Source organism: Ostrea edulis, chromosome 5, assembly GCF_947568905.1.
Source record: "Ostrea edulis chromosome 5, xbOstEdul1.1, whole genome shotgun sequence".
Lineage (NCBI taxonomy): Eukaryota > Metazoa > Mollusca > Bivalvia > Ostreida > Ostreidae > Ostrea > Ostrea edulis.
Window position 1 is genome coordinate 12936190 of NC_079168.1, and position 72089 is coordinate 13008278.

A 72089-nucleotide genomic window follows, 5' to 3' on the forward strand; every position below is an offset into this window, starting at 1 on the left:
ATGGTATGCATTTGTAGAAGAAAATGGAAGATATAGTCCGAACACAAATCCATGGCATAAATCTATAATTTTGACCTTGAGATCAAAGGTCAAGGTCATAAAGAGGTCATGAATGTACATGACACATAGTCTCATGGTGATACACCCATGTCTTATGGTATGACTATGTCAAAACCCTATAATCAATTTTGACCTTGAGGTCAAAGTTCAAGGTCATATAAAGGTCATGAAGGTACTCGACACATCGTCTCATGGTGATACACTCATGTGTCAAATATGATATGCCTATGTCAAAGAACAAAGAAGTCATGGTCCTGACACGAATCCATTGTAAAAACCTTTAATTTTGACCTTGAGGTCAAGGTCATATGGAGGTCATGAAGGTACATGACACATCGTCTCATGGTGATACACTCATGTGTCAAATATGGTATGCCTATGTCAAAGAACAAAAAAGTTATGACCCGGACACGAATCCATTGTAAAAACCTTTAATTTTGACCTTGAGGTCAAGGGTCAAGGTCATATAGAGGTCATGAAGGTACTTGACACATCGTTTCATGGTGATACACTCATGCGTCAAATATGGTATGCCTATGTAAAAGAACAAAGAAGTTATGGCCCGGACACAAATCCATTGTAAAAACCTTTAATTTTGACCTTGAGGTCAAGGGTCAAGGTCATGAATACACTTGACACATCGTCTCATGGTGATCTACCTGTGTGCCAAATATGGTATGCCTAAGTCAAAGAACAAAGAAGTTATGGCCCGGACACGAATCTGCACAGACAGACAGACGGACGGACGGACAGACAGAGTGATTCCTATATACCCCCCAGAACTTCGTTCGGGGGGTATAAATATGCATGTAGGAAAAGCTTACAATGCAGCATAAGTTGAGGAAGGTTAAGTAAGAATAAATCGATAAAGTATTTGTGACCTTGCTGTTTTTAAAAGTGTTTATTTTATCTCCTGTCTTCAAACATCGAGCCTTATCTGGCACAAAGCCAGATAGTCAAACATTACAAATGAAAGTCTCCATTACATATTCTGATGTCAGTGTCTAGTGTACAATTTTAATCTAGAGATAATATTCTACATTCTTTCAATTTGAATACATGAGATACGTATCAGTGAAAAATGTCAAATCCAAATATTGTGTATTCTAACATTTTCCCTAATTTGATGTCTACTTAAAGTTCATTTCTGCAATCAGTAAATTTAATTGTTTAAGAATTCTTAGTTGTCTTATTCAGAGTCTTGACTAATCTAACCAATTTCTTTGGAATCGGTGCTGTACATACATGTATTAGGAAAGGTTTACTGTATGAACTCTAGATAGAAAGGGATAACATATCAGGCTACATATTGCTGTTTCTTTGAAATAAGTATTACCATGGAATAGCAGTTACATGTATTATGTCTTATCTAATAACGGATTTCTTTTTGTTTTAAAACGATTGTTTTATTTACAATCAACTTTCCAAAAAGAGAGGTAAATTTTCACTCTTTAATCGTATCACATTACCAAAATAAACTAACCTAACATTTCTGGAACATGATAAAGGAATTCTGGAATCCCAGGAACAACATCTCCCATTTTTTGCTTCCTGATCCGATGGTTATTCCAAGCAAATTTCACTTCCTCCAATTCTGTCCTGATAATTTGCATGTAACAATACTGAACTAGAGTCCTGAAAATGTGCAGGAAAATATTAAAATCTCTTAGCTCCACAGTCCACAGATGCTGTATTTTAATTTGAACTCATTAACTTCATACCTCAAAATAGAAAATCAATCACACAGGTTATAATGCTCAAATAAATGAACTATACAGATGATATAATAGGAGTCATGCTTGCATTGTTATAACAGATTCGATATAGCCAATAATTGTGATATATAGCCAATTTTTTTTTTTTAAAAACTTACGTATGTAATATTTCAACCATCGTACTTCTGGGGGTCTTGATTTGAACAAACTGGAATCGGAACAATTTAAGGATGTTCCCAATTTTAATATGGCCAGCCATAGCCTTCTTGAGAAGATCTTACAAGATTTCTTCCTATATATTCCTATGTCAAACTTTGATCCACTTCTGTGGCCCCACCCTACCCCCAGGGGCCATGATTTAAAACGCAGTATTAAGTCTTCCCCGGAAGACATGTGTAGTTCATTCTATATGTAATATATCACGTATAATGTTGAAAAAGTAAATTATTCAAATGGTTTTTGTCAGTTTAATACTCCTTTTAAAGGTTTTGAGAATTACTAAACATTCTTTAACGATAACTTAATTGAAATTGAAAGATGAGACATTATTATGGAATGGAATTTTTGGGAGAATCTGTTTGAAATTAAGATATTTATTAAATGTAGACTGAATGAAAACATATGTTTGAAAATAAGTATCAACCTGTTACTGTGCTCTTGAAGACAATGGTAATAACCATAAGTAATTATCTGTTGGGTTTACTGCTTAGTCTTGTTGTCTTTTTATATATCCAATTTACTGTTTCTCAAGAAAAATCATAATTAGTGCTGTTCTGAAATCACATATACTGTCCTTCAGTATGGGAATTACAAATACTGTCCTTTTGTACATAAAAATACTGTCCTTCAGTTAATCATAAAATAAAATCTTCAGCAAAAAATTTTTTTGCTGTAAAAAATTCTAAGTCCCGGCAAACAGGAAGTTGATAAGCGACAGATTCGAAAATGGCTTACACAATACAGTTGGCCATACTGATGCTCTGTGCCAAATATCAGGGAGTTGCCCCATGTGGTTCTTGAGAAAACTGTGACAGAAATTTTTTTGCTGTAAAAAATTCTAAGTCCCGGCAAACAGGAAGTTGATAAGCAACAGATTCGAAAATGTCTTACACAATACAGTTGGCCACACTGATGCTCTGTGCCAAATATCAGGGAGTTGCCCCATGTGGTTCTTGAGAAAACTGTGACAGAAATTTTTTGTGACGACGACGACGCCAGACGACGACGCAAGACGACGGATAGTGATCCCTATATGTCGCCACTGCGTGTAACGCAGGCGACACAAAAAAAGAATTTACACTACAGTTTCTGTATGTCAGGAGGCTTTCAGATAAGATTCAACTCTTCTTGAGAAGGGATATTTTTAATGACATCACCTTTTCTTGATTATCTCTCCTTGGAAGGGGGCACTACCCTTCATTTGAAGAAGAAAAAAAAGAATCCCCCTCACCTAAGAATACTTTGTGGCAAGTGTAATTGAAATCAGGTTTTAATCAGCGGTTCTTGAGAATGAATTGAAAATGTGAGAAGTTTACAAATGACACACACCTGCACATATGCACAGCGACAGACAAAAACAGATAGCAAGTGACCTTAAAAAAACTTTGGACCTTCAATGTTATGGAAGAATTATTTTGACTATTTCTTGGCTAGATCCAGTCACAGACTAGAAATGAATGTCCAGTATCATTGAATGACCCTGACTGGATGAGTTATTAAATATCATTCTTCATTGTTTTTTAAATTTCTCAGAGCATGTAGAACTTAAATCATGATAATTAAGATCAGTTTACATAGTTTTGAGATTAATTCTGTAAGTGCACTAGTCTATCAAGATATAATTTGAAAGCATTGTAATAATTTATGATTATGAAAGTTTCTCAAATTCAAATTTTTTAAGCAGTTAGATTTATAGTTATTTATTTATATACATTTATTTCAGCTTGAAATGCATCTGAAACCAGACAGAAGCATACCAGACATGTTCTTTAGATTAAGAGTTATATATAGATACATTGTACGTAGGTAATATATGTTTTCATTTTTCACAAATATAATGCATTTTCTAATAAGAAAAAATTATTTGGTACCATTTGGGTAGTGCATTTTTATGCCCCCCCCCCCCCCCCCTAAAAGAAGAGAGGCATATTACTTTGCACCTGTTGGCTGGTCGGTAGACCACATGTTGTCCGGTTAATATCTTGAGAACCATTCACTTGATCATAATATTTAATATATGGGTTGGTTATGAGTATAGAAGAGGACCCCTATTGTTTTTCAGGTCAAAGTTTAAGGGTCAATCTACTCTGGACATAGGAATATACTGTCCGCTCAATGTCTAGAGAACCCTTTGCTTGACAGTCATCAAACTTGGTACACTGGTATATCTTTAGAAGAAGATAACCCCTATTGATTTTGAGGTCACATGGTCAAAGGTCAAGGGTCAAACTGGACATAGGAATATACTGTCCGCTCAATATTACTATGTAAGTACATGTATTAATTTTGATCTTTATCTAGCATATGACTTTAATGGTAGATTTAAGCAATTCAAATCCTGACCTGGGGATATGTTTAAAGGTTAAATAAATCAGTCATGTCAATGGGCAAGAAGTCTTAGTCCTTGTGATATACAGAAGTTTTCTTCAAATTATGACCAGGTAAAGGCTGCTCTGAGATTAAGAGTTAGACAGGGAATATAAGGATTTAACTGAAACAAAAACAAAAAAATTATTTATCAAATATATATACAAGTATCAAAATTAAGATTGAGCATGCAATCTGACTCGTCTGACAAATATTTTGTATCATATTAATATTGTTGCATTCAGGACCTTTATTATTTTCTAGACCAGTATGACAAGTTGAGTCCCTTTGGAATACACATCAGTGGCTGCATTGATGTGTAAATTATATGTCTATACATGTATGAGGTTTTTATTTATTTTTGATGAAAGCTTATAAAGTTAAATGTAATGAATGCTTGTAAATTATCAATTTCTTTACCGCTTAAGGATTATTAGAAATAATTTAATTCTGTATAGTTTTCCCCCCTACGTGCTTTGGTGTGAAGCTGGGATCAGTAACAAAAACCCTAAGAAGATTGCTTCATTATAAATTAATATTGTTCTAATTTTCTCTTTTGGAACATACCATTGCTACAAGGGGATTATCATATGAATTTCATTTTTTTTTTAAAAATCAGATAGGTGCGCATGGTGGTGGTGGTGGTGGTGGTGGGGGTGTGTGTTAAATTATCATTATATTGAAATGCATCTTATGTTCAAAGGCAGTGCTGTTTAAACCCAATTTTACAAACTTGAAAGGTTTGGGCATTTTTATCATACAATTCGTAACTTGAAAAGATTTGAGAATAAAAAAAAAGAAATACGTAGAGGCAGTCGACTGCTGAGAGCATACAGTCCAGAGCAGTGTCGTGCATCAAAGGTTAAGCAAGTCATAGTGAAGGCAGTAGAAATAAAATGTATATATAGCTTAAAAATATTTCAGTCACATTCATGTACATACATGTTTCAATGATTTTTTTTTATATAAAACCCTGAGAGAAAATTCATGTCATGAGTATTTGGCAAATAGATATTGTTTAAATTGAACCTGATCAAAGCATGAACATTACAAAATATGTACATACAAGAAGCTGCGCTCGCTCAAACGGTAGCACTGTCAACATATTATAAAATTATGAGATGAACGAATTTGGTTTTGACTCGAATTTCCTCGATAGGCACACATACATTATTATATTATTCTTTAAGAGAGTAGCGTAATGGTTAATCAAATACACTTAAGGCGAAAGTGATGTAAAAACATAATGACTTGATCTATATAACTGAAAGAAAAACACAAACCACCCACCTTGTTATCACAATAACTTCTGAGTCTTCAGTGCAGCGGCATGCAGCATGTGCAGATAGAAGGATGTAATCTAAATCCTTGAAAATCTTGGCCTAATAAATCTTCATCACCGAAAATCTTGGGTAATAAATCTTGGCGACGCTTGGGAAATCTTGACAGCGTTTTTTTGTTTGAATCATTCGAACATGCAACTTGGCCAGGCCAATCTTGGCGACGCTTGAGAAATCTTGACTGCGTTTGGAAGTCATACATCCTGGCGCAATGCAATCCTGACTTGGCCAGGATTGAAAATCATGACCGACCAGGTTATCAATCCTGACTTGGCCATGTTTGAAATCATGACCGACCAGGATTGAATGGTCAGGTTATCCTGACTTGGCCAGGATTGAAAATCATGACCAGGATTGGATGGCCAGGTTATCAATCCTGGCTTGGTTATGTTTTAAATCATGACCGACCAGGTTTGGGTGGCCATGATCGATTGGATGACCATGTTATTGGCCAGGATTGAAATCATAACCTGACCGGCCAGGATACGATGTGCCAGGATTGAAAATCATGGCTGGTCATGTTTGCAATCCTGACTTGGCCAGGATTGTAATCATGACCGGTCAGGATTGAATTACAATGAAATATATAGAACATGACCTGGGGGTCCCCTATGGCTTTCCATAGATAGGCGTTGAAGCAGACAGGAATTGTTATGTAACAGATATACACATACCTGTGACCGGTTTTCCCCCCAGTCAGTAATGATAAATAGTTTCTCTCTCTCTCTTTCTCTCTCTCTCTCATTTTATAAAGAGTTTGCTAATGCAAATCTTTAATCCTTTTCCTACTTTAATATTTGTGTTATACAAATACATGTATAGAATTAAATTCCTGAAAAAATCTATCAGATAATGTGAATATTACTCGGATGCTAGAAGATAACCATTACTTAGCCCATTGTAGCAATAATGACAATATATTATATATATTATTTTCATTTTCCATAATTTAATAATAATAATAAAGCTGAGTATACATGTATGTGCATTTTTCTTACTGTTCTACAAAATGTGTGAATTTACATGGGCATGATATTCACACTTGACAGCACGATGTCTTAGTCTGTGGAATCGTACACGTCGTCAGGACAAGCTGGTTCGGCTGTCGGGATGGATAAATCCAACAGACTTGTATTTGCACTCTCCTTCCTGCTTCGTTTGTCATTTCTTCGGAGTGACTCATTGATCCTCGTCACAATCCTCTCTCTCCAAACGTCCTCAGATTTGAACTCTGGATAAAAATAGCAAACATAGTTTTTGAGTGCAGTCTTCCTTACTTGGTCCAGTTCTTGCTTGTTATGTTTCCCTCCGCCATACCAGTTGTATGTCCAGCGTAGATTCCCCTCCCCGAATAGTTCAGGCCAGAGTTTTCGTGCAAGGTTTACAGCAAAGTTGCCAGCATTTTTTGAATCCCGTTGTATTTCTCTGAGTCGCGATTCTGTTATCTGGAACTCTTCTGGAACATCAGCAAATACATCGCACACGGTATTGTTATCGCTGCTGGCAACTTGCTGGGTTTTTTTTTCGTTTTGATGTTCCTGGCAATGTCGACAATGACGTTCGTGTTCCCAAGAACAGTCCTCAGCAGCGATTCGTATGGTGTCCGGATAGGGCCATTTGCGAAAGCGTGACTGCGCGTTAGTCACAACACGCCGTCACGCCAACAAGCAATGCGCCTTCGCGCTCTCACGACAACAAGCAACGCGCCTTCGCGCTCTCACGCTAACAAGCAACGCGCCTTCGCACAGACAAGCAACGCGACTTCGCACTCTCACGACAACAAGCAACGCGCCTTCGCGCAGACAAGCAACGCTGCGCGAAGGCGTAATGCTTGTTGACGTGAGAGCGCGAAGGCGCGTTGATTGTTGTCGTGAGAGCGCGAAGGCGTGTTGCTTGTCTGCGCGAAGGCGCGTTGCTTGTTGGCGTGAGAGCGCGAAAGCGCGTTGCTTGTTGGCGTGACGGCGTGTTGTGACTAACGCGCAGTCACGCTTTTGCAAATGGCCCTATCCGGACACCATAGATTCGCAAGCTGACACTCGGCGATTTGCCGCATCCGTCTTCTTCTGTAACAGATATATAGACTGCCGCATTTCCGCCATTTCTTTCATTAAGGCCACTTTGAAGTCATCATTCGCCGTGGACGGTCGGTATGGTTTGAACCTCACTGGTGTTATTGGTGAAGACGTGTCAGATGGTGGTATGGAGGGTGGAAGTTCCAACTCCACATCGGGTTGACTTGTTAGAGGCGATGCACCTACAGCAATAACCGTGGCTTTTGGCTTTCCCGATTTTGTCTGAAATTCCAAAAAATAAGTTTAAAGCCTCGTAGTGAAAATATAATGCGAAATTAAATAATTCAAGATATCGTTAAATGTTTTTGCATTTATATCGGTATAAAAAGGTAAATAAAAAAGCTTGTTCCTAAAAACAAAAATAAAGTAAATCAGCCTACAGTAATATATCATATTTTTTATGTGAAATTATTTAGTTAAATTTCAAACTTTCCTGAGAGAGGACGAGTTGTCCTTAGAGGGGCGAGTTGTTTTGAGGGCGAGTTGTCCAGCATTCAGTGAAATAATATAATAATTGCTATATCAACACCTTAATTTGTGTGTGTACGTGTTTGAACTGAAAGTGCTGAATGTGATATGAACAGTCATCTTTGTGACTTTTTGTCCTGTGCCTTTCAATCCTATCTGGTCAAAAGTACACGCTGATGACCATCGTGATTTTTTGTCTTATAACTTTTCTGGCCGTCTACCGTATTTCCTGTGTACTCTAATCACTGATCCCAGCACGCAATAGATAATCGGGCACATAATAAAACAATTAGAACCCCTCCAGACCCTGTGTATTACAGGTACACCACACCTGTGTTCTCAAGTCACTTGACTCTACATTTCGTCAGCACTCGATAGTCGTTGGATAACACAAACAGTACACAGCATACGAACATGGGACGAGTGACACACGTACAGAAGCTGGAGATTATTCGGATTCACAAAGATGGTATTTCAGTAGCAGGTATTAAACGGCGGATGAGTGATTTAGGATTCGCAGTTTCAAGGGACACAATTTCGTACTGGATCCATAAATACAACATCGGTCTATTTGGCGACATGTGCGATTTTATGAAGCCTACAGTTTCAGCTAGTGTGAGCGAAAGAGATAAACATTATCAAAGAGTGTTTATCAAAAGACTCGACTTTATCTAGCAGAGATATTCACAGAGTTCTTAAAGACGATGGTGCCACTTTCGGACTGTCTACAATGAAGTGGGCAATTGAGGCCTCCGGTTTCACCCATTTGAAACCCGTTATGGACAAATGGTTCGACACGCTAACAAAGTAAAAAGGATGGAATTTTGTGAGCAACTTATTGCATCCAATGACAAGTTTGAAAACGTAATATTTTCCGATGAGTGTTCAGTTCAGCTGAACCAAAACAAGATGTGCAGCTACAGAAAGATAGATTCCCACGCTACAGTATTACCCAAACCGAAGCACCCACTAAAGATCCACGTATGGGCCGCAGTTAGCAAGAAAGGGGCATCAGAAATCCGGCTTTTTGAGGGAATCATGGATTCTGAATTTTACACAGACTGTATCTTAAGGGATACCTTGATGCCATTTATACAGAAGAATTTTGTTGGAACTGAACATCGATTTCAACAAGACAACGACCCTAAACACACCTTTAGATGTCATAAGATGTATGTCTCGAGTTGAGCAATAAAAGAACAAAATTCACCAATGTATTGACAATCATTATCACACCAGTATCCGCCTGGGTTACACCTGAATATCTATAAATATATCTATCAACTGATTCGATACGCAAGAGCTTGTTCTGCGTATGGTCAGTTTTTAAATCGAGGCAACCTATTGACAAACAAGTTGAGGGTACAGGGTTTCAACAGTCTCGATTGAAGTCAGCATTTTGCAAATTCTATGGTCGATATAACGATCTAGTTCGTCAATACAACCTATCATTGGGTCTAATGCTGTCTGACGCGCTTCATACCGATTGTTAGGTCGTTCTTGGCACACTGATTTTGACCACGGATAACTCCGTTTACCTGATCAGGATATAGGGCTCACGGTGGGTGTGACCGGTCGACAGGGGATGCTTACTCTTCCTAGGCACCTGATCCCACCTCTGGTGTGTCCAGGGGTCCGTGTTTGCCCAACTTTCTATTTTGTATTGCTTATAGAAGTTATGAGATTGATCACTGTTCGTTATCTTCACTTTTTATGTACTTAACTACACACTCGTTCTTAAACTGAACACTATTTTGTCAATCCAAATGACGTTAATGGACATGATTGAATTTCACGTTAGATCTTACTACATTTGCAGCCGATAAATGACAGGGGGTGAAGAATGTGGCTGTGACAGGGGTATAAGATATTCGGGGGGGGGGGGGGGGGGCTATATGATATCAATACATGCAAGTATGTGTTTGTGTGTAACTCGTATTTCTCAGTGGACTCGCCTTAATTTTATTTATTTAGAAGCCCCATCTTGTCATTTTGTGGTACATGTATATATGTTTTAAATTATGTAGTTTTCATATGATGTAATATTAGGCCTACATACATGTATAGAATTTTTAGTACATGTACATATCTTTGCATGTAACGGTTCGTGTTTGTATTGTGTATTTCTATTATGACTCAGGGACACTTCCTTGTCATCCGTATTGTATTTTTAATGCAAGTGCATCATGTAAAATGTATGCTTTTTTCTAGTCTAACATTTTTTTTACTGAACCGGTGCTTTTAGGCATACTATTGTCCCTAGTCTATTTATTCCAACCAGTGGCGTAAATACACAGTAGTACTATATGCACGTGCTTACAAATATTATCGTTAAATCTTTATTATATATTACGAAAATTGTCCCCAGATCCCCTGCTTACAAATATTTCAAACCTAGCTACGCTCTGCCAACTGTATATGTTTATTGTCATTTATTGAATTTGTATTTTTGTAAAATGACCATTTTCATTCCTTTAATTAAGATGGTTGTTACTGTTATGATTTCACGGAGCTGACGAACAAATATAAATTCATTTAATGCCTTAAATGATATCATTGAACGTACAACTTATCTTCTTTCGTTTCGGCCCTGGGTGTCCACCTTAAGTTTTCAAATTGTACCATCTTTTTTATTGTTTCCGATTCTTTCACGTAAAATCTTCCAGTGTTTCAACGTGTAATTCATATTTACTTCGTTTGGCCTTGAGTATGTGACCTTGTGTTTCTAAATCGTACGATTATTGAATCTTTTTACGTATTTCTGTCTCATCTAACTTCGTTTCGGCCTTGAATTTTCAAATCATATCAGTTTTGTATTGTTCCGGATTCTTGCACGTAATATTTTTATTCTTAAACAGTGATTAGTTTTAACTTAGTGGTAAATTTAATTCAACGTACGACTTATCTTATCGGGCTCACGGTGGGTATGCTCACTCCTCTTTGGTACCTGATCCCAACTCTGGTGCGTGCAGGGGTCCGTGTTCGCCCGTTCCTTTATTTATATTTTTATTAGTGAAACTTTTTCGTTTTTCCTGAGGAAGGGACAGGTCTCCCTGGGACTTATCGAAACGTTCTTGTCGTTGTTCATATCGGTGCATTTTATAATTTTTTAATGTCAGACTTTGTATCCACTATGTGGATCCGACACTTCTAGGTATCGAGTGTTGCTGGAATTTAGTGCTGTTTTGTATCATTATATCCACTGCATTATCTTGATCCGCCTGTATACCTTTTTTCCTGAATGTTTCATAGTTTGTCTTAACGCCCCCACACACTTCATTTGTTTGTTATTGTTTTCGTGTGTCTGTGTCGTTTGACGCGTATTCATTGGTTGACTCACCTTAATTTATTTAATACCTGATAAAATACAATTGAACGGAGTCGTACACCTCGTCTTTCGTTTAATTCTGGCCTTGGGTCTTGACCATCAGTTTTTGAATTGTACCATTATTGTATTGTTCCGGGTTCTTTTTCGTAGTCTTCCAATACAGTGTTTTAAAGTGTAACTCAGAGTACTTTGTTTAGCTTAGCGGTGGTCTAGTTTACATCATAAGGCCTATTAGATATTTTTTTGTTTGTCCTGATACTTCATAACGTCGTATTATGACGTCATTATCTATCTATCTATATATATGAGAATAAAATAAGTCCTGGGGGGGGGGGGGGATCAGATGATGATTTCACATTTAATCCAAAGCGTTTTCGCTCTACGGTTCTTCAGTGGAATTTAAATTCCACTGAAGAGCCGTAGAGCGAATGTGAAACCACCATCTGAATCTCTCTCTCTCTCTCTCTCTCTCTCTCTCTCTCTCTCTCTCTCTATATATATATATATATATATATATATATATATATATTAATGACCTTGTAATTACTATACAACTTGTAAATCCGGCACTTGTAAATCCGAGAGAGAATGCCGAAAAGATAATTATTTTATACTTGCATGGAAGTGATAATTATCCCGCGTCCCGATCTCCGAGGTCTATGTGTGTAGGTCGTCAGTATGATGCGGTTAAGTATTATTAGCGAGCGAAGCTCGCGTCGCGAAGCGACGCGGCGAGATCGCTCCAATGATTACACATATGAGTCACGTGATTTGCTCTTCATCAGCTGAAAAAAGATGAGTATCACCCATAATGCTTCCGAAAAAATGTCGCCGTCACTGCGGTATACTTCATTGACAAACCCGTAATTAAAATAATTAGATTGCTTAGAAAGTACCATATAAACGTTTTTAAATTCCAGACAAGCTTTCTCACAGCTTCAAACATTTTGGTTTTGCTTGGTTTGAGTGAAGAAGAAAAAACAATTGCAGCTAATATGACGTCACAATTTGTAACTGCATTATGTTTCCCGCGTTAAATGAAGAGGCGGATAAAAGTCGTGTTGCAAGATGTTAATGGGCTTCGTTCGTCTCAACGGTCACACCGTACAACATATTAGAACCATTGAAATGCAGCAAGTAGTTGACTACAGTGAGTCACAGGCTGATCAGCATATATAAATAGCATATGTATTTTCCCATATTATAGTTACAAATGTAAGGTGTTTTTTTTTAAATCCAACCCAACCCTCGTTTGTCTTCATTCCGTTTCAGTGATCAACGATCGTATTTCAAATTATTCTTTTTGACAAGAAATATTATAAACGAGGAGATTCACTGCCTCAAAACTGTTTTTATGCTAGAGTAAAATACTGATATTGTACTATATCGCAATAAAACAGATTATAGACTTTATAAGGCTCATACTGCTACAATGTACACCTAAGAAATGAATGCATAATTAGAGAACTATTTCATTGGGTTAGATAATGAACTTGGTGCCGATTACACTGGGACTGCGAGGGCATTGAATCATTGATGATTTGATAACTATGACAACAACATTTGATTTCCGGTAGTAAAAACCTTTAAAGATTCACTACTTGTAACTTTGGTAAAAACTTTAAAATCAACAAAGGTAAAAACACTGCAAGTTATGTTTATTGTTTCTGGTTTGCTAATTGATATGTTCAGCGACTCAAAAATAGTGGGAGAGTCCGTCATCCAGTGAATGGAAAATAGAAAATAACGAAAAATATATATCATTGTCAGTTGTTGACGAGAGCCTCTCCCTCCCCCGATTCTACGTGTCTGGTGTTTGTTATCGAATGTGTGTTAATACATGTGTGTATAACACGTCTGATTTCCCCTAGAGGAAAAACTCATTTTAAATGACTGGTAATGATATTATATATAACAATATAAAAGCAATTTGTATATCTATCTATGAAGAAAAAAAGTCAAATTATCATAGAAAACAACATAAGAATTGATTAATTTTTATCAAACTTTATTTCGCAATTCCCTAGCTGTATGACCCGATGTTCATATATTATTTTTGTACATAATTACTTTAAAGCAGATTAATTACTTTATAAAGTTATTAACTTTCCCTTAATTACATGCTTGAAAACATCTGCATGTAAAAGAAAACCGTGCGAATATTATTTAGAAAGTAAATAAAGTGTGTACATATATAAATCATAGACGTCTATAAATAGACCCACGTGCGTCAGGGGAATCCCAACATGATGCATTAACTCATACCCAACTGTCTAGTTTTAAGACTGAAAGAGCGTAAAACAACGAATTACTAAGAGCTATTTGATATTTTTATTTCTATTAAACTTATGGTACGGTACTGTTATAACAAAATACACAGATTTACACAGATAAGCCCACTGATGGTCTGAAAGTTTGAAATGGTCACGTGACTGTCACTTGCAATGGCAGAGTGACGCGGTTATTTGTAAACATCGATTTAAAATCAAATAATTTGGGTTAAAACAGGTGAAATAATTTATGATATGTCGTACAGCCTCATAACTACATACGTGCGATGATTTAATAGCGTTTTTACGGGATGGAAAAAAAAATATTGTAATTCGGACCATACAGCTTTAAATAAAATCTGGTTTTAAAAAAATTCTCTCAACCCCCCCCCCCCCCCCCCCCCCCCCCCCCCCCCCCCCCCCGTCTCAGGCTAATAGTTTCAGTCTTCGTTTGGAGGTTGCACAACAAAATTTCTTCATTCCCATCTTCCTGCTTCATAAGCATTGCACACAAGTTCTTTTTGTATGGGCCGAGTGGTTAGAGCATCGCGCTCAAAATCACACGGCCTCTCACTTCTGGTCGGCGCGGGTTCGAATCCCGCTCGCACCGATAAGTGAGAAAGTATCCCAGTTTACTTTCGGAAGATCGGTGGTCTCTTCCCAGGTACATTGTATCTGGGTTCTCTCTTCCACCAATAAAAACTGGGCTCCACAGATAACTTAAGAATTGTTGAGTGTGGCGGAAAACAGCAAAACAAAACAATCTTTGTATGCGTTTCGAAATCTGAAATATTTTGATTTTTATTTATTCATGGATGTCGGTAACTATTGTTCCTTGAACTGAGATATACGAGAGTCCATCCAAATAATACTCACACATAATAGTCAATGTGCTATTGACGTTTTTCCTCAGAGACATCACTGGTGGGATTTTATCTCTACACAGTAAACATAACAAAATATCAACCATGAAATCTATTTAGAGAAAGCCAAACACAATTTCAAGTCCATCAGTGCCAAATTCTCCCTACCTTTCATGTGCGAAAAACCTTCCATTGTGGTCAAAATGAAGCCGGTGATCATCGATTTTGTTTCCTTTTAAAACTGCTGGTACAACAGTACTACCTAGAACTGCTGCTACAGAAAGCCCCATCTCCACAACCATCCATCTGTCAAAGATGTTTTCAAATATTTAGAGACATTATGTTGACATACGATGTAGATGAAGACAATCGACCAGTTAATTAAAAAGAATCAAATCAGTACATGTCTATTATTGTCACAATAACAATGTTTGGGGCATTTTTGTCCCGACCATAACTTTTTTATCTTTTGAACATAGACCTTTCATATTTGGTATGTGGGTATACCATGATAAGACAATGTGTCGCGTGCCATTTGTGATGACCTTTCACCTTCACCTTTTATATAAAGGTCAAACAATAGTTTTTGGGGCTAGGCCTTTGATATGTGGTAGGTTGGAATTTCATGATAAGACAGTGTGTTGCGTGCCATTTTTATGACTATTGACCTTAACCTTTATGCAAAGGTTGAATAATAAATTTTGTGTGTGTTTTGACATAGGCCTTTGATATTTGGTATGTTGGTAAGTTTGATTTACTATCATATGACCGATCGCGGCAGCTCAGTGGCAGAGCGTTCGCTTCTTAGCCGGGAGGTTGTGAGTTCGAGCCCCGCTCGTGCCATGGCCGCGTCAAACCTTTAAGACATTAGTGATTGCTGGTTAATTGTCCCTCAATATGAGGCATGGTTACGGGGCCCTCGAGTGTTTCGAAAGGAGTAGCTGGTTCCCACATTACCCATATGTAATTCCTTTTTCTGATGGTAATGGGGTAGGTTGTTCACAATGCACCGGTGTTATGAACATAAGCCATAGCTCGAAATGGACCCCCCCCCCCCCCCCATGACGATGTAGGCTACCGCTCCTTTTTTAAGCGGAATTGTTCGTCATACTTGGACCAACCCAAATGCCCTTGTCTACTGGCAGCTAATCTAATATTGTGCATGCATTTGATCAATTCTTGAGCTTTCCCAGGGAACTTCTCGAGGTATATAGACATGTAGACAATGAATACAGTTGTCCAAGTGTGTGTGTTGTTTATAGCTTACAAGTGTTGTTTTTCAATAACAAGCTGGCTATTTTTTAATACAAGCTCTCCTGCGCAATGAGGGTCAGTTCTTAGGTCGCGGGCCTGTTTCAATAACAATGCCAATTAATTTGAACCCCTATCCATATTTTTTCTCGGATACCTATGGGCACGTGACTGCCTACGGGGTCACAAATATATACTCAGCGCAGTTGATGGGCGACTAACTTGCACCTGTTTCCCAATCAAGAGAACCCCAATACATTGACTTTCAACATTACAACCTAAACCCGACTGATGAGTGTAGTTACTTCCCATAGCGTGTAAATTACTGCCAAAATCAATGTTCGTACCTGCCTGTCGTAACTGGCCCTGACTGGCCAATCCCTGTCCACCAGCATCTCCACCATCCACTGAAGGTACGCAAACTTGCGGGACCACTTGTTCAGCGCCCGTACCGGAGCTTGATGGTTTGGCGCGTCCGGTCCGTTGTTACTGTCGGGCATGTGTGCTTGCTGTGTCCATTGGCTGACTGTTTCGATGAAACGCCTTGGTAGTCTAGTTTTGCGTTTCGGCCTGTTCCCTTCGTTACTAGAGTTACACCTTTTTCCTGTTTTGGGTGGCAGATATATTTATGTCGTCTGAATTTTTTCTGAAAATCTCTTCAAGATGTCTGCTTCTTGCAACTTTGATCTATAAATCAGTGTTTTTAAGGGGATTGATTGTACTGTGCATTGATTGATTGATTGAATATTGTTTAACGTCCCGCTCGATAATATTTCACTCATATGGAGACGTCACTACTGTCGGTGAAGGGCTGCAAAATTTAGGCTTATGCTCGGCGCTTATGGCCTTTGAGCTTTGAGCCACAGCTGCTGTGACACGGGACCGCGGTTTTTGCGGTCTCATCCGAAGGACCGCCCCATTTAGTCGCCTTCTACGACAAGCAAAGGGTACTGAGGACCTATTCTAACCTGGATCCCCACGGGACATATACTGTGCAATGTATACTGTGCAATATATATGAAATCCGTGGTCTCAAGAATGTTTTGACAGCGAACAAGGATACAAGGGTTATCGCGCTTGCCCTAGAATTAAAATGCCATTAACCCTATCCTTAATGTGACATTAGTTAATGTATTAATTAAATACCGTTGTATAAAACCTTTATTAAACTCACATTAGTTTATCAAAACTTTCATTAAACCAATCTCATAATGCAACGTAATGTTTACTTCCTGTTTATTACAGTGTCTGATGTATTTGTGTACGTGTGTTTTGGTGACTACAACACAGGCTTTGATGAAAGGTCTGATGACCAAATGGAATATAACAAAAAAATCGAGGGGGGTGGTGGGTCGACAGTAGACCGATTCGCGGGGTATAAAGACATCTAAAAGCACGAACGAGCAACTTAGTTTAACTGCGAGGCTAACATTAAAAGGTGAAATCAATTTTATGAGTGATTTATAATGAAGGCCTAAGGTGCAATCTAAAGAAGTTCACATCTTTTAAATCAGAAATTTCAAGAAAATAACTCGAGATTTTCAGATCAAGAAAGCAGATGAGTATCATCATAGATCGTGGTTTTGCTCGCCTGAACTTTTAACAGTTCTCTTATCTCGCAGTCAAGACGGGTAATATAGGAGGACTGATGTGGCGCTAGTGATTGAAGATAAGAAAGAACGAATACTCATCAATGTAGGGGACATAGAGGACTTACATCCCCTTCTGTAATTGTATTACCCGGTAGCATCAGGATATTTGGTCATATGTATGTATATGTCCATAGAAACACAATAATCGAAGTTCGAAACATAGAAAAAGATTATATATCAGACAAATTTCCTTATAGGAGTTAGGAGTTTGATCACTGTTCGTTATCTGCACATTTCATACATACATCCAGTAATTATTGCTGGTACATCCTGGTGAGCTACATGTCATTGTTGGGGCCCCTATTCTCACCAAGTCATGGGAGGGAGGATCCAAGTGACCACTGATCGGGGCAGGGAATCTTAGGTGGGAATTCATCCCATACAGACAGGATGTCTGTGACGGTTCATGATTCAGCTCGCCAGACATTCTTGGTACATGAAAGATGAAGTTAGAGAATTTCCCATTTTGGAGTTGGCATGTATCATTATTATTATGCTTGGATAGTGTTTGGGTGATTGTTAGGGTTGTCACGTGGTTTGGTAGTATAAATGGCAAATGCGTGCAGTTCGAGTCATTCTTCAGCTCGCTAGATCAAGGAAAGACGTTAAAAGTTTACATGGGTGTGTATATTTATGTGTTTAACATATATATGAAGAAGAGTAATGAAAATGTAATAAAATGCTCTATTGGGCTTCATTTCTATGCATGAATCATGTTGTCTTAAAATCTATATTCCGACGAACGAAGTGAAGGAGAACATAAAGAAATGTAAGTCGAGGTAAATGATAAAACTGTTAAAGGAACGGTACTAAATATCTGACAAGTGCGTTGTAAATTTCGGCAGGCATTTTTTGCTGCTAATCCAATCTCTACTTGGAGTTGACGTTCGTGCCCTCTATATACCCTTGTCAAGGTGGTGACAACATGTCATTGAATAATAACAAATTATTGATCTTTAAAACATTTCATTTGAGGATATTTACATTTACTCTTTCATCCTGTGATAAAATACATTTGAAAATTAAAGGATATTTGCCTTTAACTGCAAAGACCGAATCACTATTTTTGTTTGGCGTATGAACACTGTAGAGCATGTCGTCTGCATTCAGCCCCACAGGAACGGTTCAACTGGTGATTTTGTAATAATAATAATAGGGGTCTTATACCAAACAACTTATCGGTTCTGACAAAATTATTATTACCCCTTATTAGGGGTGGTATGGTATAAGACCCCTACTATTATTATTACAGACAAAATTACCATGCAGTTCCTGTGCTCGGCCACATATGTGCCGAATGAAAACAAAGCTTTGTTGTCCATTCCGTTTCATTCTATGTCAGATACATGTAAGTTGATCTTACCTCTAATATGTGGTTTATAATATCACCGAACAAACACAAGAAATTAATCCAAGTGCAGGATTTTTCAACAATTCCCCTTTCAGTAATTGTACTTCAAATTCTCGAAGTGACAATATGGCTGACTAGCACCTATAGTGACTAATCCTACGCTGTTTATAGTTAGATAGATTTGAACTGTTTAAACCCAGTTCAGATTGTAAACTTTGTTAAGTAGTTGATGTTTATAAATATTGAAAATCTATTCAAAAATTTGAATATTAAATTTTTTCAGCATTGCGCTTTTTTTTCTCTCGTTATGACGTCATATTTTGCTTTCTGCGGCTGTTTCGTTAATCACTACTTACCCAAAGAATTTGGCGGGAGATTTGAGATATATGAAAAATGCACATATTAAAATGGGGTTTTAGAAAGTTAATAAAACCAATGAATCATTATTTTTGTTTTCGTAACGCGCGTTATTCAATTTGTATGCACACACCGTTGCAGTTATGAGACTGCATCTTTCAAAAATAAAAATAATTCATTTTTAATTGATTGTACTCTGAAACAACCATTCTCAATATTGCTATTTTAGAACCGCGTCAATATTGCGCGAATTGATATTTTTATAATTAATCATTACACATAAATGTGTCCGCTAAATCAATAATCCGAGATTCCTCTGACTCTTACTCCCGATTTTATCGTGACATGTACGGGGGAGAGCCAGAGTGGATTTCATATTGAAAAGTGGGAATTCAGCGACACCAGCTTATGTCGCTGCTTTACCTACCTCTTACAACTTTATTTTGCGGATCTATTATCCAAGACGCGAGGATTCAGTTATCGGAGGATTATTCTACAAATAGATCATGATTAATATGACTGTCACCATTACCAGTGAAGGGCTGCAAAATTTAGGCCTATACTCGGCGCTAACGGCCTTTGAGCAAGGGGGATCTTTATGGTGCCACACCTGCTGTGACACGGGGCCTCGGTTTTTGCAGTTTCATCCGAAGGACCGCCTCATTTAGTCGCCTCTTACGACACGCATGGCGTATTGATGACCTATTCTAGCCCAGATCCCTTCGAGACTATGTTGAATATACAATCAACTTATGATTCAGGCTTCGTGGGATTTCATCACATGATCCGACCTCTTCATATCCCAGTGAAGATTTGAAAATTGTTATTTATTACTTGTTTCTTCATTTAAAACGAACGGGCCATTTTGGAATATGACTATCACAATAACTATTCGCCTTACACCATCGACTCGGTGACCTGGAGACAATGTAAGGGCGACTTCATTTCGTACTTGTGTTTTTGGATTTAGGCTGCCCAAGTTGAATGAATTCCAACGAAGAGTTTCAACTCCTCTTAACGTATTGTGACATTTGAACTTTCCAAACACTAACCTGTCTCTAAGAAGGTACTGTGGTAGCAGTATGGCCATGTTGTACTGATACTGCGCATGTATCAGTTTTCAATTGATGGATGTGATTGGATGAAGTATTGTACATAAGAGTATGAAAGATTTCTCGATTACTCAATTTGTCGGCTATGATTAAATATATATCTGAGTTACTATATCGTATACGCGGAATCTGCCATCATTTGCAAAAATTACAGAGCTAGCCATCTATTCTGAGACATTCATCTGATTTCACCATGATTGAAATGTCTGCTTCGAACCGGGATCTATGACCTCTGAACCCTAAAAATGTCAATGTAAATTGAAACTGCTGTATTTTATTTTGGTATATTTATGAATTTATAACAAAAGAAAACTACAAATGCATATGTCTAATGTTTAATGCCTTTACCACATATGATTAACTACAGTGAACAAACGACGCAGGTCATCAACTGCGCATTTGTGTACGGCGGACAAGGAAGTGACCCACATACAGCTTGCACCGTGTAAAAAAGGCGTCCGTCGTTATTATGCTGCCGCGCTCCTTCAGTCAAGTACTCTGGGTTTTCATCCATGCATAAAAACTCGCTGCCATAATGATCTGAATAATCCGCATCAGCAGTTAGAAATCCTTCATACTGTTTTGTCCACTTTGGAGGACATGTTGTTTTGGCCGGAATCATGAAAGTTGAGGACGCACGGGTAGAAAAGCACACGGCACATGGAACATCGTCATTGTCCGCAATTCCTTTGTATGTTAACTCGTATTCAGCTCCGTAGACACGAGCGGAGTAGGAGAATGTTGGGAGATCTTTTGACGCTGGATCCGGGTTGTGGGGGAGGCAAAGTGTAGTGAACCCCCCAGATTTGTCGTTGAAAATTCGTCCTCCAACGATCCCTAAAATTTGAGTTTGCCTTTTCAGTATATCTCCTGTATTATTTTGTTTGATGAAATGAATACATGTACATCTACTACGCGTTTTCAGATGATCTATTTGAGATGCACTTAAATACAAGATGCCAATGGGCCTTTTACCAAGATGTTGATAGGTCAAGACACCATCTTTACAAGTGCATTTAAAAATACAGAATACACAATAAAATACACTTCAATAATAAAGAATGTACCACAAAAACACTCCACAAACAAATAAAGACGGCTCTTCCAGTAACATTGACCTTTTTCATAATTTATCGAAGATTTCATACCTGGAAATTTGATTAAATGTACCTAACATGTAAATTTTTCATTCGTGGAATTTCGGGGAAAATTCTCTCATTGACCTTGATCTCCTATATTTGAAAACAAATGAAAACCAAAATATTTATGCAGATTGCCATTGAAGAAAGCCTATCAAAAATTGGATAAGGAATGTATTAGGCCTCAAAGAAATTTCATTGTAGCTTTGAAAACCGATATGAACCAACGATATTATACAAATTACCATTCCTGCAAGACTAATACATATACATTTGGAATGAAGAATGCAAGTTAAATTTATTATATTCTAGACATTTCAATATATTTCTTTGCCAATGACCTTGACCAGTCACATGTAACATATGAAACGAATAGGAACATGCACAGCCACCATTCCTGCATGTTTGTCGATTGATTGATTGATTAAATCTTGTTTAACGCCCCTTTCGAGAATATTTCACTAATATGGAGACGTCACCACTGCCGGTGAAGGGCTGCAAAATTTCGATCTATGCTCGGCGCTTTTATCGTGCCACACCTGCTGTGACACGGGACCTCAGTTTTTGTGGTCTCATCCGAAGGACGGCCCATTTAGTCGCCTTCTACGACAAGCAAGGGATAGTCGACAAACCTTAAACAATGTCCATAGATTAAACAAGATGATTTTTTCCTCTTATGTCGTCGTGTTTAAAGAAGAAGAAATAAAGCCGTGGTTCTATTTTACAACAGAGTAGAGAAGAAGCTGTATTCATTAACTAATTCTCTCAGCTGTCTGGACTGTGCGCAATAATTGATTTGATTCGTGCATCAATGGACCAAGATTATTCCTTTCTATTATACGCCCGTCATTAGACGAGACGTATTATGTTATGGTGCCGTCCGTTTGGCTGTCTGTCCGAGGTCATGTTTTCCGGATTTTTTCCGTAACGGATGCACGATATCAATTCAGAGTGCTTACAGGTTGAATTTCACTGTGTATGTTGTACTGTTTGTGGTACTCTTGCCCCCTCCCCCCTTTTATACTCAGGAGAATGTGTACCATCTAATTCTAAATTTTGTAAATAATTGGACGGGATAATTTCAACCTGTTCCACAAATGTCAGAGGCACTCTTGCTCATGATCGTATTGTGTATCTACTTTGATTCTTACCGCCGCGGTGGTCTAGAGGTTAGAGCGTTCGCCCCGCATGCGGAAGGCCGGGGTTCGAATCCAAGTCGATAAAACAGGTAGTGACAGTTCCATCGCCAAACGCTCGGCATCAGGTATGAATGTCATGGGTCCTCAGATGTGACCTTAAAAACGGATGTCCCGTGTCACAGTAGGTGTGGTACATTAAAGAATCTTCACTGCTAAATGGCCGTAAGCGCCGAGCAAAGGCTAAATTTGAAACCATTCACCGGTCTTGGTGACGTCTCCATAAGAGTGAAATAGAGAGAGCTCTGTTTGTGAACTGCAGAAATATCGCTCATCACCGACTTATATACTTATGTGCACTCGAACTAATCTCGTGCGCTTTCATATTAAATGCTTACTAGCGATAAAGCCTGGTAGTCTGGTCCCACTTCCCACAATTCCGTTCGCGCACTCTCTACATTGAGATGTAGAGAGTGCGCGAACGGATTTGTGGGAAGGGGGACCAGACTATAAAGCCCGGTTTACGTAATAGCGAGATACATTCCGAGCCCGACCGTTAATCATCAGAATAACAATAAGGCTGCAGAGACGTTCTATTTATCCTGAATTTTAAAACTAGCAGTTTTCAAAATGGGCAAAATCAGCTAGGATTATATAGTTACTATAGCAGAAAAGTTTATCTTGATTTTAAATCAAATTTAAGATATCGAATCCAAAGAAATTCAATAAGAGACTTACCGCTGTACACAGTAGAAGTCCCGTTGAGGGCAGGACAAACTTTCCTTCCCCATCGTATGTAATGGGTGCCTGTAAAATATTATATACAATCCTCTCGCAATTTCCAAAATGTCAAATCTCTAGCATGATGTATGTTTATAGTACCTTGATTGGAATGTTGACTTTTCAGATCTTGGAGTTCCGATTTTAACGCCTGCATTTCGTGTTGCATGCTATCTATTCGTGAATTTAGCATATCAGGATCATTCAGTAGAATTCGTTTCTTCTCCTCGGATGAAGTTTCTCTTAGGAAGAGGGAAAATGCAATAAAAATCGTAAACTTTGCGGAGAAATCCATAATTCCGACTCTTCGTTATGAATCCCGGTCCTCTGCGGAAAATGTGTCCGCTGCATATTATTATATGTTCATTCTTCATCATTCTAATCGAGTAAAGCTGATAAAAAAAAAAAACGTTCACCTGCAGGGAGATAGATTACACCTGCAGGACAGATCAGTATTTTATGGAATACAAGAGACTAGAGATACCTATATACCTAATTGAGTTAAACATACCGTATAAGTGGAATTTTTAGCGAGTCACAAATTTAGCGATTTTCCCATAAAAATGGTTATATATATTTAGCGAGAGCTACATGTAGTTTTAGCAATTTTATAATTCCAAGAAAGATAACTATTACTTATGATACGCACAGGCACTTGTTTCTGTAAAAGACTTATGACCTCTGTATAGGTCATAAGTCATTTACAGAAACAAGTGCCTGTGGTGATACGGAATAAATTGTTAACGATATTCAATTTAGTGCCAAAATTAAATCTTAAAAATTCTGCTTATATGGTATATCATAAATAGGTATTCGTCTCTATTTTACGGCAAGACACGATTCCCAGAACCACTTGTGATTTGTCGTAAGAGGCGACTAAATAGGGTGGTCCTTCGGATGAGACCAAAAAAACAAAAACTGAGACCCGTGTCACAGCAGGTGTGGTACTATAAAGATCCCCCCTGCTCAAAAGCCGTAAGCGCCGAGCATAGGCCTTTATTTTGCAGCCCTCCACCAGCAATGGTGCCATCTCCATATAAGTGAAAAATTGTCGAATATAAACAACAATATACAACCAACCATCATTACAGACATACGGATGCATATTTCGTTGGTTTTTTTAATGATGTTTTTTTATATATGCTGCTCCAAATTGTTTTGACAGAATACAATCAAATACAAGATGTTTTATGTTTTTATCTGTATCACAATAAGGGCAATTGTTTTTGACATATTTCCAATTGCTAACATATACACTATTTGTAAGTAAGTTATGAAGTAATTTAGAATTGAACTCTGCCACAGATTTATCATATATATAATCAACAAAATTAGTTAAGGACCAGTTCAATATGCCAAAATATTTTTGCGGTACTACTTCATATTGTATTTTCTTGTCATTTTGCTATTTTCATACATGTTCTGAAGTTGTTATTCAAACATTCCTGTGAATTATATTCATCCCGTGAAAGGTTTGGCCTTTGAGGTGTCAAGGTTTTCGAAGTTCTCTGTCTATGGTTATTTAAAAGATGTCTTTGGCAAACTTGAAAAGGTATTCACTTCAATTCCATGCTATTCAAAAATTTACCATTGTCCTAAATGACTTATTATGCTTCAACGAAGACATATCACAGTAGAGGAAGCCGCAACGGCCATTGGGATGTTTCAGACTGGATGTCGCAACGCCATTTTGGTGCACGGCTAGGTGTCAGCCATTCTGTAACAGAGACCTAGGAGTTGTCGTCCGAAAGTTTCAACTGTCAGACAAGACGGACAAATATCACTACTTACAAAGAGAAATCAAATGTCCTCAGCAGTTTCCCTCAACAGAGAGCTAACAATAGCAACAGAGAAACGGATCTCCACACAGACTTTGCGAAGTACACTTCCTGATGCGGGATTGCATATCAGACGTCCAACTGTGCGCCCACCTTTGACTGTGGACCATCGCAAACGACGCCTCCAGTTTGCAGAAGATCATCTTAACTGGGATCCACAACGTATCCAATGTGTGTTATAGACAGATGAATCCTGATTTGGCCTGGAATTTAATGATGGGCGTAAACGAATTTGGAGAAAGAAAAACGAGATAATTAATGACTTGTATCGCTGAACATGAGCGGTTCGATGGAAGCTCTATCATGGTTTGGGCAGGCATCAGTTACGACATTGCAACAGACCTTTAGGTTATAAGAAATGGATCTCTAACTGGTGTCTGCTACAGAGATGAGATCCTTACACCATTGTTAGGCCATTTGCTGGTGCCATTGGTGATAATATCATTCTGATGGATAATAATGTCAGACCCCATCGTACAAGGTTGGTCAATCAGTAATTGGAAGATAAAACAATCGAAAGGATGGATTGGCCAGTTAGGTCACCTGACCTAAATCCAGTCGAACACACATGGAACATGCTCCAAAGACAAATTTCGAGAAGAAGAAAACCAGTGTAAAAGGCTTCGTGAACTTAAAACCGCCCTGGTAGAAGAATGGTAAAAAATTCCTTAAGATGATTTCCGGAATTTGATAAACAGTTTCACTGGGGCTAGAGGGGGTCATACCAAATACTGAGGACAACATTAATTAACATCTCAATTATCTTAATATTGCACTTATTTATGAAAATCATTGCTGATGGCCTTTATCATTGTTTTAACAAATTATTGTTTTTATTCTGGTTACGTCTCTTTGGTGTTTACAGCATTTAATAATTGAAAAATGTATTTTTCCCATTAACTTCACAAATAATCACAGCAAAACATATACTCTTTACCTGGCCCATAATTTATTTTGTTGAGTATATATTCTTTACTTTTTTAATATATTTTCCCCATACATTACAAGATGAGAGTTCAAATTTTCTTGACCAGTATGTTTTTTGTGATTTGTTTGATATTAAGAAATGGTAAATAAAAATTTTGATTTGTTTTGTCGGAGATATCTTGTAATTTCCCATGAAAGTAAAATTTCGTGTTGGTATCTGCACCTACATTGTATATTTGTTTGAAAGAAATGAACTTCTTGAAAATAAACAGCACATCACATTTCTAAAAAAAAAAAAAAAAAAAAAAAAAAAAAAAAAAAAAAAATATTTTACAGCATTATATACTCACACAGGTAGTTTTTCCCTGACACTAAGTGTCTTTTAATTTTCTCAATAGATTTGAAATCATTTGCATTAAACAGATCTTTTACACTTTTGTATCCACTTGTACACCAGACAAGATGAATAGTGGTTTTGCTTTATAACATATATTTTATTCATATTACTTTTGCATTCATTGAATGCACATGTTACTTCCTTGTGAAAAAGTGGAAAGTGTTTAACATTAAGATCACTAGTCTTTGTTATATTTGATTTTATTAAATATGGATAACCCATGTTATAAGTATTAAGGCAAGCATTCAAAAATGAAGTTAAATTCTCTTTGTCTTCAATATGCTTATGACACATGCTTGCTTTAGTGGCTTTAATCTTAATTTCAAAATCAGTAATACTTATCCCTCCTTCATTTATGGTTCTGAGTAATGTTTTGCGCTTAAGGAAGTTGGCTCCTAAACTTTTGAGCACAACTGCGCAGGATGCCACAACGAAGTATTTACTAGTTCAATACTGATCCCATTGGTGCAAACATATTACACATCTATTACTGAACCCTATCCAGTTGTAATCATCTGTGTCAATGCAAATTTTAAAAGAGTTTTGCAGGGACTATATTTTGTGGCGGAAGTATTGATTGATAAAAAAGTTCCGAATCTGCATGATATTACAGTTTCAGCTTCATCCAATATATCTTATATATTCATACTCATATATGTATATTTCAGTTTTATAATTTGTGATACAAGTAGCTGAGACTTGTACGGAAGCCGATAGGTGCCAGGGTATAGAATTAATATTTATTTAACTGGCGGCCGCCACTTAATTTATGTGGCGGCCGCCACTTAATTTAACTGGCGGCCGCCACTTATTAACTGGCGGCCGCCACTTATTAACTGGCGGCCGCCACTTATTAAGTGGCGGCCGCCAAATAAATTAACTGGCGGCCGCCACTTAATTTGTCTGGCGGCCGCCACTTAATTTATGTGGCGACCGCCACTTAATTTAACTGGCGGCCGCCACTTATTATCTGGCGGCCGCCACTTATTATCTGGCGGCCGCCAGATAAATTAAGTGGCGGCCGCCAGTTAATTTATCTGGCGGCCGCCAGTTAATTATATGACGGCCGCCAGTTAATTTATATGGCGGCCGCCACTCAATTCAAATCATTTATATGGCTGTCACCAGTTATTCAATTCCTCTCTCTTTCTCTATCTCTCTCTCTCAAAATGAAAGGCGTGCAATCCATCCCCAATGCTTTATGTATGTGATATATATATATATATATATATATATATATATATATATATATATACAATTAAGAACATTGAATTATTGTTTTTCGATTGTACTGTTAAATACGTAGAACCACAGGGCTGACCTTCCATTTATTTGAACGTTCAATTTCTATTATTTTCACATTTAAACTAAATTATTTTCACATGTGAAATAAGATTAATTGGCCCCCACCCCACTCTTTTGGTGGTAGTAATGAATGGTAAAAATGTAATAATGAATTAACTGATCAATTGAAGGATGAACGGAGCTCCCTCCCTCAAATTTAGGAGTACGAAGTTTGGACAAGGGACATTTTAGGTTCCTTTTCTGCTTGTCAACAATTGCAGAAGACAATTTCTCCTCCGACTGTCCCTATACACTTTGAAAAACGATGCTGCGTATTTGCGTACTATTCTAAATCTTTCCAAAATAATCACTCAGCGATACGAATTACATTGTTTTTGCAATTGGCAGCCGCCATATATAAATTAAGTGGCGGCCGCCAGATAAAATAACTGGCGGCCGCCAGTTAATTTATATGGCGGCCGCCAGATAATAAGTGGCGGCCGCCAGTTAATAAGTGGCGGTCGCCAGATAATAAGTGGCGGCCGCCAGTTAAATTAAGTGGCGGCCGCCACATAAATTAAGTGGCGGCCGCCAGTTAAATAAATATTAATTCTATACCCTGGCATCTATCGGCTTCCGTAGACTTGAAATTAGTTCAAAAGTTGTAATCTATTAATTTGGTTGATCTATTATTCCAAACAGTACACCGATTCTTTAAAAAGTGTAAAATAAAATACTCGATATTTTGTACAAAAATTCAGTATTTTCGCCAATGATTTAAAAATTTGGTCTTTAACCCCCACTTTTTTAAAGTTCCATTTTAAATTTTAAGGCAACACCTTGAAAATGGTGTGAAATTTTAGAAATTGACATTACTCCTAATATGTCCTTTCAAACTCTCATTGATATCATGAAGTTTTTCGTATACCAAGTGCAAAAAGGCAATTATCTATTTCTATTACTAGTATTAAACTTTTTTAAATCTTTAGTATTTGAAGACAGGATTATGTATCTATTTTATATAATGATTGATATGTGTTGCTTATGGTTTGTTTACAACAACAGACAAATCAAGTTTAATTCAATTTTAAAATGCAAAAAGGTCATATTTAGAGCACTGTAGATCAATAACAAGCATTGCGACCCCAGTTTTTCTTTTTAATTTCCTAATTCTTCTTTCAATGTAGAAATAAAAAATATACTTCCCAAAATATCGACATTACTCCAAATCTCAGGTGCGAACCTCTTTTTAATGCGTTCCTTTTTTTCATTAAAAAAATGTAATTTTACTTATATTCTTAATAAAATACTTACCAGGATCGCTAAGCACACTAGGTGTATATAAGAACTTTGAGGTTGCTATAGAATTAACAATTTGAGGTTTTCCAAATATGGTAAGCTCCAACTTTGCCAAGAGTCTAAAACTTTTTTTGAATTCTTTTAGCTTATTTAACCAATCTTCTTATCACATTCAGGCTTGTTATGCCCGATATATATACTCAAGCTTTTGACAGTGACAACATATATTTTAATTTCATGAATGTGGGAATAATCTTTTATCTGTTTCTTATAGCTTCCTAAGGATATACATTCTGTTTTTGTCAGATTAATTTTGCTTCCAGAAGCACAATCAAAGGTCTTAATAATATCAATTGCCTCTTTAAGAGATTTCAAATCATCTAATGGAAAGGTGCTATCATCAGCATGTTGTATACATTTAATTTCTTTTTCCGTGTTTTCTAGTTTATAACTTTTTATCCATAATGCTCAAAATTTCCATTACCAATAGAAATAGCAATGCAGATACAGGAAAACCCTATCTAATTCATCTTGTCAGAGTACAATATGAAAATTGGGATATGTATGTAAAAAATTTAATATTGCATTTACCCTTCGTCGCTTTATATATCCTGTTTGGTCCTTGTTAATGATATCATGTAATACTTTTTGTAATATTTTGGTGAAAACATAAGCAATTATTTTGTAATCACAGTTCGTAAGGCTTATTGAACGATTTCCACTTTTTTATTTATAAATGAAAGTACTGAGCATTTTTGAGAGAATGTTAATTCATTATCTTTAAAACATTGTAAAAAAGGTATTTTAAGTTTTCTCAAAACATTTTGTAGAATGCAGTAGATAGACCATCTATACCAAGTGAATCGAGAACAGAAGTTATGTGTCCTGCGCTGCTGGATCCGCCGGCCAAAACCCCCTGCTTCTAACAACCCCCCCCCCCCCCCCCCCCCCCGATCCACAAGTACTGGAACATATAATTAGAGATTTATCTCGTAAATATAGCTTTTATGAACGAACAGATGATACTTACTTCTTAATAACCTATGGATTTTCCCTGTCTAATACCTTAACTCACAGAGAGAGAAAAACGCTCCCTGTAGATTCCCCCACTTCCACGCATGCGCCCAATACCATGTGCTTTTTCTCAAAATAAGGTAAAAAATAGTCTTAAACAAACACAGAGGGGGGAGGAGGGAAGAGGTAAGTATCACATGCTTGCTCGTTAAACCTAGAATATAGAATCACAGGCTCTTTAAACCACCACGGGTCATGGATGATATTCCTTCCAAATCATGCCGCCAGTTCCTTAAACTCAAATTAACAAACAAAGGAATAGATGCCGTCAACATAAGCCACATTCTTCGTCATAAAAGAGTTCAGTCGTGTATTCCAACTTATTTCAAGTTCAAGCCTACCCCCAGTATTTCCTACAAATATACTTAGAACTACTGTTGCATCCAAACTTTTTAATCACAAACAAACTTTGTAGTGCCTAGATATAGACCATCTTATACTTAAAGTTAATCCACCTACGTGTTCTTCATCTTCTTTCAACTATAGTCCAGCTGGACATGTCATTACTAGTGATGTTGATATAGTTGAAAATGAGGACCTCAAATCACTTATTCTAAAACGCTCTAAATACAGAGAACTTCGGTCTTTCCATTGGCAACAGAACTTCATCTCTATTATGAATTCTGTCGAGGATTATGCCAGGCGATGGGCTAAATATGACAAGAAGAACTTTATACATTATCAGAATGGATTAAAAGTTAAAGAGGAATATTAATATCCCGCATTAGACATATGAAAACAAAAATACGTACCATCTATCCTTCTCTGTTTAGTAAACCAGAAGTGATGCAAGAATTAGATAGGTTACATTAGGAATAGGTTTTAGTTCCAACTAACAAAGCTTATAACAACATTGTCTTTGTTTGTAAGGCTCATTATTACAACTGTATTTTAAACGAACTTGATATTAACTCCACTTTTGGTAATCGCACTTATATGCCATCTTTACAAAGACGAAATTCTTCAAAACCATGCTTCAGTTTTAGGCACATTTAATATCCCAGTCAATGGGTCGAATAAATGTGAGTGAATTCCTAAATTTCATAAAAACCCTTACAAACAAAGATACATTGCTAGATCCAGTAAATATTCTACCAAGTCCCTGTCTTTCCTCCTCACGAAAATATTAACACCTGTGAAGGAGAAACTTCAAACGTACTGTGCAACTACATATGTCAGAAGTGGTGTAAATCAAATGTGAATTCTGAAACATTCTAAAGAACTTTTAGTAAACTTGAAATCGCAAAACTTTTCTCAAATCAACAACATCGAAACGTATTACTTTTCAACACTTTACACGACCATTCCTCACGATAAATTACAGACTAGATTTTTTTGACATCATAGACAGTTGCTTCTTCAACAAAAATGGAAAACGCAAATATTCCTATCTAGTGATCAGTCATCCAAAAACATTACTTTGTTAAACGCCATTCTGATTCCACGCACAAGTACTCTGAAGTTGAAAATAAATATGCTGCAGTTCTTCATTGACAATATCTTCGTGGTCTTTGGTGATCAGGCCTTCCAACAGTCTGTTGGAATCCCCATGGACACGAATTGTGCTCCTTTGTTAGCTGACCTGTTTTTATATTCATATGAAGCAGAATTTATTCAAAAACTTCCAGATGAGAAGAAAAAATGTATTGCTGTGGCCTTCAATTCAACATTTAGATATATCGTCGACGTATTATCTATTAATAATAATAATTTTCATTCATATGTCGATTCAGTATACCTCAGTGAACTCGAAATAAAAGACACCACAGTCGTCCACTTCTGCTTCATACTTAGATATTTTATTGAAAATAGATATTAACGGCAAACTAACGACTCAACTTTATGACAAACGGAATGATTTCAGATTCTCCATCGTCAACTTTCGTTTACCTGATCAAGATATAGGGCTCACGGCGGGTGTGATCGGTCGACAGGGGATGCTCACTCCTCCTAGGTACCTGATCCACTGGTACATGTATATCCGGGGTCTGTATTTGCCCAGCTATCTATTTTAGAAGTTAAGAGATTGATCACTGTTCGTTGTCTTCACTTTTCACTAGTTATTAAATCGTACAACACAAACAGGGAAGTCCGCACACTTATACGAACCTGACCAAATTTGTTGAGTTTTAAATTAAGAATCGTCTTCTAAACCATGTCAAAATAAAAATAAAACTATATATCCACAGCACTTACAAATTAAGAAAAAATACTAATTTTACCCAAGCTGGTTAATATTTATAGAATCTCCGATATAAAAACACAATGGTTATAATTGTATACTCTAATTCAAAACCAACATCAATGAAATATTTATTTTAGTATGTCAAATAAGTAACTAAAAATAACATGGGGGACAACTCTCGCAATAAAGATAACATAAGAAATACTGCTTTCCGCATCAATAGGTGTTAAATCATGTATAATTGGATAGTTGAAAAATACCGTCAGTTACAGCTTGGATTGCTTTAATAACAGGAACGTAAAAAGTGTGTTCCAGTACAACACATAATATAAAAGTAAAATGGCAGAAGTGATTGTTGCAATCTAACCTAGGGAATTTGATTAGACTTTGCCTCAACGATTTCAGTTATCAAGACAACTTGCTTCGAAGTAAATGATGGAGAGGGCAGGACCATGTTGTCAAGCTTCCTAGCACCCAGTGCCGTCGTTACCGCTTGAATGACAGAAGCTCACGGAATATCTCCACTGCGTATGGCTTTCACATACTGGTATGTATGCTCAGCTGAATGATAGCTAATCCTGAATACTTTGATTTCGCATAGGAAGAAATTGGGCATGCAGTTGGAGAGTCCAGCAAACGGAATGACGTCGACGCAGACTTTGTATAGTGGGGGCGTTCCGCGTCTCCGAATTGATGACCTTCGACTTGGAAAATTTTGCACCACGGTTCATTAGGACAATCTCTTTTGAAGTGGTAAGATTCCCAGTAATTAGAGCAACGAATAAAACGCTCACTTCACATACTTCACCTTAGACAAAATCATCTCACATACTCCACTTTAGAAAGACGAAATCTTACACATTCCACCTTAGACAGACGAAATCGCCTAACATACTCCACCTTAGACAGGCGAAATCACCTCTTATACTCCACCTTAGACAGACGAAATCGCCTCTTATACTCCACCTTAGACAGATGAAATCGCCTAACATAAGAAAGAAAATATCCAATACTCCACTGTAGACAGACAAAATCACCTCACATACTCCACCTTAGACAGACAAAATCGCCTCTTACACTCCACGTTAGAAAGATGAAATTGCCTAACATAAGAAAGAAAATCTCTAATACTTTACAGTAGACAGACGGAATCCCCTCACACACTCCACCTTACACAGACGAAATCCCCTCACACACTCCACCTTACACAGACAAAATCCCCTCACACACTCCACCTTACACAGACGAAATCCCCTCACATGATCCACTGTTATCATATGAAATCATTTTGATCCGCTTTTATTTGACATACGCATGACAAATACCTTATGCAGTTGTTCTTTAGTTGTTGTATGTTATTGATAAAACAAAGATCCTTTTTTAAAGCAATGATTTTTATTAATTTGTACAGACCACACATCCAAGATTTTGAGAGTCCTTGTACGGTGGACATGGCAGGGAGCCACACACGGAGTGGACAGGATAGAACAGTCTGCCATTCTCGTTATGTCGCCTGGCGCCGTCTGTCATGTACTCGGGATCTCCGTCAACGCACAAGTATTCATTCCCATATTGATCGGAGTAATATCCGCCGGATGTTAAAAACCCTGCATACTGCTTTGTCCAAGAGGAGGGACAGGATGTTTTGGCCGGAATCATGATGGACACTGCCTGTGTAGTGTAACAAACAGCACAGGGAACGTCATCATTCAGAGCGATGTTTTTGAAATTAAATTCATATTCAGATCCATATATGCGTCCATAATCAGCATAGACAGGCAAACCAACGGGAGCCGTGTCTGGATCATGAGGGAGACATAGTGTATTTGTAGAAGCTGCTTTAGCATCATAGAAACCACTAGCAGCGAAACCTGTAATGAGTAGGGTGGCATTTATACATTGTAATCTTTTAAATGAAAGCAAGAAAAACGGAATAAAGGCAAACCATCATTAAATATATCCCCCTCATGGGCCACATCGTTCACCCCAGCAGTTGCATCCATTGTAAAATTCTAAAGTCCATGGTGGTCCTAGAGAAATAGATCTGAATTATTGTTTCTGTCCTTGCCCCGGCGTTCATGGTTTGACGAAGTTTGAATTTACATTACATGAGGATACTTACTAAGTAATTTGAAATGTTATACTTTTGTGGTTAGTAAGGTTTTCAAAAAAAAACTTTGATATGCTAATCTCCCTTAAAACTTGACATCCTGCTGTGGTTCCGTCCTCGTTGCGGGGACCACGGTCTGATCAAAATTAACCTAACTCTGGAATCTTTGCATTTTAATTTACAGATTGTAACGTTGTAGCTCTAAAACAGATATATATATATAGCTTTAAAGAATTATTCTGCGTGTTTCTATACAAAATTTTAAACACCTATTGTGTCTCTGAGGGTCCTTTCTTGTGTCTCCGGGGGTCATCGGTACACCTGTTGCGGTAGCTCGGTGGTAGAGCGTTCGCTTCGTAACCGGGAGGTCGTGAGTTCGAGCCCTCGCTCGTGCTCTGGCCGCGTCAAACATAAGACGTAAATATAGGTAGTGATTGCTCCTTCGCCAACCCTCGGCTGGTTAAAATCAAATCTTCACTAGCTTTTTTTTAAATTTTGATTGCCGAGTGATAACTTGATTCGCGACAATCAAAATAAAAAAGAGCTAGTGAAGGTTTGATTTTAATCAGACTGCATTTTAATGGGTCTTTCGGATATGACATCAACAAGTGTATGTTTAAAATAAAAATGTTTTAAAACAATTGTTAAAGTCCTGAAACATGCAAATACTTCATTATAAGTCTTATAGCTTGAGCTGTATGGATATAAAATATTTGTAGTTCCTTTAACCCCAGAATTAATAGTTTATTCTTGTATTTGAGTTGGACCTTAAAGAGACTTGTTCACGTTTTATGGAAAACAAAATTCATGTTAAATATTAACAAGATAGCTACGCGTAGCCATATGTCCCCCGCCACCGCAAAACAAAATTGAAGCACAAAAGTCCCATAACTCCTATAAAAATTTGTAGAATCAAAATTTACGGTGGAAAATGATCAACTACATATAGCGACTAACAATCCTGCAAAAGAGGGTGTTGCACCGAAGTGGGAATTTTCCCTAATCGTGACGTAGAACTGACCTTCATTCATATTTATACTCATTGCGTATTTGCCATTTAAATACTTGAAGGATTGCCGAGTACTAGGGACAAGCCTAATACATTGTATGTGTCAATACATTATACATGGAGTCGAAAGATAATTTTTGAAATCGTGAAAATTAAATTGTCTTCTTTTTTTCTGAGTATCAGATACAATATACCCTTACATGTTACAAGTGTATCAAATATTTAATATTCTATACTACTACAGTCCAGAAGCTCTTATACTCGTATGTATTATTTTCTACAACTAACAATTGGCAACTGTACATGACTCTGACCACAACACAAAATATGGGAAGTTTAATACGCATTAATAAAGTTCAACATTATTCGAAGTACACGCACCTGTAAAATTTGATTCAACATAGAAATTTCCTACTGGAATACATATAAACTCAAACTGTTTAACGGTGTCACAATTTGAATTTGTTTTATTATGCTTGTTATGGCGTTCCATAGTTTGTTCTCACCATATAGTCGTTACGGATAGCAGGTCACGGCTGTCAGACCGGTTTTTAAATGCTTACGTGTTAGTTCTGACCAGGTCGTGGAAGTTGGAAGGTGTGTCCGCCCAATGTGTGAAAATGATAGACCTGTGTGGTCTCGAGTTTTACCTGTGTGGTTTACTGGACCTGCATTGTATGTACATTTAGTACGGGTGTTCGAATGATGTTCCTGTGTGGAAAGTGAGAACACAATTTTGAGCATTTCGACAGCGGTGAGTGTGAACTGTTTATTTTTGTTTACGTTAGGAAATTTTGTTACTCTTTTTAAATTTATGTAACCAGTTTATTTGTATTACACAATATACCCGACATATGCAAGTTTTCAGTATATAATGTATATGTAAAAAAAAAAAACAACGACTGTTACTGTGTAATTATAGGTGACCAGCTGTGTGTGTTATTGTATGGCTCGAGCAGGTGCTCGCAACATGTATAACATGGCGTTCTGAGATATTTGAACAGCGTTGGAGAACGACCTATAGAAATACAGAAAATACGTTCACGGCTACAGAAACGTTGAGCGAGTGATGGACAAAGTGTCACCACGTGTCTGAAGACAGCCAACAACTGTTGTGTAAAGTGTGGTAACTCTTTAGTCAACGTATTTTGTTTCGCCATCCTGTGTAACATATTTCGAATTCGAGAGACAAGTCTGCTGGTTTTCTTACATAAGGCAACATAACGTAACATTTAGCTTTAGTCGGGTACACGTGTAATCGTCTGTAAATTCATATTTTTTTTTTGTTTTGTTATATTTTTTTTTTTTTTGTGTGTGTATGAGTGTTGTTGTGTGCATGCGTGTGTATGAGTGTAGATGTTACTTGCTATACTAGTGAGCACGATAATACACTTATTTGCACATACTCTTGATCTTTCTTCAAAGAACGGTTTGCAGCGAGGGATTATTTCCATGCCATTATCACAAATTGTGACAAACGGTTATTTACCTTGTTTAGCCTTAAAGTTTTTCTTCCAAAGCTTTGCATAGTTCAGAACGGTATTTCGTAAAAAGCACTCTGCCTTTGTCAACAACTTTTATTCAAAAAAAAAAACATTCAAGTTCTCTTTAGCAGCCTTGACTATCGGTATTGCATGCTGTATTCGGCGTGTTTGTTGAGAGTCCTATTCACAAACTAAACAGTGTCCAGGTTGGAAGCTTATTTCCAACTCGGCACATGATAATAAACAGAGATTTGACATGAAACATTTATAAAAACTAGAAGCGTGTTTTAATTCAGAGAAAAAAATCTAGATGGAAAACGTAATATGAAAAAAAAAGTGTTCGTGAGGGAGTCGAACCCGGTCGTTTTAAAAATAGAAAACACCTTTACATGTAAGAGTCGACGATCTTACCCATTGAACCACGCAGTAGACCATACATTACTAAGGAAAATTAACGTACAGGTGAAGTTGAAAATAATACCAGTGAAGTCGTTTCGATTTTTTTTAAATTTACAAAAAAATGCCCTCGTGAAACAAAATTTCAAAGTGACAGTTTTTTAGAGGAAATCTCGAAGAACATGTTCATGCTAAATTTATTGTTTCACGGAGGCAGTTTTTCTGAAATTCGGGGATATCCCTCTATTTTAACGCTTAAAAAATCAAAATAATCGCTTATTGCTTGATTTAAACTGAAAATATTTTGGCTAATTTTGTCAATACACGTCTTTTAAACCTAATTTCAAAAGTTATTGAATCAAGACATACGTTCCAACTGGTTTTATCATGTATTTGAATAGCTTAATTTTTTCGATCTTTCATGCAACATCTTTAGGGAAATTAACATGAGACGTGCAACACCTTTTTTGAACAAAATCTGTTCACCGGTCTTTGATGAGTTGTGTCCACAACGTGTTCCTATAGTGCATAATGCAAAAAAGGTAAAGTCCCAGAACCCCAACAAAATGAGTCGAATCAAAATGACGACAGGATATGATCTAGTACATATGGTGACACACATTCCTGCAAAATATGAACTAAATCCGTACAGCGGTGTCCAAAGAGTTGCGTCCACAAAGTGTTCCTATGGTGTAGCATGTACAAATTCAAGTAAGTCCCATAACTCTGTAAAATTTGTCGAATCAAACTGGTTGCATAATATGATCAATAACGTATGGTGACTAACAATCCTCAAAATTTGAACAAAATCCGTTTAGTGGTTTCGTCGGAGTGGGACGGATGCACGGACACTGGTATATCTGTCCACTTCCGCGTTGCGACGGGGGACAAAATTATAACTTAATGTTGATAGCCAAAATTTTGACCTGATATAAGAGCAAAATCTGTGTTATGTAAACAAAGATGCGAGTCTTTTTTTATTTTTACAAACAAATCAGCGAAATGTTAATTTTATAATTTAAAGCATATTAACAAATCTAACTTTCAAATGACACAATTTACCTAAAGAATACTTGAAATGTGATAGATATAATAAACTTATATCTAAATCCATTTCTTTTAAAAACTTCGTAAACAATAACGTACCATAATCTTTGTTTACAAAACAAATAATAAAGTCTCTAAAATGAGCTGCTGTGATAATGTATAACCTTAAATTTTACTAAGATATTTCAAACACATTAGGCAGTAGATTTTCATCACTAAAAGTGAAAAACAAAAATTTGGGGGGAAATCGTGAGTCAGTCCCTTTCAAGTTAGAATTCAACAAAAGACACAATCTGATTTAAATATTGAAAGTCGTAGGAGACGATTTTCCAAAAAAAAAAGAAGTTTGTGTTCTTTAATTAGTTAAGATATGTAAGTAAGTCATTCAGAAAAACTCGCAAGGTAACAGACGCTACCTGGTACAGATCGTAAAATGTTGCTGTGGTATGAAGTATTGAAACAAAAGTAGGAATCGAAATCAATTTATCCCATTCTGTCTGTGGAGCAAGTTCTTCCGGTTTGTTGCACCCTTTAGATCCCCCGGGATCACGTGATTAATTAGGGTATAAAAGCAGCGACATCAGAGCTCTTAGTCAGTTCCAGACTGAAGTCGACCTGAGTTAGTCCTGTGTACAGCTTAGGGAAGAAATTAAACTTGGTTAACAAGTCTTACGTGCCTGTATAAGGCTTTCGAGACTTTGTTGTTTTTATTACGAAAGGTGTGAATGCTATTTCACTTAGGAAGCGCACGCGCTCCAGGACTGAATAGGATATTTGTACATATTTTTAATTAAAATACTTGATTGAGAGCTTTATCATTTATTTCATTATTCCTCAAATTGCTCAGACAGAGCAACCGCATCTTCGAACCCAGAAACGTTACAGTATCAATAATTTAATATAGTATGATGACTTATCTCCCTTGCTTAATAACGTCAAAAGAGACCACTAACAATTGCGAGTTTTAGCCTTCAAAATGTTCAATTTGCTTGTATTCAACAATAATGTATGAAGCCAGAAGGGTGTTTCAATGTTTTTGTGTTTAAAAGGTCCAATATCAATATTAAAGATAAATAAATAAGAAAACATCAATATAAAATCATATAAATATTCGTGAACAAACTAACATAAAGTAATTTATCATTTTCTTCATGAAATTTTTTGAACTCTTCTGAAAAAGAAAGTCTGTACATTGGTGGCTGGGAAAACAGGGGTAAACTTAGACGAGCGAGACATTTCGGCAATTCACCACATCCACTCCAGTAACAAGAATCAACCAAGGCCAGTGATTGTGAAATCCATATGTACATGTAGTGATGTAAGAAGGGCTGTCATTAAGAAAAGAGAAAAGTTAAAGGACAACTTCATTATGGTAGATCACATTACCAACATGAATGCAAAACTATTGCACAAGCGGAGATCCGAAGAAAGAGAACACATGGTGGACAGAGCGTGGAATTTCAACGGACACATGTTTGCATTAGATAGGAACGGAAAAAGACGCACGATGGATGTGAAGATGACATTGACAGAAAACTTAAGAGCATGAACACTAAACTCTTTATATATGAACTTAACAGGAGGAGCCTTGTGATGGACAAGTGTGACATTTGGCTAAAGGCAAAGTATGCCTAAAAAAACCTTAAAAACTTCATTATTGTCTGTATTTGTGTTTCAAAGTGAAAGTATGAGTGTATGCATGAGTGAATGCATGTGTCAACTCTCAACCCTTGTTTAAAACACTGACAGCTTGATCAAAAGAACTATTTTTTACATGTCAAAGGCTGAAAGCTTAAATATTTTAAGTATGAATGTTAGAGGTTTTTCATCAAGTAGTAAAAAATATAGAGATGTTTTTAATTGGGTAAGAAACAAAAATGTGTCTATTATTTGTTAATATTAAGAAACCTACAGTATTCAAGAGGTTGAGAGGTTATGGAGTTATAAATCCTATTTTAGTAGTTATACTAGTAGCTCTGCTGGAGTTGCGATACTGTTTAAAAATAACTATGAATTTCAAATTCACTCTATACAAAAGGATCCTATGGCTAGATATACCATACTAGATATTACTGCAAATAAGATTTACTTTGGTCAACCTGTATGGTTCAAATACTGATAGTCCAGAATTTCTTCAGAGCATATACAAAAGCAAAAAATGTTTAGCAATGAAACATTACTTAGTGAAAGTGTGGTTCTTAACCATAATGTTAAATTATCAGATAAGCAGAAGGAAAACTGTGAAGGGGGGGGGACCTTATTAACTATCTAAGAAAAGAGAAACAATTTGGACTGCTCCTTTTCTTAGATTTTGAAAAAGCTTTGGACTCGTTGGAATTGGATTTTATTGTCAAGGTTCCTAAGTCATTCAATTTTGGTGATTCAAATGGTTTCTTACATTTTACTCATCCAGCACTAGCTGTGTAATAAATTCTGGCTATTTATTAGAATTTTTTAGCCTTGACAGGGGTTGCAGACAGGGTGATCCTTTGGCTCCATATCTTTTTATCATAACAGTAGAGTTGCTAGCAATTTCACTCAAAGAAAATGAAAATATCAAAGATATAACTATTGGTGGGAAAGAAAATAAATTTGGGCAATATGCAGATAATTCATTTTTACTATTAGATGGAAGTGAATATTCTCTAAGAGAATCAATGAGTGTTATTGACAAGTTTGGTAGTATCTCAGGCCTGAAACTTAATATTACAAAATCACAAGCAGTATGGATTGGCAGTTCAGCTGAGACTTTCTGTACTGATTTGCAAATATTATGGGGTAAAAACACTTTTAAACCTCTTAGAATAAATTTTACCAAAAACCTTGAAGATATGATAACATGTAATTGTCAATCCAAAATTACTTCAATTAAAAGGTTATTAGCATCATGGTCAAAAAGAGACTTAACACATATTGGGAGAATAACAATCATTAAAACGTTAGCACTACCTAAGCTGATACATTTATTTTCTGCCTTTCCTGACCCTCCAAAGAATATTTTGGATGAAGTAGATAAAATATTTTTTTTAAATTCATTTGGGAACAGAAAAAGGTAAAAAGAAATACACTCATTGGTAGTTATGATGATGGTGGACTAAACATGGTTCACTTACCCTCTTTCATTTCATATATCAAATCAAAATGGGTTAAAAGGTACCTGAAATATTACGGTGCCTAGAAACACTTGTTACGTTGCATTTGTAACCTTAAGAATATAGATTTTATTTTTTATTTATCAAAACAAAAACTTCAAGAGTTTGTGGGTTGTTTTTTTTTTATTCATAATGATTTTTGGAGAGTGGTTATTCAAGCATTAGTAAAGGTTAAGAAAAGTCCTGAATATGTATTAACCTACTTGTGCTTTGATATTAGAAAGTTTTGCTGTGTACAAAAGTGGGCATTCTATAAAACAAGAGGCCCAAGGGCCTAGAATCGCTCTTCTGATAAATTGTACAACCCCACCATTTCTATTCTTAGCCTCTTAGTATTCTAAATCTTTAGTTAAATCCTAAGAATTCAAAAAAAGTAGGTCAATGTGACCTACTTTTTGGTTTACACATTTTGAGAACCCAAGAAATATCAACTGACAAAGTTTGATGATTTTAAGCCAGTTAGTATCTGAATATTGAAATATAGCTGTCAAATTCCAATCGTAGGTCATGGTGACCTACTTTTTGGTCAGCGAACTCCGAACATGCAAGACCCATCAAAAGACAAAGTTTGATGACTGTAGGTCAAATAGTATCTGAAATATATAAATATAGCCGTCACATTCTAAAAGTAGGTCAAGGTGACCTACTTTTACGTCAACACCCTTCAAACATGCAAGACCCAACAACTGACAAAGTTTGATGACTGTAGGTCAAATAGTATCTGAATTATATAAATATAGCCGTCCAATTCCAAAAGTAGGTCAAGGTGACCTACGTTTTGGTCGAAACCCTTCGAACATGCAAGACCCATCAACTGACAAAGTTTGATGACTGTAGGTCAAATAGTATCTGAAATATATGAATATAGCCGTCAAATTCCAAAAGTAGGTCAAGGTGACCTACATTTTGGTCGACACACTCCGTAGACTCAAGATGCATCAACTGTCAAAGTTTGATAATTGTAGGTCAATTAGTGACTGAAATATATAGATATAACTGTCAAATTCCAAAAGTAGGTCAAGGTGACCTACATTTTGGTCGACACACTCCGTAGACTCAAGATGCATCAACTGACAAAGTTTGATGATTGTAGGTCAAATAGTGTCTGAAATATAGTAATTTAGCTGTCAAATACCAAAAGTAGGTCACGGTGACCTACTTTTTGGTCGACACAAACCGAAGACTGAAGACGCATCAACTGACAAAGTTTGATGATCCTAGGTTTTACAGTGCCCAAAATTGAAAATGTAAAATTTGAATATCTGCAAAATTCAAAAAGTAGGTCACTGTGACCTACTTTTTTTATAAATATGTTTCAAGGGCTCAAGCTACATCAACTTACAAGATTTGTTGATTCTAAACCTCTCGGTATTTGAAATAACAACTTAAAATATATCTATAAATGATCAGCCATAAAATTCAGAAAGTAGGTCACGGTGACCTATTTTTCAGTTGACGCATTTCAAGGTCCCATGATCCACCAACTGACAAGTTTTGATGATCATAGGCTTCAAAGTGTCCAAGATATGCATCAAAATTAATTTTAAAATAAATACCTGCAAAATTCAAAAAGTAGGTCACCGTGACCTACTTTTGAGACAACTTGACACAAGGTCCTAAGATGCATCAACTGTCAAAATATGATGATCCTAGTCCTTATAATGACTAAAATATCAAAGATTTAAGGAAATATAAATTTAGGTCAACTTTGAAGTGACCTTGAGACCACGCCCTTTGCCCCAGGGTAATGCCTTGAACAATTTTTAATCTACAACATATCCTCATCCTTATGTGTAAGTTTGGTGATAATCTGCCCAGTGGTTCTTGAGAAGAAGATTTTTTAGCAACCACTACTTTTGTTTGTATTTTCCGGATTATCTCCCCTTGTTAAAGGGTCACATCCCTCTATTTAGTATGTATGAAAGCCCTTGGGCCAATGATACCCTGTAACAAATTTGAAAAAAATTGGCCAAGGGGTTCTTGAGTTATAGCCCTTTTTCTAAAAAGTTTACGCACACCGCACAAATGGCCATAGCATTAGCTCTTTGAGCCTTCGGCTCAGAAGAGCTAAAAAATGGGTTGATAATGGTATTAAAAAAAACTTAGAGGACCTGATCTCTGAACATGGAAACAAATGTTTTAATGAAATAAAAAGAGTCTAATAACTTTTTAGACTATTTTCATGTTAAATCAAAAATACCATCAAAAGTCAAAAGAGATATTATTGCATTGACAGAAGGTAGAATGTATGAAAATAATGAACAAATTGAAATATGTATTGTACAAAAATTGTTGTCAACATGCAATGTTAGATTTTTATATCAAATCTTGAATAGCCCCAATCTCTAAAAAGGATAAGTGGGAAACTTTACTAGATGAACCCATTTCAGGGAAAAATTGGAAATATTTTGTAAATGCATCATTATGTACAAAAGAGAAAAATAATTTACTTTCAATACCGAGTACTGATGAATTACATTGCTACCAACTTCTTTCTTTACAAAATTAAAATTTCAGACAACAATATGTGTACACTTTGTAATTGTAAAGCAGAAACAATAATTCACATATTCTATGATTGTGTATATGTCAACTTATTTTGGAATTATTTTGAGCAATGGTTCGATGCAATTGAAAATGGTTATAAAATTTCAAGAAGAATAGTCTTACTTGGTAATACAGAAGGAAGCTGTTTAGAAAATTTTCTTTGATTAGTATTTAAAAACTTTATATATTATTCCAGATCACAAGGAATCAGGCCAAAATTTTCTGAGGCAGGAATTTATTTAAGTACTACAGAATAATGGAAAAATACTGTGAAAATGTGTTTCAATGCAAATCCAAAATATTTAGTAAATGAATATAATATTATATTGTTTATAACAAGTGATGAAAAACCAAAGCTTTATAGGTTATATTTGTTATCATTACTTTTAGTATCATTTTGTTGATACATGTATGTATACATGTATTTTCAATACCTTTAATCATTGCCTAGCTGTCAAATAATAGTTTATGTAGAAAGTGTTTTTGTATGGAAAATATTGTATGCATGTATGCGATTTTGTGTGTGAGATCATATATGTAGATGTTATTGTAAATGTCTGAAAATAAAGCATAATAATAAAAAAAAGAAGAAATTTACCTATCTATATTGCATCATCGTTAAACCCCTCCCACAAATTTTGTAGTTATGAATCAAACAATGTATAGTGGACCATATGTTTCATTTGAAGGCATGCAGCAGCCCCCCTCCCCCATTTTCGACAACGTACGTTTACTATTAATCACAATAATTAATATCAATTAAATAGATATTATTTGATTCAGTAAAGAATAAGTATTATACAATCTCTTTCAACTTTCTTGAATTAATGTGAAACAATTCACTGACATTTCTTAGCAATGGAGATTTTGAATTAAATATTACCTCTGAATTCTCTACAACAAAGTCTTATTGTTTACATAGGAGGTAAATGTGCAGCATAGGTAATCACGTGATTAGCAAGAGGTTGACTCAGTTAACACAGTGCTAGCTAACCATCATCTTAAATTGCTTTTGAAAACAGAATTTAACCATTGCGTTTGCTGATCACTTGGTTAGGACTAAACTTTTCAAAAACCGGGCCCAGAAAGATTTGGGTGTGAAATCTACATCTACATTTAAATGTCATACGTATACAGACCTCTAAGTGGTGTGACAATCATTATACGGGGATCATGCGGATCAGTATCGTATACACCCAACTTTGACAAAAATAATGGGTTTAAGAAATCAAATCTTCGACCAGTTCAAACGCCTTGGCTTTTATATGTCAAAACAACATTTCTCGACCTCGGAAGATCCCTCCCTGCTCAAAGACCGTAAGCATCGAGCAAGGATCTAAATTTTGCAGCCCTTCACCAGCAATGGTGACGTCTCCATAAACAATTCTCGAGCGGGACGTTAAACAACATACAACCAATCATCTACCTCGTATGTCATCCTGCAACATCCACGAACACGCGCACTTTACTTCTTAAAGTTATATATTAAATGCATTGATTTACCACTGTAGAGCAAGGACGTTCCATTCAGCGCTGGACACGATTTTCTACCCCATCTGATGTATGTTGTTCCTGTACAAAAACAATTCAAAAGATTATAATGGTGAATCTTCCCGAACAATTAAATATTTTTCTAACTTTCTATTTTAAAAGTGTGAATGGATTCTTACAAGTGTTGAAGAAATAGGGTCGGGTTTTTTTTTCAAATTGACTTTGAACTTTAGTTTGTGAAATTCATATGGTCTTTCAATTTTGATAATGTTATGCACATCGTTAGGGTTAAAATGGAATGCAAATGTAATAGAAATAACTGACTGGAAAATCAGGAAGGAGAAACATCAACGGTAGCACAAAAGCTCGGGCCTACACATCATTTTCACCAAAAATTGTTTTCATAAAAGTCGTCTATGACTAAAACAAATAAGTCGTCTATGCCTGTTTCCGCACTTTCTGGTTAAGGTCACTTTGTTGTGCTATTTCCATTCACCATTACATTAAATTAACAGTACTAGGTTGCATTCTTTGAGATTCCGTCAATTGTTGAGGTCTTAAAGAGGATGTACATTTCAGTCGGAAAGCAAACTCAGGACCAAATAAACAGTCCAAGGCGACCCAGGGTTATTCAACTAACAGCGAGTTCACCTTAAACATCTAGGTTAGATTACAGAGCCCTAACAAAAGTAAAGTTCATTTTTTTGTTCATGCATGTTCAAAATTTTCTGTACCCTGGCTTTGATCTTCATTTTCATTCGATTTTTTTAATTTTTTTTTTTTTTTTTTTTTTTTTTTTTTTTTTTTTGCCGCTTGGTACCTACATTTCAATTTATCATTTGTTACGCCCCTGGTGGTTGTTGACAATGTTTGGGGATGGCAAAGGCATTCTTTTTTACTTATGAAATTTTATCAAATAGTCTTAATCAGCATAGTAACTTTACTCGTGTTACCGCCATAATACTTGTACTAAATTTTATGATGAAATAAGATTTGTTCGGAGTTCGATGGGAAATTATTCACCTTTAGTCATTACATTAGAATGATGTCGACCACAGTTGGGTTCTTGAAATCTGGGACTTAATCAGGAGTGTTAGCCTGGCGGTCTTGCTTTGATGGCTGATAGATTTTCACTTGCACTCTACAACATTTTGAGAGTTTAAAACGTTTCTAACATTCTAATAAGTACATTCTACATCTCTTTACAATACAATTTTTCTTACGAAACAAACTTACCAGAAGTTTTCAGTCTTCTGAGTTCCGTGGTTTGACTATCCACTAGATGTTTGAGGACTTGGGTTTCAGTCTTCGTGTCCGTCAAATCTGACCTCACGGCCTGCAGTTCACGTTCCATGGCTTCCAGTCGAGAATTTATCAAATCTGGGTCATTCAACAAAATCCGTTTTTGTTGGCTATGAACCTTCTTTCCATTTGAATATATCATTAATAAATAGAAAATGAAGAAAGTGTACAGATCAAATTCCATTCTACTCGGTTATTCCTTGTTAAAGATAAATGGATTGACCTAAACTATATTTTGACTCGCTATCATTCAATATATACACTGTACATGTATGCAAATTCTGACTGAAACGTCGATCTGATAGGCTGATAAACTTTGATAAGTTTTAGGATTGCACCTGAGTTTTGTAGCATTGTCATTTTTCTTTAGAAAGCGTACTTTTGACTTCTACTTTGAAAGAGAATTTGGAATATAAACTGAAAAACTGGGGTTATAGTGCTTGTTATTGAGCTACATTGTTTTAACTTGATCTTTTCGCACTTAAAATTTACTCAAGATTTATGATTTGTCTGTTGCAGATTTAAAACGCTTTAACTAAACAATTCCTCCGCCACAAAATGCAGACCCTGCCAAACTCTTTCAAAATTTGAATTGACATCATTTTTTAATCAAAAGTTTAATGTTAAGTAATAGATGTATAATATGTTTGGTCCAATGGGATCAGCATTGAATCAGTACATATAAAGTAATAGTGTCCTGCGCAATTTAGCTGCAATAATGTAGCCCTCTCTGATTTTTTTTTTTTTTTTTTTTTTTTTTTTTTTTTTTAGGGAGAGGGCTACAACTCCTTAGGATCTCCGTAATGGTGCAAATGCGGGAGTGATTCACTCCCGCAACATTTGCGCTCATTCTAAACATTTCCTGACTTTCTTTACGTAAATAAAATAATATTCTATGTTTCTTAGTCAATATATAAATTTACAACCTGCAACTTTAGATTTGTGAGGCTCTATTCTACCGTTTTCAACAATTTCGATACATTCCAATTCCTCGATTCATATTTGTGCGCCATGTTTGATGTACTGAAGTTTCAACTTCCGATTGCCAAGTCATTTGCATATGCCATATAAGGTAGTATTTACATCAATGGACAAGTATGGAGGCGAAAGTTATTTCGTCGGTATTGAAAAGGTTTGAATTAAATATCAAGTTAAAAACCGAACAGCAGAGTGTAAAATCTTTCTGCAACAATATGATTTCCTTTCTTTGTCGAAGTGGCTCGAGTAACTACATTTTCGCGCTGATTGTCAATGTTTAGGCTTTCATTAGATCCACCTACGAGATCTCGCGATAACAAGCATGGCGGAGCAGACGAAGAATTTTGCATGCTGTACATTATATTTAATGAAAAACACCTTTATTAGACATGCCCGAGCACAAAGTTGGTACTCCTTTTGGTGTAAACAACATTTGGGACTAATACACAGAGTTTATTATCGGTTATTCATAAAATTATTTTGCACCATTACGGAGATCCTATGGAATTGTAGCCCTATCCCGAAAACGTCAAAATAAAAAAAAAATTGGATAGGGCTACATTATTGCAGCTATGCGCAATTGTGCTCAAAAGCAGAGGAACTAAATTAAGGAAGCACCAACTTTATGTGACTTTGCCTTATTATGGGTTCATACTAGAAAAGCTTCAATTTTGCACTTAATACAGTTAAGTTAATAAAAAAAACCAAAGAAAATTTATGTTACCACCATTTCAAAGATGTCAGACATACATTGACAGAAGTTCATGTGAACATCAGAAAATCGCACATTTTCGTAAAACATCAGAAAATAAATAAGTGAAGATAATGAACAGTGATGAATCTCGTAAATACACAAGTGCAATAAATAATACAACATTAAGAAAAAGGCAAACACGAAACCCTGGACATACCAGAATTGGGATTAGGTGCCTATCCCTGTTGACCGGGATTGCACACGATTGATTTAAACTGAATGACATGCTCTTCAGTCATTATACATTTGTTTTGCTACATATATTGATCAACCCCCACAAGCAATACAAAACAGACAGCTGGGCAAACACGGCCCCTGGACACACCAGAGGTGGGATAAGGTGCTTAGGAGGAGTAAGCATCCCCTGTCGACCGGTCACACCCGTCGTGAGCACTACAGTACACGACACGAGTTACATGCGTGTTCCACGCAACGCGGTGGAACAAATTTGCCCCAAACACGGTGGACCTTTAAAATTGTCGGCACCTTTGAAGTCCTATTTTTCCGCGCGAGCTAGACATTGAAGTCCACGGAGGATCTCCGTGGATGCCACCTGTACCTCCGTCGATGCCACCGTGTACCTCCGTGTGATAAAACAAAGAAATAATTTCCGAAGTGATTCACCCAAAAAACCTTTTCGCTTGGCCAGTATGCATGCCCCCACCCCATTACTTATTTAGAAATTAGCTATAAATCATTCAATTCTTGTAATTGTTGTTTAATGATACGTTGGTGTTTTCGGTACATATCCGTATGTAGACTTCCCTGCAGACGTTCACATCTTTTTATGAAACGCCCAAATTCTCGACATCCTGTATATAAACACCTGTGTTATTCCTACCACTCGTCGGTACATTGTTTCACGGCACGTGCAGCACAATTTCACCAAATAAAAGAAGGGTCATGAACAACGACAATCACATGCCAGTAATTTCAATTTGATAAATAGCAGTTCAAAGAAATGTGTACCATAAGCAATGGTTTATTTTTACGTAAAGTTTTCATTGTTACAGTAATTAGGAATACATGTATGTGATTAAGGTCAGCTATATACATGTACATGTTTACAATGGATATGAATTTCATTATGTACTCAACTGTGAAGCAATGTGAGCAAAGAATCAAATTTTCATCACTTAAACAAATAAAAATTAAAAATATCTTTACTTTTAAACAAATCTTTAGAAAACTCCGTACTTTCATTTAGAAAATAATAAAATGTGCTCTCCTACCTAGAATGCCCATACTTCACATTAATAATAACACGGTTTTTTTTCTTCTTTTTTTCTTCTTTTTTTTCTTCTAACTTGATAAATACTTTATTACACGCATGTATTATTTACTAAGTGTATATATAACAGCCTTTTGTCTTTATATTTTTGTATACCGTTGCATAATGGTGATGAGATCCAATAAACTGAATTGAGTACATGTAGTCTTAAAGCTGACATGAATTAATAAATACGTACACCTTTCTCATCTTATCCGCCATATTTCTCTCAGGTAGCCTAATTTACTCTACCCGTATATACCCCAAATGTGATTGTCACACCTGAGTGATTTTTCTAGGTGGACTCGACCAGTGCACACCTCCGATAGTAATATATAGGGAATGCGAAACAAATAAAATAACATTTTAAAACATTATGCTTTGCTCAAAATTACAAAATATTTATTGTATACCAATGCAACATTCCGAAAGTTTAGATAATTTAGAAAAGATGCAAAAAAAAAAAGAAAAAGCTTTTCTTGCATACTTGCAAGTGCATGCAAGTATTTGCAGTTTCTTATGAAATAAATGCGGAGAAATCATTTGCCAATTACATACTGATAGAATGGAATAAGCAAAGAGCATGAAATATATTATTTATATCAATTCTTGCAAAATACAGGTCCATGCCATATGCATAATATGTAATGCACGTGACATATTCGCCAAAAAAAAACAAACTCGTATCAAATACGGACGTCTATTCAACAGGTATCGGAGATGTGCACTTACCAAAAATATTAGATTCTCTTTATTCTGATAAATCCACGAAACAAAATGATAAACTCCATTTGTATCTCGTTAGAACTTTACAACTAGTTGTCATTCCATTATACAGACTGCGACACACTTCACCCGTGCCAAATAGGGTGTATTCAATCGGGGGAGATGTCAGAGTCGAACATTTTTCCTGTATTGAATGCTTGTCTGGTCGAGGTTTTGCAGTTTATAGAAATCGGGAATCTAATCATATACACTGAGCATCTGGTTGGATATATTGCGTGCTCAATTCAAAATTTATTGGTGATCATATACAAACTTGGATATACAAATAAGGGAATAATGATCGAAAATATACATCTGTTTAAAAATGCGGGTATTACATTTGCAATCCATAATAAACAGTTGATTACACAAAGACACATATAAAAGGAAATGTATAAACGAAAATATAGTTTTATTGTTTCTTTGGGAACCACATAATTATTTACGGTCTCCGTATGTCCATATTCATTGATTGGAAGAGAGAGAGAGAGAGAGAGAGAGAGAGAGAGAGAGAGAGAGAGAGACTGTCCTACTTCGATGTACAATATATCATTTCACAGAAGGAAAGAAAATTGATCACTGATATAATGGTAAGCTTACAAGCATTACAAATTTTCAGCTATTTAAAAATTTGTTATTGACAATATATTTAAAACTTACAGGAGTTGATGCTTATAATTGAATTCATTACAAATTAAAAAAAATATATCAGTTTTAACTGTGCGTGTAGAAAATACTGACTTTGTATGTTAGAATAACGGAAAAAAGTAAATTGTCAAAAAAGTGGGGAGAGCAGACCATCCCAGCCTCCCTGCCCACCCCAACCCCCTGTATACGTGCCTGAAACAACATCAATTCGTGTTGAAAGAAAGGTGCATATCTGCATTTTATTAAATTCCAAAGGAGCTCGGATTTATGTGTTCCCCTATTGATTATTTTGTGTGCAAGATTCGTTCCCGAATTTAGAATCATGCTTTCAGTCAGAGCAGAAATAAAATCATTTTGAAGTACATCTAGTTTGAATGCAAATGTGGGGTTCCTTCTTTTAATTTCATCAGACTCATTTGAACCCCCTCCCCCAAACTATGCAGCTTTGTTTTTATTGATCTCTAAATCGGCATATGAATCCAGATATACATTATAATGTTTTTTCGTGATCATATAGATATCGATACTAAAAAATGTTGATACTCTTGCCTTTTGCATATCCTACTAATGCATTACAGTAGATTGACACTGTATCATATATTAAAAAAAAACCTCAACACGAATTTTACTAATTTATGAATACTAACATCTTATCGAATACATTTGAATTTGAAATTTCGACGTACAGCAGTATGTCTATTTTCAGAATATATCCATTGCGCCAGGTCTCCGAAATGAAAATAATCATTATGGCATGTTACAGAAACGTTAAAACACACATATGCTATAGTCCTGCAATGCATGCATGCGATTTTTCTGAATACATGTATTTATGTATTCGTGAATGAAGTTCCTACGCTTGAAATGTCTTTATGCATTTTGTTTTGTGATTTTGGTTTATCATTCCTTACACTGGGTAAATGAAGGAAAACTTGGTAAACGGTGCAATTCTACACCATACAATTAGTATGCATGCAAGTGTTGAAAAGCAAAATATACATGTAATAACCAGACATGTATCGTCATTTTTCATGGGGTGGGGGTACAACAGGAAGAAAAAAATGGAAAATTGGATTCTTTAAAATTCCTTGCCATTCAAAATAATAATTGAAAAGATGAACGAAAACATCAATAAAATAAAACATAAAACCCAAACAAACCAAGATGTTTTATCCGATGTTCAAAGTCCTAATGTGGGGGCGAAGGGTTACAAGAGTTTTTTATTTTGACTGCCTCAATAATTTCCCCCTACACTTTATTTTCTTCCATCGTTGGAGGTGGGATGGGGTGGTTAGAGTCCTCTACTATGAGTGCCTCATAATATCTTCATTTTCTTAATTGGTGGTGGTGTGTGTCTTCTACTATTATATCAGAACTTTCAAGCTGGGGTCAATTTTGGGGGGAGGGGGTTGTCACCCAATATATTTTTTATTTGCATTACAAAATAACGGCCTCTCACTTCTGCATCTGTCGGCGCGGGTTCGAAACCCGCTCGCGCCGGTAAGTGAGAAAGTTTCCCAGTTTACTTTCGGAGGGTCGGTGGTCTCTTCCCGGGTACATTGTATCTGGTTTCTCTCTTCCACCAACAAAAACTGGGTGCCACCAGATAACTGAAAAATTGTTGAGTGTGGCGGAAAACATAAAAATAAAAAACCCAAAAAAAAACAAAATAACAAAAAAGTGGATATTGTTATCAAAGGTGGGGGACAGACACTTTTGGCCCCTCCCCTTGATTCTAAGTACTTTGACCTTTGTATTTGGGAGAGGGCCTACATATATAGGCTATGCCTGTTGCCCAATCCTGTTGAGTTTCTCAATAAAATATGTTTAAATAAAAAAAAATTCTATGTGCTTGATAACTACGCATATGATAAACTCAATTACAATGTATTACATTTTGCATTACTACAATTTGCATCTGACGCAGAATGTAATAAAGCAAAATGGCATAGATATATAAGATCTACTAAGCGCCAAATTAGCATAAAATGAAGTAATTGAATTGAAAATAACATTATTTAAAGATATGTTTAATTTTTAATTATTCCTGCTTCAAATGAATCAAATAAATCTGTAATATCAATTAATGAGAGCAATATTGAGTTACTGTTCTGTTATACATGTATTGAATTAACGATATCATTTGTCTTAATAAGAGCGCGATTATTAAAAGATCATCGTTTGAATCTCTCTCTCTCTCTCTCTCTCTCTCTCTCTCTCTCTCTCTCCATACACTCGTGCAGTGTTGTATATGCAAATTATCTATGCACAAACAATTTATGTACCTAAAAGATTTCCTGATTTATAAATCTGCAATACTCTGACAAGCAAATCATACGGTATAAGGATTCATGCACAATACAGGGTAAATATTCTACTCTGATACTTCCCCTGATTGAAGATAGCTGATCGGCACGGGCTAAGTGTGTCGCAGTCTGTACAATGGACAATGTTGTTTACTGTTGGAATACAAATGGAGTGTACCGTTTTGTTTCATGGATTATGCTAATAAAGGGAGTTTTACTACTACTTTGAGTATTTTCGACAAGTGTACACGTACATCTTCGGTCCTTTACAGATATTACGAGTAGACCCAGGCAAATAGTCGTCCGCATTCGATGCTTTTTCATGGCGAGCATACATGACTTTGTCTTCTTTTTTCGTATAGTAGCATTTATGTATTTGCATTTTGCTTGAAGTAAGTGTGAATGGTATAGATTTTATACCCTTTGTTTATTCCATTTCATCAATAGATCTAGATAATAGATGAAATATTTCTCCGCGTTTTTGTATAGTTTTGACGTATTTATTGCAAACGTACCACATTCACGTAAAGAAAAGGCATTCTATATTTATTTATCCAAAGCTTTTAGAATGATTTACTACTGTACGATATGTTTATTGTAATTTTGAGCACTGCATGGTGTTTCAAAACGTGATTTCATTTCTTCTTGGTGTCCTATAAATTAGTATCGGAGATGTACGTGTTACCTGTCGAAGCTACCCGCACAGGTAAATCGAAGACACTGGTGTGAAGTGAAGCGTAGCACAACTCGTACCCTTATATACCATGCGGACCCTGATACATATAACAATAGAATATCCAACTAATATGGCGGATTAGCAAAGAAATATGGCGGACATATAGAATTATACTATATTTATTAATTCATGTCAGCTTTAAACATCACAAAGTATAGAGTTTACAACGATTGAAATAAAAATGCAGACGTTTTCTCGTTTATTCAGTAACTCAATAACTTGCGCGTCTTCTGAATGAAAGTTGTAAAATAAACGTACTAGGTTTTGGTCAGTTATAACATAATACGGAGGTAAAATTCATCTGACCTCCGCTAGCAATGGGTTTTGAGTCAACTGTGCCTTCGTGGACGAATAATCTCGGCTAGCGAAGGTGGAAAAAAAAAAGCCTAGATAGTCCGCTTGCATTAACATGTATTATATATGAAGGTGAAATCGAAGAATTATCCAGTAAATCCAATGATGTTGCAGTATATATAGCATGTATTTATTTTATTTTTGACTGAGAGGGAGATATACAGCTAAGCACGTAACATCGTTTTAGAAGGGGGGGGGGGGGGCTCATTCATTAGTCCTAACCCGGACCAGCCGAAAAATTTTACATGTAAAGAAAACAAAATGGGAAATTAAAAAATATATCAGAATGAAAGGGGATGGATAATTAATCAGAAAGAAATTGTACTTTCAAGATTTATACTGAACGTATTAAACTTCCCGTATCTGCATACATTCATGAATGCTTACCAATGCTCTCTCTCTCTCTCTCTCTCTCTCTCTCTCTCTCTCTCTCTCTCTCTCTTGCTTTCATTATCTAATGCATCTAAAGATTTAATTAAAGATTTTAATAATCGATAGCGTATATGAATAAAATCAAATAATCGTTAAGTCATTTCTGTTTATATTGATATTAGTTTGTTTTTTTCATGAACTAGTTGCATTTGACACCGAGGATTTACATCCTTGAATATTGATTACAAGCACGTAGAATCGGAGAAGGTGTACTTTGAAAACTTGAAAGTTAAGGATTTAGCCTCGTAGCTTGTAGCGACCTACCCACTGCATGATTTAAGAAATTGAAATCGGAAGGGGAAATTGAGACAGTTACACAACTTAACCGGCAACATACCCCTTCTGATACATTGAAAAATATAAGTAATGTTAGTATGGGGCTCTATAAAGTTCAATCTGCAGTTTGGTCATACTTCGTCATTCAATAACTTATTCAAAATTTTAAAAAATGTTTGTCGGGTTAGCGGTACTATGATGTATGACTATAACAATGACCTGTGTATAACTTGTACATTCCATGCAAATTCAAAGGGGTTTTCGCCTCAGTAGAACAATGGGGGTCAGCTAATCCGTGTATTTGAAATCAACAGAAGTGCTTAGCTTCTTGCGGAAAGTGTAAAATATATTGGGTCGGCGCAAGATACCCGTGATCTTAGACTAGATCTGATATCGCGCCGACCCAATATATTTCACACTTTTCATGAGAAGTCAAAACCCAAACTAGCTAACCGTAATTTAGTTATACTGTGACAAATACCCTAGGAATTTGCATGGTATATACTTATTATACAAAAATCATTGCATTATCCAGACACTCCCGATGAACATTTTTTTTAATGAAAACCTCTATCAAAGTACATCGAACATAAGTCTCCGTCAAATGTAATGAACTCGGGATTTTAAAAATAAATCATTCGTTGGTTTGTATTTTTGCTTCTATTAATTACGTAATAAATTAATTCCAATTTGTTAATCATCGACAATGCTCTGATTTCTATATTGGATCAAGTTATATTTGTCAAGATGCATATTAACACAATATGATGGAAGTAATTATGTTAAACAGCGCATTTGTCAGAGAGAGAGAGAGAGAGAGAGAGAGAGAGAGAGAGAGAGAGCACATCGGTAATTATTAAATATCCCTATCACATGTTGTACATGTATGTTTTTCATTTACTGAATATACTAATTCGCATTCAAAACAGGAATTGCCTGCAAGTACGCATTATTTAAACATAGAATTAAAGAATATTTTAATGAAGAAAGAAGACTAAAAGAAAAAAATTAAAAACCAGGTTTTCTTAAAAACATAATATGTAGTGTTTGGTATCGTTGGAATTGGCTCAAAATGCTGAAAAACAATATAAGTATCAGGGGGGGGGGGATATTGACATTTTTTCTTTTCTTAAAATTCCACCCTTATCTTGATTATTTGGCCTGCAGCACATTTTCCCATCTCCCGCAAGGCGCCCGTGGCCAGAACAAAGCTCTTAGCAGCTGTGTGTATTCGCAAATAACACACACCGTGGAACACGGAGGACACGGTGTATCTCCGTGGATTTTCCACCGTGGTCATTCCACGGTGGGGTGTATAAAACTCGTGTCGTGTACTGTATGTCCTTTTCAGGTAAACGGAGTTATCCGCAGTCAAAATAAGCAAGCATTCCTTGTTGGCCGTTCATACCAGCCGCAAGTCTTATTTCTTGATCAGGTAAACTGGGGTAGTACGTTCACATATCATTATTAGACTTACAATTTTTTTCACTTTTCGAAATCATATTTTTCATTGAATTCATGATTTTTCTGTTCATATTTGTATTTTGCATATGCTGGAATGAGAAATAAAAGATGTGTACAAAGCATCTATAAGAATCTTCTCTATAACGTGATTACTGAATATCAGGGCAGCATCAAATGACACTGGTTATTGTGGATTTGGGTGACATTAAGTAACACTAATTGTTGTTTAGCTGGGTGACATGACACTGATTGTGTATCTGAATGACATGACACTGGCTGTTGTGTATCTGAATGACATGATACTGACTGTTGTGTATCTGAATGACATGACACTGACTGATTGGGTATCTGAATGACATGACACTGACTGTTGTGTATCTGAATGACATGACACTGACTGTTATGTATCTGAATGACATGACACTGACTGATTGGGTATCTGAATGACATGACACTGGCTGTTGTGTATCTGAATGACATGACACTGACTGATTGGGTATCTGAATGACATGACACTGACTGTTGTGTATCTGAATGACATGACACTGACTGTTGTGTATCTGAATGACATGACACTGACTGATTGTGTATCTGAATGACATGACACTGGCTGTTGTGTATCTGAATGACATGACAATGATTGATGTGTATCTGAATGACTTGACACTGACTGTTGTGTATCTGAATGACATGACACTGGCTGTTGTGTGTCTGAATGACATGACACTGACTGTTGTGTATCTGAATGACATGACAATGATTGTTGTGTATCTGGGCAACATGACACTGACTGTTGTGTATCCGAATGACATGACACTGACTGTTGTGTGTCTGAATGACATGACAATGATTGATGTGTATCTGAATGACATGACACTGACTGATTGGGTATCTGAATGACATGACACTGACTGTTGTGTATCTGAATGACATGACACTGACTGTTGTGTATCTGAATGACATGACACTGACTGTTGTGTATCTGAATGACATGACACTGACTGTTGTGTATCTGAATGACATGACACTGACTGTTGTGTATCTGAATGACATGACAATGATTGATGTGTATCTGAATGACATGACACTGACTGTTGTGTATCTGAATGACATGACAATGATTGATGTGTATCTGGGCAACATGACACTGACTGTTGTGTGTCTGAATGACATGACACTGATTGATGTGTATCTGAATGACATGACACTGACTGTTGTGTATCTGAATGACATGACACTGACTGTTATGTGTCTGAATGACATGACACTGACTGTTGTGTATCTGAATGACATGACAATGATTGTTGTGTATCTGAATGACATGACACTGACTGTTGTGTATCTGAATGACATGACACTGACTGTTGTGTATCTGAATGACATGACACTGACTGTTGTGTATCTGAATGACATGACACTGACTGTTGTGTATCTGAATGACATGACACTGACTGTTGTGTATCTGAATGACATGACACTGACTGTTGTGTATCTGAATGACATGACAATGATTGTTGTGTATCTGAATGACATGACACTGACTGTTGTGTATCTGAATAACATGACACTGACTGTTGTGTATCTGAATGACATGACACTGACTTTTATGTATCTGAATGACATGACAATGATTGATGTGTATCTGAATGACATGACACTGACTGTTGTGTATCTGAATGACATGACACTGACTGTTGTGTATCTGAATGACATGACACTGACTGTTGTGTGTCTGAATGACATGACAATGATTGATGTGTATCTGAATGACATGACACTGACTGTTGTGTATCTGAATGACATGACAATGATTGATGTGTATCTGAATGACATGACACTGACTGTTGTGTATCTGAATGACATGACACTGACTGTTGTGTATCTGAATGACATGACAATGATTGTTGTGTATCTGAATGACATGACACTGACTGTTGTGTATCTGAATGACATGACACTGACTGTTGTGTATCTGAATGACATGACACTGACTGTTGTGTATCTGAATGACATGACAATGATTGATGTGTATCTGAATGACATGACACTGACTGTTGTGTATCTGAATGACATGACAATGATTGATGTGTATCTGAATGACATGACACTGACTGATTGGGTATCTGAATGACATGACAATGATTGATGTGTATCTGAATGACATGACACTGACTGTTGTGTATCTGAATTGACATGACACTGACTGTTGTGTATCTGAATGACATGACAATGATTGTTGTGTATCTGAATGACATGACACTGACTGTTGTGTATCTGAATGACATGACACTGACTGTTGTGTATCTGAATGACATGACACTGACTGTTGTGTATCTGAATGACATGACACTGACTGTTGTGTATCTGAATGACATGACACTGACTGTTGTGTATCTGAATGACATGACAATGATTGTTGTGTATCTGAATGACATGACACTGACTGTTGTGTATCTGAATAACATGACACTGACTGTTGTGTATCTGAATGACATGACACTGACTTTTATGTATCTGAATGACATGACAATGATTGATGTGTATCTGAATGACATGACACTGACTGTTGTGTATCTGAATGACATGACACTGACTGTTGTGTATCTGAATGACATGACACTGACTGTTGTGTGTCTGAATGACATGACAATGATTGATGTGTATCTGAATGACATGACACTGACTGTTGTGTATCTGAATGACATGACAATGATTGATGTGTATCTGAATGACATGACACTGACTGTTGTGTATCTGAATGACATGACACTGACTGTTGTGTATCTGAATGACATGACAATGATTGTTGTGTATCTGAATGACATGACACTGACTGTTGTGTATCTGAATGACATGACACTGACTGTTGTGTATCTGAATGACATGACACTGACTGTTGTGTATCTGAATGACATGACAATGATTGATGTGTATCTGAATGACATGACACTGACTGTTGTGTATCTGAATGACATGACAATGATTGATGTGTATCTGAATGACATGACACTGACTGATTGGGTATCTGAATGACATGACAATGATTGATGTGTATCTGAATGACATGACACTGACTGTTGTGTATCTGAATTGACATGACACTGACTGTTGTGTATCTGAATGACATGACAATGATTGTTGTGTATCTGAATGACATGACACTGACTGTTGTGTATCTGAATGACATGACAATGATTGATGTGTATCTGAATGACATGACACTGACTGTTGTGTATCTGAATGACATGACACTGACTGTTGTGTATCTGAATGACATGACACTGACTGTTATGTATCTGAATGACATGACACTGACTGTTGTGTATCTGAATGACATGACACTGACTGTTTTGTATCTGAATGACATGACAATGATTGATGTGTATCTGGGCAACATGACACTGACTGTTGTGTATCTGAATGACATGACACTGACTGTTGTGCATCTGAATGACTTGACAATGATTGATGTGTATCTGAATGACATAACACTGACTGTTGTGTATCTGAATGACATAACACTGACTGTTTTGTATCTGAATGACATGACAATGATTGATGTGTATCTGGGCGACTTAACAAAGATTATTGTGTATATGGGCGACATTATATGACACATTGAGCATCTGGGCGACATTATATGACACTATTGAGCATCAGGATTCTAGAAGTGTCAAACATTATTCATTTTGAAGCACTCTAGGCATCATTTAATGAATTAAAATATGACATAAGTAATTTATATGTCTATATTGAACATGCAGTATCTAACTTATTCTTCTGTTAAAGCTTCACAACGTGTTATAATACCTACTGTTCAAAGTTGTAGGTGATATACTGGAGAAGTTTAACACAGGTAAAATACTATCAACATCTGCCTTGCCTATTTCACATATCAATAAAACTGAAATTATGTAGGTATCAAATTAAGGTATTGAATCCTTTAAAGTATATATTTTCACGAAACGTCAATATGTATAGCACTAGATCTTTTTGTAAAAACAGAATGTCTAAATTTTAGTGGACCGCCGCGGTTGTCTAGAGGCTAGAGCATTCGCCCCTCATGCGGAAGGCCGAGGTTCGAATTCCGACCGCCACAGACCTAAGTCGTTAACACAGGTAGAGACAGTTCCATCGCCAAACGCTCGGCATCAGGTGTGAATGTCAAAGATCCTAGGAGATGATCGTAAAAACGGATGTCCCGTGTCACAGTAGGTGTGATACGCTAAAGAACCGTCACTGCTCAATGGCCGTAAGCGCCGAACAAAGGTCTAAATTTGAAGCGGTCTTGGTGACATCTCTATATGAGTGAAATATTCTTGAGTGAGACGTTAAACAAGATACATGATGTACAATCAATCAAGCAATCAAATTTTAGTGCAATAAAGTTGGCGGACATGGCGCCTAAATGCATGTACATCTATTAAAATTAGATCCTATGATCCGCTCATCTACTATCACTACTCCTAGCAAACTAGCCTCCAAATTGTCTAATGTAGGAAATGATTCTTTGTCAACGAAACATCATCAGGATTCGCAGATTGGTAAAATGATCAATTGTTTAGCTCCTGCAAATGCTGTCACCTATATGTGTAGCGATTGTAGATGAGCGGATCATAGGATCTAATTTTAACTAGATTGTAAAGTTGGCGGACATGACACCCAAATACATATATATGTATATAGTGATTTGGATTTTGTATAGGAGTTACATCCCCATTTAGACTTTGTATGATGATCTTTACTGTGGAAATACGGGAATCTTTTCATCCACTAACTGAAGAAACTCATAGCAGCAATGGACCATGAGAAGATTCGACAATGTACACCAAACCTGGGAGTCAAGTAACACTTTAATTCATCACTTGCATCACACTTTGGATGAGTTCAAGAAATCAGTATCAAAGCACCAAAGAGGCTATATATGCTGTAATTGGATCATCGGATGTTACAGAAGAAGAGCTTATGACAGCCAATCTAATTGAAATTAGATCCTATGATCCGCTCATCTACTATCGCTACACATGGGTGTAGCGATTGTAGATGAGCAGATCATAGGATATAATTTAATTAGATTATTATGAGACAGCATTTGCAGGAGCTAAACATTTGATCATTTTACCAATCTGCGAATCCTGATGGCATTTCGTTGACACAGAATCATTTCATACTTGGACAAGTTGGAGGCTAGTTTGCGCCGGAAACTGTGGACACTACCGACTTCAACCCAAGGAAGAGTTAGAAAAGAACCCATGAGCTACGTTGTTCGCCATTTATGGCTCCGATAACTGCGGGAATGGTTGCCGGTCCTTAATGCGCTTAAAACATGGAGACGTAGTCGCGGGAACATTCATCAGGGTTAGGTAGTGTTTGTTGTGGACTCTTGTCTGCCTAGGGGGCATTGACAACTTGGAGGTGTATATGAAACTCATTCCGGAAAATATGGGCATACAAGAGTTAAAATCAGACAGCGTTCGTTAACCCACTCATTTCTAAACTGTCCGTTGGAATTCAGTGACTAGATGGTATGATTGATTCAATATTGTTTAACGTCCCTCTCGAGAATATTTCACTCGTATGGAGACATCACCATTACCGGTGAAGGGCTGCAAAATTTAGGCCTATGCTCGGTGCTTATGGCCATTGAGCAGGGAGGGGTCTTTATCTTGCCACACCAGCTGTGACACGGGACCTCGGTTTTTACAGTCTTCTCCGAAGGACCGCCCCATTTAGTCGCCTTTTACGACAAGCAAGGGGTACTGAGGACCCGTTCTAACCCGGATCCCCACGGGATAACTAGATGGTAGATTTTTTGTGATAACGAGTGGACTGTCATTGAAATCGTTGTAATACATGTATTTGTAAAAAGGACTATTAATATATTTACTTTGTGTTTAACGTGTTTATGTTACATCTAGAAGGGAGAATGTTAAGGAGATAAATATTTTCTATAATAGGGATCGGGTTCGTGGTTATGATTTTCTGGTACAGTCGTTGTTGCACGGTGATGACTACTTATCTTTCTATCTTTGATCAGGGGCAAGTAACTCGTAGGTCACCTGCCTTTCAGGGATACCATCTAGTCATCACCTTGTTGCACATGTGACATCTGCATCTTCAGCAATAAAGTGTTTTAGAAAGCCAACAAGATGGATGTAAATAATTGGCATGCAATGTTTGGTATCGATAAATTGTGTTAACTTGTAACATATAAAAGTGAATTTTGTATATCATCTTCGCTAGCCAAAGGTTTACGATCCGATCCGCTTCTCTACGGAGCGGATCGTAAACCCTTGGCTAGCGAAAAGCACATTTTGTATATTAAATTAGAATTTCTACTTTTCCCCAAATCTTGACTGGTTTTATCCTTTGCCTAGAGGACAGATTTGTAAACATCCACGAATAGAGTTGAATAAAAACTCAAAAGTTTCATCAACACTTTAATTCCTCGTATAGTCAACATTTAGCAAATTCTATGGTTGTATTGGCAACTAGATCGTTATAACGACCAAAGAATTTGCGAAATGCTGACTTTAAATGAGACTCTTGAAACCCCTGCACCATTAACTTGTTTGTCAGTAGCCTACTTCGATTTAAACCCTTACCATACGCAGAACAAGCTCTTGCGTATCGAATCAGTTGAGAGATATAAACACCATATGCAGGTGATAATGGAATATTGCTCCATAAATATGGGAAGTTGACGATGGAGAAGCTGAAATCATCCCGTTTGTCATACAGTTGATTGTTAGTTTGCCGTTAATATCTATTTTCAATAAAATATCTAAGTATTATGCAGCAGAAAAAGAAGACTGTGGTGCGTTTTATTTCGAGCTAGCAAAGATATATCGAATCGACATATGAATGAAAATTATCATTGTTAATAGATGATACGTCGTCGATATATCTAAATGTCGAATTGGAGGCAACAGCATTTGTTTTTTCTTCTCACGTAAAAGTTTTTGAATAAATTCTGTTTTGTAAGAATATAGAAACAGGTCAGCTAACAAAGGAACACAATTCATACCTACGGGAATTCCAACAGACTGTTAGAAGACCTGATCACCAGAGACCACGAAGATATTGTCAATGAGGAACTCCAGCATATTTCTTATTTCAACTTCACAGTACTTGTGCGTGAAATCAGAGTTGCGTTTTACAAAGTAATTTTTTGAATGACTGATTACTAGATATCAATATTTGCGTTTTCCATTTTTATTAAAGAACCAACTGTCTATGATGTCAAAAAGTCTAGTCTTTAATTTATCGTGAGGAATGGAAGTGTAAGGTGTCGAAAAATCATACGTTTTGATGTTGTTGATTTGAGAAAAGTTTTGCGATTTCAAGTTTACTAAAAGTTCTTTAGAACATTTTAGAATCGCCATTTGATTTACACCACTTCTGGTATATGTAGCACAGTACGTTTGGGGTTTCTCCTTCACAGCTGTTGATATGTTCGTGAGGAGCAAAGATTTGGACTTGGTAGAACATTTACTGGATCCAGCAATCTTGTTCAGTGCGCGCGCACCTAAATACATTTACAACTTCATATCTTTGTTTTATTTTTATTTATTTGTAAGCAATGGTTTAAGTGGTACAGACAACGCAAGCGATTGGTTGTGAGCTTCTGTAGGGCGGACAGGGGAGAGAACCACACACTGCCTGTACAGTGTAGAATAACCTTCCATTAGAGCTGTGTTGTCGCGACCCAGCGGTGGCATACTCTGGATTGCTATCGACACACAAGAAGTCGGCGGCATTGTGATTGGTATAGTGTGCTTCAGAGGTCAAAAATCCGTCGTACTGCTTCATCCAGTTCGAGGGGCATGACCTTTTCGCGGGAATCATAATTGATGACGAAGCATATAGGGAATGACAGACGGCGCAGGGAACGTCATCGTCCATAGCAATGTTTCTATAGGAGAATTCGTATTCACTTCCATACAGTCGTCCGGAATGTACATAGGAAGAAACACCACTAGGGGCGTTCTCCGGATTGAGAGGTAAACATAGAGTGTTGATGCCACCGTCTTTTTCGTCAAAGTTTCTTCCACCGGCCATACCTTAATGAAAACTGATAACATTTTTGTACAGCATTGACTAATCCATAGTGACATTTTAAAATATTTTTTCTTACGAATTATATCCTTTTAAGATTAAGAACATTAGCCTTAAGTACATATAGTAGTCTTGTTTTTGTTATTCACTAAAACAACCATTGACTTCTACCTGAATAAACCGTTGTGGTCCCATTCACCGATGGACACGACTTCTTTCCCCATCGTATGTAAGTAGTTCCTAAAATATGTGTAATTAAAAATAATTGATTGAATGAATGATGGGCATCCCATCGAGGATATTTTATTCATTATGTAGCATTCTGAACTAAAAATATCCCAGGCATTTGTTTCCGCTGTTACGCATAACACATTCACATAATACAAATGAAGTGTCCATGATACAAATGATGATTGATTGATTTAATATTGTTTAAAGTCCCTCTCGAGAATTTCCCCCTCATACGGTCAACAGGGGATGCTTACTCCTCCTATGCACCTGATCCCACCTCTGGTGTGTCCAGGGGTCCGTGTTTGCCCAACTATCTATTTTGTATTGCTTATAGGAGTTATGAGATTGATCACTGTTCGTTATCTTCACCTTACATGGAGACGTCACCATTCCCGTTAAAGGGCTGCAAAAATTAGGCCTATGCAAGGCTCTTGTAATATAAACGGCCTTTGAGCCACAGCTGCTGTGACATCTGGCCTCGGTTTTTTCGGTCTCATCCGAAGGACCGCCCCATTTAGTCACCTCTTATGACAAGCAAGGGTACTGAGGACATATTCTAACCCGGATCCCCACGGGACCATGATACAAGTGAAGGGTCCATGTAACAAATGAAGTGTCCATTTCACGGATTTCACCGACTCACTATTACTTAGTATCTGTCACTGTGTGTGCCTCAACAGGCATGAGGTGTCTCTTTCTATTGTACCTCAACTGTGTTCTAAGTCTTCTGAAAATTGAACACTCGGAATAGTGAATAAGAAATCAGATCTGCATGAACTTTGATCAATGATTATCATCGTACCGAAATTAAAGCATTGCACATAATTATTCAGAATACTGCTACCATATTTCTCAGTGTAATTCAAAGTGGAATTTCTAGATTTCCTCTAACTATCTTGTCTGTGTTAACACAATCAAATAAATTTGTTGATCACATTTGGTGCGGAACAGTATCATAGATAGTCTTGTCCCTGTGTAACGGTAACTGTTGGCACGAGGAAAAAAACTATGCCATGACCTCGAGTGTCCATAGATAAAAATTTAGGTCACTTCAACTAACGCTGGCAAGCTTTCCATACTACTAAAAGATTTTCGAATGGAACGTAATAAACAACCAACAAAGATTAATAATCCATATACATATAGCAAATTATCTGCGGTCGACATCAGTTAATAATTGTTATCTTCATTACTGAGAGGCTTACATACCAAGTCGAACTCTAGAATTCTCAAAATTTGAAAGAGTTGCTCTCAAGGCTTGAATTTCAGCATCTTGTTCCATTATTTTCGAGTTCATCTGTGATTGAAGAGTTTGAAATTGATGTTCCAGTGCTTGTAGTCGCGAATTATCGAAGTTTGCATCATCTAATAGCATTCGTCTGTTGCCAACATCAGAATTATCAAGTAAAGCTGATGACGTCAACACGAGGATTAGTGATGCAAGGTAGTGTAGAACTTTCATGGCTCTCACTGCTAAGATCGCAATGGGAAGTTACAGAATTTCCACGATGAATAATAAGCATTACAATTCACTAGTTTGTTATCTCCCACTTTTCTAGATCCGATTTATCGAGAGATAATATAATGCACTTTTCATTATTGTAATCGTACAGTTTGGTCAATATACGAGTATGAACGGATATAAAAGAACTGAAAGTTTAGGTTAATGTGGAATATCATCCAATTTATCGTGGTGCCAAATTTGCGGAATTTTTTGGGTTTTTTTTGGGGGGGGGGGGGGGTTGGGGGGGGGGGGGAGGTCTCGCCGTTTCGTCCTGTATAAATCTAATACAAACGAAATCAGTGAGAACCCTGCAAAATTAATTCGTCTACTTTTCTCGAGTACCAGGAGATTTGGTGCTGAGCGAAGCAAGGGATCAAATCGAGTGGCGAGAGAAAAGTGTAACAACATACTTAGTACATGTTTCACACGAGAAATGAAAGCTCGTTTTAAACGGGTGTTCTTTAAAATATGTATTGATAAAATGATAAAAATGATATCGATGCTGACAAATTTGATCAATTTGCCCTCAACTGTGCTTTGAAGATCGTCCGGAATTCAAAGGCTTCTTCATGCTGACTTGGACATACATCATGCGATTTTGAATATGACAGCAAAGGTGTTGTGTAGAAACTTATTTAAATATCCCTTGGAGATTCACACTCGCTTTTTAAGTTTGAGATTATTGCCTGCCTCTTATAATTCAGTAATTACAACTCATCATTTTAACAGAAACCCTTCCATGTGCCTATAGACCAATGTTTTAAACTAATGCATGATTTATTCAGATATAAAACTAACACTTACTCTTCGATATTCCCAGTGGCGGATTTAGATGGGGTGGGGGTCCTCCAGAGGTTGAGTACTTTGGTTAATACTTGACTTTCGCCCGTGCCACCCCCTTTGTAAATCCTTGGTCCGCCATTGAGTCCTGCGTGTATTTCTAGTACCTCTTGGTTTTCCAACGGTCGTACTGATGCCAACGTAAATTTTAGTTCACGCATGAGTTATATCTCGTTCTAATTTTACTTCTTTTCTCGCAGAATCTGTCGAAATTCTGGGTCTGTGCATTGTGCGCTTAATATCTTACTGGACGACATGCTGCATTGTTTACCGCCTGTGCGCATGCGTCTGAAGATCATAAGGAGGAGGCTCCATTTCTTTTTTGTATTGACCGTCAAAAAGTATTAAATTTTGCGTTAAAAGGATGATTTTCGACTTTATAGATGTGTTAATTTCGCAAAGTTCATACATTTACCTTTGCAACAAAATTTTAGAAATATCTGGGAAAGAACTAGGGACAGTTCCTACAATCATTAGGCCCAGAAAATAGATGATTTCAGTAGGAGTCCCAAAATCTGGCATTCAAATAAGGAATATATAAACAAATTCAAACTACGTTTGGTTTGATCCAAAATTGCTTTGTGTTGTATGACAGGAGCGTGAAGTTGGCATAAAATTGACAAAAATGCAAAAATCAATGAAAATTTTCATAAATTCAGGGTGTTTTCCTTTCAGAAAAAATACAGCCAATGCGTCGTGCAAATCTATATTCGAACACATTTTTCATCTTCTCTTAATACACAATATATATCAATTTCATTTTCCTCGACGGATGGGCACACCTTTTCCTAAGCAATAATCTGGATGAAATTTAACAGTTATCAAGCTCTTTTTGAAAAAAGGCGGGAAAAACTCTTATTCATGACGTAATAATGCTATAAATTAAGAAATAACTTTTATTTAAGTTGAGATACTATATTTGGCATATATTTAACTTATTCAAAACACAGATCAAGCTTGATTCAAGACTCCTTTAAATCAGAGAATTTTGGGGGGCCTTTTTATGTACACAATCATGATATTTGCACAAAATGAGCTGTAGTGTCTCTTTAAGAATCTTTTCTACCAATGAACAAGAAACGAAGTTATGCCCCACGAAATTGAGAAGGCAATAACGCTCAAGAAAGACAAATAATTGCCACGGTGTTTGTATCACGACATTTATTAAAAATGAATAAATGACAGTAAAGGTATGGGCATATATATGTGAGATAAACTTCATAATGGATTTTTAGGAAAATTGATCAGAACTAAGATCCTTGACTTTGCAACACGAGAACATTTCTTTTTCCTTACTCTGGATAGAAATATAACAAACAGTGATCAATCCCATAACTCTTATAAAGAATACTTTATCAGAAGTTGGACAAACACGGAGCCCTAGACATAGAGGTAGAATCAAATGCACAGGAGTAGACATTCCCTGTCGACTGGTCACACTCGCTGTGAACCCTATATCTTGAATTTATCTTCCTATACTGTATGTAAAAGAGCCTCCGTGGCCGAGTGGTTAGACCATCGAGCTCAAAATCGTACGGCCTCTCACCTCTGGTCGGCGCGGGTTCGAATCCATAAATTATTTTCCATAAATTTACCTTACGTATGCATATCACATCCATTATTCAGTATTTCACCAAGTATTCATTCATCGTAATTTTACATCTTAAAACGGTACATGTTTTACGCATATTACTGCTTTATTTGTCTTAATTTTTGTTGAACAATATGATCAGAAGGGGGTGTTAGGCTCCATCACAACAAGAAACACCATCGCCCTTTTTCTCTCCTTCTATTGGCCTGAACAGTTGCCTTCAATTACTTTGTAAGTCTCAGTCCCCTTCCCGTACTTGTTAGAGGCTTCACAAGTAAAGTTCCCTACCACACAACGCAAGGTAATATTTTGCCACCAAATGGTGGCATTTCGAAAGGATTGCTTTTCAGAATCTTTTTGGGATTCAAATCTTATATTATCAATGCTTGCTCTACAGGAATTCTCTTCCGATGAATTGAAATGTCCACCACTATTAGTGGAAATCCAGAATGTGCTGTTCTTATTGTGTATAATCCATTTTATTTCGTCAGGTGGTGGAAACGTATTAACTGAGCAAATTATCCGAATCTTTTCGTTGCTGCAAACTGAAATGGCGTTTTTTATTATCGGTATTCCGTCATTTTTACTGATTTTGATAAGAACCTCTGGCTCGCCTGAAAATATACAACAGAATAGAGTAGGAAAACTTGGTTTTTAATGAGGTTTCTTAACATTATTTATCATCAAGTCAAAAAGGTAAGGACAAAACATTGTCTGTATAAACCACGTAAACAGAGAGAGTTTCAAAGAGTCACGACTCAGAAGACTTACGTCCTACAAGTACTTTGATAGTTTTCTGTACTTTGTTGTTTCCATTCAGAGAGTTGCCCACTTTACAAACAAATACCGAATCACAGTGGTAGGCAATGTTTTTAATAACCAGCGCCCCAGATATGCCGATATCAATATCTGTAATTAGTACCAAAAAAAACACAGCGTTCAGATAGTGCGACATCTGATCTTTCTCCTTTATTTGAATGATTATGTGATATATATAACGAAAAATGTGGATTTCAGAAAATAATTCGAACTGAAGATACTGTTTCAAACACCGCATGCAAATATCACAATGGCGTAAATATAAATATATCGATGCGATCGATACTGATATATTATAGTTATGGTATTGTTATATTAAACTATCGATATTGTTACAGTGTCGATTAGAGTAATGATATTGATACATTAAACTATCGATACTGTTACATTGTCTATCAAAGTAATGCTATTGATATATTAAACTATCGATACTGAACGGGACCAATGTATTGACTCCTACCTCTGTTCTCCTCCACGGGTATATACCAGTCCACCGTAGCAGGTGGGTATCCATTAGTGGCATTGCACCATAATATTGCGTCATCATTCTCCTTGATAGATACACATGTGGTATTCCTATTAAGTCATTGATGCAATAATTTATTTTTATAAATAAGCCAGCAAGATTCTGGATCAGGACTATCTAAGAACAAAACAACTACTTCATCATGATAACAATATGAATCATGCATTAATACAATAAACTGAGAATAGACCTAAGTCTAAATTTCGATCGACTGATTGTATATTGTTTAAAGTCTCTCTCGAGAATTTTTTCTCTCATGTGGAGACGTCACCAAGACCAGTGAAGGACTTCAAATCAAGGCCTTTACTCGGCCCTTACGGCCATTGAGCAGTGAGGGTTCTTTCGCGTGCCACACTTACTGTGACACGGGACATCCGTTTTAAGGTCATATCCGAGACCCGTCACATTCACACCTGATACTTGGTGTTTAGCGATGGAAATGTCACTACCTGTTTTAACGATTTAGGTTTGTTGCGATCGGGATTCTAACTCCGGCCTTCCGTATGACCAACCTCAGACACCCCCCCCCCCCCCCCCCCCAGCATGTGCCTATATGCACAAGCGAAAGTTCTTGCGGGCCCCCATGTCACCAGTACATCTCTCAGGATCGGTCAGGTGTTGATGCATCACAGTTGTTAGTGTTCCAGACGTGGGACGTATGAACAATACGGGAAGGTGGATGTATTTTGATATATTTCGTCGTTCGCCAGTCAGACAGGTGATTAAACATCATAGCAGGTCATGGTCGATATCTTCACTGGTTTGGTATGTCAATATAGATTACTTTAGGTTTGATGGTAGGGATGGTCAAAATAGGTTGGGACAAGTGCTCCATAAATCCTTAGGGGCTTTGGTGCAGCAGGGTCAGAATTTGGCAATGTATGTCAGAAGGTCAAGATGCCAGTGAAACCGACTAGTTTTGTGTCGGTGGTAGGCAGTGGGATTTGTCATCGACATGTGTATATCTTCACGGGACCCGGAATGAAGTGGGGGTCAGAGTCACAGGGTCGACACAAACAGGGGTTCTGTCAGGCGCAGATGAGAAGTTATGTGGTTTGTCGGATGGCACTGAGGCAAGTGTCAGTCATCAGGGTAGTTGACTGGATGACACCGGGGATAGTGATAGTTGCTATTGTGATTTGACTTCTCAGAATAACTCTGGGTTTTCAGGTTGAAATGGTTGTTGGGACATGCTGTCCTTCCACAGTGTCTGAAGTTTGGGATGATAACGGTAGTTTTGTCACTGATTTTGAGATATGTGGAGCCGAGTCGGAGTGTCTAGATGAGGCACGGTCTGGACCTCTGTCTGGTGTGATGGTATCTCCTGTCTCTTGGCTCAGTTTGGTTTCAATGGTCGGACCAGTAGTGCTGGACTGCGGGATATGGGGGTAGCATGAGCGGATGGCCAGTTCTCGGATGCAAAGGACGAATCTGTGGCAAGGATGCAGTCGATTGTTATGTTGGCGAGTCTTGTTCCAGATTTGGATTGATGCATGCGCTGAGGTTTTTGATGAG

The 72089-nt window shown here is 36.8% G+C and overlaps 4 protein-coding genes, 1 long non-coding RNA gene and 1 pseudogene across 8 annotated transcripts in view; all 6 read right to left on the reverse strand.

Annotated features, from left to right (window-relative positions):
• The window catches only part of LOC125655188 (uncharacterized), an 8683-nt gene extending 2363 nt beyond the window's left edge, over positions 1-6320 (reverse strand). Inside the window, exons 1-3 of one of the 4 annotated variants that reach the window (XR_008803409.1) lie at positions 5652-6320; positions 1934-1983; positions 1544-1695 (exon numbers count right to left, since the gene is read on the reverse strand). This is a non-coding gene — a long non-coding RNA (uncharacterized LOC125655188). Of the gene's footprint in view, positions 1-1543; positions 5402-5651 lie in introns of those variants that run through there. The other 3 variants (XR_008803406.1, XR_008803405.1, XR_008803407.1) reach the window with 3 other exon arrangements.
• Positions 6321-6633: 313 nt separating this feature from the next.
• Positions 6634-16453, reverse strand: LOC130054528 (uncharacterized; annotated as a pseudogene).
• A 4291-nt stretch (positions 16454-20744) lies between these two features.
• LOC125651629 (short-chain collagen C4-like) lies at positions 20745-23850 on the reverse strand. The gene is made up of 3 exons (XM_048880316.2): positions 23583-23850; positions 23439-23507; positions 20745-21262 (listed from the first exon to the last, which is right to left on the reverse strand). Exons 1-3 carry the CDS (start codon positions 23773-23775, stop codon positions 20787-20789), a joined length of 738 nt encoding a protein of 245 aa, XP_048736273.2. The 5' UTR covers positions 23776-23850; the 3' UTR covers positions 20745-20786.
• Positions 23851-33866: 10016 nt separating this feature from the next.
• On the reverse strand, positions 33867-47295 carry LOC125652665 (uncharacterized). Its single transcript, XM_048882021.2, has 3 exons — positions 46957-47295; positions 45733-45801; positions 33867-34355 (listed from the first exon to the last, which is right to left on the reverse strand). The coding sequence occupies exons 1-3, from the start codon at positions 47204-47206 to the stop codon at positions 33883-33885; spliced, it is 792 nt and encodes a 263-aa protein (XP_048737978.2). The 5' UTR covers positions 47207-47295; the 3' UTR covers positions 33867-33882.
• Positions 47296-64558: 17263 nt separating this feature from the next.
• On the reverse strand, positions 64559-66889 carry LOC125652016 (short-chain collagen C4-like). The gene is made up of 3 exons (XM_048880885.2): positions 66504-66889; positions 65235-65303; positions 64559-65068 (listed from the first exon to the last, which is right to left on the reverse strand). The coding sequence occupies exons 1-3, from the start codon at positions 66754-66756 to the stop codon at positions 64593-64595; spliced, it is 798 nt and encodes a 265-aa protein (XP_048736842.1). The 5' UTR covers positions 66757-66889; the 3' UTR covers positions 64559-64592.
• A 1891-nt stretch (positions 66890-68780) lies between these two features.
• The window catches only part of LOC125652048 (uncharacterized), an 11380-nt gene continuing 8071 nt past the window's right edge, over positions 68781-72089 (reverse strand). The window contains exons 5-7 of the mRNA XM_048880950.2: positions 70509-70624; positions 70001-70138; positions 68781-69843 (exon numbers count right to left, since the gene is read on the reverse strand). Of these exons, the coding sequence (XP_048736907.2) occupies positions 69428-69843; positions 70001-70138; positions 70509-70624 (670 nt within the window). The 3' untranslated portion in view covers positions 68781-69427. The remainder of the gene's footprint in view (positions 69844-70000; positions 70139-70508; positions 70625-72089) is intronic.

Coding starts and splice junctions, on each gene's coding strand:
- LOC125652665 (XM_048882021.2), bottom strand. CDS start 47,206: ATGGAATTTGATCTGTACACTTTCTTCATTTTCTATTTATTAATGATA. Junction 45,802..46,956: donor CAGAAGACTGAAAACTTCTG/GTAAGTTTGTTT, acceptor GTTTTTGTACAG/GAACAACATACATCAGATGG. Junction 34,356..45,732: donor AACGTCCTTGCTCTACAGTG/GTAAATCAATGC, acceptor TACTCATTACAG/GTTTCGCTGCTAGTGGTTTC.
- LOC125652016 (XM_048880885.2), bottom strand. CDS start 66,756: ATGAAAGTTCTACACTACCTTGCATCACTAATCCTCGTGTTGACGTCA. Junction 65,304..66,503: donor GAATTCTAGAGTTCGACTTG/GTATGTAAGCCT, acceptor CACATATTTTAG/GAACTACTTACATACGATGG. Junction 65,069..65,234: donor GACCACAACGGTTTATTCAG/GTAGAAGTCAAT, acceptor GTTTTCATTAAG/GTATGGCCGGTGGAAGAAAC.
- LOC125651629 (XM_048880316.2), bottom strand. CDS start 23,775: ATGGATTTCTCCGCAAAGTTTACGATTTTTATTGCATTTTCCCTCTTC. Junction 23,508..23,582: donor AAGTCAACATTCCAATCAAG/GTACTATAAACA, acceptor AATATTTTACAG/GCACCCATTACATACGATGG. Junction 21,263..23,438: donor GACTTCTACTGTGTACAGCG/GTAAGTCTCTTA, acceptor CTCAAATTTTAG/GGATCGTTGGAGGACGAATT.